General features: G+C 41.3%; 1 protein-coding gene and 2 long non-coding RNA genes across 8 annotated transcripts in view; 2 read left to right on the top strand and 1 right to left on the bottom strand.

The window, feature by feature from the left end:
• The first annotated feature begins 18185 nt into the window (after positions 1–18185).
• LOC129826242 (multivesicular body subunit 12B-like) lies at positions 18186–56480 on the top strand. Of its 3 annotated transcripts, none has more exons than XM_055886747.1 (11): positions 18186–18478; positions 20287–20406; positions 22441–22562; positions 29245–29340; positions 32948–33044; positions 33946–34075; positions 34544–34636; positions 40500–40588; positions 51655–51710; positions 52152–52211; positions 55530–56480. In XM_055886747.1, the coding sequence occupies exons 3-11, from the start codon at positions 22449–22451 to the stop codon at positions 55602–55604; spliced, it is 810 nt and encodes a 269-aa protein (XP_055742722.1). In that variant the 5' UTR covers positions 18186–18478; positions 20287–20406; positions 22441–22448; the 3' UTR covers positions 55605–56480. The 3 variants fall into 3 exon arrangements, with proteins under 3 accessions (XP_055742722.1, XP_055742721.1, XP_055742720.1); XM_055886746.1 differs by having other exon boundaries at positions 18187–18478; positions 20287–20346; XM_055886745.1 differs by lacking the exon at positions 20287–20406 and having other exon boundaries at positions 18187–18478.
• Positions 56481–69075: 12595 nt separating this feature from the next.
• LOC129826241 (uncharacterized) lies at positions 69076–71329 on the top strand. 2 transcript variants are annotated; one of them, XR_008755009.1, is made up of 3 exons: positions 69076–69121; positions 69717–69853; positions 70763–71329. It is a non-coding gene; the product is annotated as an uncharacterized LOC129826241 (long non-coding RNA). The 2 variants fall into 2 exon arrangements; XR_008755008.1 differs by having other exon boundaries at positions 69095–69500.
• A 153-nt stretch (positions 71330–71482) lies between these two features.
• LOC129826240 (uncharacterized) overlaps positions 71483–72089 on the bottom strand; it is a 1990-nt gene continuing 1383 nt past the window's right edge. For 2 of the 3 annotated variants that reach the window (XR_008755005.1, XR_008755006.1), the window contains exons 2-3: positions 71841–72089; positions 71483–71636 (exon numbers count right to left, since the gene is read on the bottom strand). The exon at positions 71841–72089 is cut by the window's right edge. This is a non-coding gene — a long non-coding RNA (uncharacterized LOC129826240). The remainder of the gene's footprint in view (positions 71637–71840) is intronic. The other variant, XR_008755007.1, reaches the window with a different exon arrangement.

Here is a 72089-nt window from a genome sequence, read left to right as displayed (position 1 = left end):
GGACAGAATATCTCTGTGGGTCAAATGTCTGTTTTATTCTTTATTAATCACAGAACGGGGCGTTATAACTTAACATAGCATTGCTATGTATGAATGAACTGTTGTGTGTATGTACCTACCTTTTCATGTTGGCTGCATGATCATATTTCATAAACAGTACATTTGTATTTGTACGTACAGAGTCTGCAATATTCATGATAACTTGAATATGTAAATATGTAACCTTTATTTATGAGCCCTGTACCAGGCTCTTACATTTAAGTATTAGTTTGGATGATAAGATGGATAGATACAAATGCTTTTTAGGAGGCCATTTGTGTGGGCTCTACATGATTGATAATTAACATCTTAATCTATGCGCTGCTGAGGTAATAACTCTATGTCCTGCAGGTTTTTATTTACACTGACAGAAATGTAGAAATTCTGTTTTCCAATCTGGCTGAAACCATACAGTATCTCAATATGTTTCGTATACTGAACATTGCAAATCCCCCAAAATGTACACTCAGCCACTGCAGTCAAATGCGTGGTGCAAAAGGGAAATGACATGTACAGTAGGCTTTATACAGATAGGATCTTAATTTGAGTCAGTTTGCTACAGCAGGAGAATAACCCTGTAGCAACAGGAAATTATTATGTGGATTAAAATTAGTGAAAAAAGAGAAGAAAAAAATGGACATTTTTGTAGGGAAAAGTGGACATTGCAATCCTCAGAAGCCTTTTTAAACCTCAAAATGTAGTGTATATGAGGTTTAAAAAGGCTCCTGAAGATTGTAATGTCCACTTTTCCGTAAGGAAAGTTCTCCTACAATAGGGTGATCAAATTAAAATCTGACATCTGTACTGCTCCCGGCAAGTCTCGGATATGCTACTACTGTATAAGGCTATGGAAATCCGGACATGTACTCTAATGATTCAGTGGGGAAGGGGCCCAGAAGTAGTTAAGTCTGGATCTTTTAGTCACACATTTAATCCTAATGCTATATTCCGTTACATTCATTACATTTCTACCGCATAAGTGCAGATGAATGTCCAGTCTCATCCTGAAGCAGTCCCTTTTTTCTTATTGTTTAGAGAGTGATTAGCATGCCGGGGATGGTCCAAATACAATTTTACATCCACTTATGGAAATCCATTGTTCCTTGAACATTTCGCCCATACAAACCAATATATGCTTTTGTAAAAGGTCTAAGACCTCAATTACATCAAAGGCAGTTTGTCCCAGCGCTCGGCTACAACCTAAAGGCCTTGAACAACTGTGTCAATGCTACCCCCTTGTGACCAGACAGCAGCAGAAACAGCTTGCGCTGCAACACAGAAGACAAGGGGATGGAAATAGAAGTACAGGGAGAATATAAGAATGACAAGCAGTCTTTGTCACTGTACAGGGGAATGGGAGAACCACTTGCTATTGGCAATGTGAATATTACAGTACAGTAGGTCTGTTTAGCATTATTTTACAATCCATACTATTAAATAATGTGTAGCTCTGTGTGAGCATGCCAGTAATCACTGTAAAAAATAATAAATCATCCAACAACATATTTCAACATGGCGAACATGAATTTCCAGACATTGATTCACGGTCACTAGTCTTACTATCCTACGTTTACAATTCACTAAGGACATGCCATATTTCTATGAAAACAGAATTGCTAATATGGTTGTACTGTATCTTGTAATGTTCTCAAAGAAAATGACTAGAAATGCTCAAATGTGGCATACAGTTGAGTAGTAGAGATAAAAAAGATTAAAGGAAAGAGAAAGAAAGAGACTTCATTTGCACTGTGCTATTGAAATACAACATCTCTTTCATTAAATCGTAGGATGTCTAGAAAGTTGCTATGTTGACGTGCAGACAGATGTGCGTAAAATTTGGAGGGCACTTCTCCTTCCGTCCTTGCAAGTGGAAGGCATGCAGTATTGTATTGTCAGGATTTGAAAGTAAATAATTAGACACACAGATATAATTCTGTGCAGCAGGATAGCACGATTGTCAGAGTGAAAAGCTGCAGAACTCTCTGAAGTACAGTATGCCCAAGGCTGCTGCTTTTACTTCCCAGGTTTTGTCTACCTTCAAAGCACCAGTGAGGGATTGAAAAGTTGCAGCACCTGGGTTCATTCTATTGTTACTGCAGTACATTGTACGGGTTGGGTTTGCTAGATATAGAATCAATTGAAAATTAAATACAATTAGACTGTTGAGCTACAAAAGAAATCTGAGGTTCATGTTTCCACACCAATGGAGAAGGAGATATATAAAGCAAGCCACAGTGTGAAGCTGGTCAGCAGAGCTATGTCCTTAACTCACACTGGCCCTGTATGGTGACGTCGCTGAAGGCCATACTAGGGGGCTGCACTATGTTGACACCCTAGAAAGCCTCTCAGGTTAAGACGTGTCAATCAAAAAGCATACAGTATGATTGCAGGAGCCCCCCGTCCGCCTTCTCATTGACACCTCCCATTGACTTTCCTTCAAGCGCATCAGTGGGCCTAAACCATTTCATTAAGAGGGTGACCTGCACAGCCCCCCGCAATGGACAGGTTGATTTGTGTCTCGTTGGCAGGCTTCAATACATCCATGACTTTTATCCACTTCAGTATGCATATTTTACGTGCCTGTCCAGTTTCATCTCTCATTGATAGGCTGTACCTCGATCACTCTGGAAGGTATGACTCCTTTCTACTATATTCTTCACACTCCACCCCAAATGGGAAGAAGTAGTGTGACTTTTCGCCATGGAAATATATGTAAACACGTGACCTAATGTCCTGCTACTGCACTTTTATTTATGTCCTATAATCATTCCAACCCCCTCTGGATGCAGCCTGCATACAAAAATGACCAAAATACATATTTAGATGTATCTGTCTGCAACTGTCCAATAAAACAAATCCTTTGCATCTCCATCTCTGGGCCTCAGTCCCAGAGGGAGCAGGTGGCTGAAAAATGGTGTGCTTTCAAGCTTTAGGGAACAGAGATGTGAACAATGCTCAGTGTTGAAAAAAAGAGTGGTATATGCTGCCTAAGAGGAGAAGTGAGTTTTCATATTCCAAAAGCCTCCAAGGGTTTTATCTCTAGTGCTACATATACTGTACGGTGCGAACATCACTGTACACTTACTCGGTAGAGAATAGGACTCTCACTCACTCTCTCTTTGTCTCACTCGTTTGTATTTTCGTTTCCCACAAACTTTTTGGGGTTTCACTAGCTTTTTATTGCTCTCTTTTCATCAGTGTCCCGCTTTTACTGTGACAAAAACGAAATACACTTTTGACATTTGGGTTGAGTGCACGTGTTTAATAATAAAAAATAAACGTTTGAATGCCAAAATAGATCTGGTTTTATCATTCCAATAAAAGGTTTAAAGTACAACTTCCTAATGAAACAAGTTCATGATAAGTGTGATTTCATAACTTTTATGATGTGCTTATGAAGAAAATAGAGCCAGAATGAATGAGAGCTGAGACCTTCCATGATAATAAAACACAGCTTATTGTGGAATGTATCCTCATAACGAGTATGCAGGTTTTAGGGTGTTAGTGGCTAGAGTGGCATCTCCTATGTGACCAAACTCATAAATGAATTACTACAAAGAGGGTTACTCAAGGGCTGGATGGCTTTTACGTTATTGTGTGGTGAAAGTCTCAATGACTTGTTGGCAGGGCTGAAGTAGTGAAACTAGACGAGGAGTAAGAGCAAGTGCTGGAAAAAGTAATGCCCACCACAAGCTTCCTTTGTAAATTCCCAATGGTGACAGACAACGAGATAAAAAGACAATACAACCATGTCAACTGTTCCTCACCAATAGCAATGAAACTGAAATTCCATAAGAAGTCAAACAATTACAAAGTCCTGCTAGTGTTTCAACTCCTGCAGTTGTTGTTGTGAAGCATGTTCCTAAAGTCCAATTGAAGGCAGTCAATTCAGGAAGTTATTATTTTTTTTAACAAAAAAACAACAACGTTTTAAATAAATAGCTTCAACTCCTCAGTTTATTTAGAAGTCACTGAAAATAGAATGTTTTTTGACATTTCGAAATGTTATTTAAGTTGACTTCCTGAGTTGACTGCATTTAATCCAAATGTTCTAAAATCAACAATGGCCGTAAAAATAAGGAAAGGATCATTGAAACAACCAGACCTTGAATTAAAATGATTAACATGTAGTGTCTTCAAATGAGCATGCTCAACATAGACAGTGAATTCACTTTGACAGAAACTCAAAACCTCCCCATAGAGAGACAAGCAGAACCTGTTTTAAAATGGAGCAGGAGAAGTGGTGTTCATACAAAAACACAAGTCAGGTTGACAAGACACTGTCACAATCTCACAACAACTCTAAGAAACATCATGCTTTTTCACTTTCTATTTCAAGTTGTTGAATTTTATGTCACTTTACAAACCATCTTATTTCCTTAGTAGACTATCCTACCTCACCATCATCTCAATTGGCTTCTTCCTACCATCAGTGTAGTGCCAGGATATTGGTTTCTCCCACTATGCGTAATTAGCAATGATCAAGAAGGATTATAAGCAGTGGGTAACGACAGTGGACTCCTCAATGACCCTGATAGATGGTCAATTATAATGATCAGGTCGTGGCGTTTATGGGATTTAAAGCAGCAGTGATGGGCCCTTTTGGCCTAGCCCTGGTAATTATCACGTTCATGCATGATTTAAGGCGACAGTGTGCAACGGGAAAGCCTTTAATTTAATAATTTTGTTATCTATGTATTTATGCAAGAGTTAACAATGGATGTCCAGAGTGTAATAAAGAAATGAGACTAGGATTAGTGTGACAAACATGTGTAAAATGATAACAGGCGCTATGCCAAGCATGTCATATCCAACACAGGATATGACTGAATCTGTGGCAGCACTGTTCCCATCACAATGTACAGGATTAGGTCAAATCAGCCCACAACCATAATAGAAGTAAGTAGGATTGATGCATGCTGGGAGGAAAAACTGAAAGAGAAATATTATTGTTGCTGCAGCATGCACAATAATGAAATACAATATGTAGTGTTTGCTATATCTATTTCTGTTTGCATGGGAACCACGCCAATAGAGAGTTGATCTGTTGATCAATACATTGTCAATACATTCATAACTTTCTCCCCTTCATCCATGATTCTGCTTCTACACTGTACTGGAGACGTTTCCTCTTAGCTAGCCTATCTCCCAGGCCCTCACAGTTGATTTCCACAATGCAGACACCTGAATGTGATCAATTCAAAGGCTGCTCAGCTCCTCTGGTGACAGAGAGAATACATCAGTGCTGTGTTTGTTTACTTTTTCTGCATGCCAGAAAAGGTCAGAGTGGGAAGATTATGCTGCACGTCCCCAGTAGAACCCAATAAAACCCAACAATGACCACAATATCATCCATATTTTAAACAGCTGCTGCCTAACAGAGGGAGCCTTACACTGGGGTGCCAATTATTCAACTTCTCAGGGCTTCGGAGCAAACCGAACCACAGCACAGCAGCTCAGGTATTGTTCTTTTAAATAAGGCTCTTTTTCCATTGCTATTGCAGCAGATGACACCTGAAAAGAGTGATGACAAATGACCGCGATCAAGAACATTTAGAATAGTACTTATTTTTTACCATACTCTGTCAATTAATAGCTTGTTCTTTCTATGAAGAAAAACACAGAAACAGCTCTGGGTTGGGTCCCACAGAGCCCACGTGCCCCCCCCTAGCACTGCGGGGGCTGTGGGGGTGTGTGCTATGCCAGTGCTAAGTGCATGTTCCTGGTCTGGTGTTGTTTTCCCTCCATGGGCTTATTAAAGTCGGAACTGCACAGTCTGTGCTCTATAATCCTGTTGTATTATTAATCATGTCTTCCTGTGCTCCTCGGCACAACTCCTAAAAACTTCCCTCTTGATTTTTAACCAGAAAATACAGTAAATTTGAAGGAACCAAGTCCAGTGGGACAGCACTCTTTCTTTACTTTTTTTCTATAATTATAAGAAAGCAAATCCAAAAGCAAAATACTGTGTAAAATGGGTTTATAACAGAACACAATGTCTAAAGGTGTTTGGACTAACTTCCAATAGTCATGTTTATACAAGTCAAATGGCTCTACAAGCCAGCAGTTGAAAGGGCCTCACAATTAGTAAAATGCTGGCATGACATGACTGGCATAATGTCTCAAATGTGATTTTGACAGTGATAAGTAGATTTAATCCAGAAATGGATTTCTCCACAACCTATTATTTTGAGTGACATTGATTTTGTTGAGAGAAGAAAATACATTTAATTTACAGGATACCTACAAAAACAATGCTTGGTTGTCATACCCTGAGCTCTGACAAACTCTTTATCTTTTCACAACCCCATACCCATTCCTTGTCTATCCCGTAAAGTGGTCAAAAGATGTGGACTGTCTAGCATGTTACTTGTATTTCATGTTATAGAATAATGCTTTTTGGAGGATTTTAAACATCATTCAAATTCACATAGGCTTAATAATACTTTGTAATATTGTAGAAATATAAGATGCAGCTGTGATTCAAATTGTATAGCCTACATCATCAATAGTCCCACCAACATGTGTGTCTCTATACCATCACCACATTATAACAGGTGTTCATGGCATTTTTTCCTCTCTTTGCCTCGGTTGGGTAAAATGATAATCCAGGCCTAGCCCACTGACAGACTGCAACATGATTCACTTGGACAGTGACTGACTGCATATCCAATTTGTATCAACTCCGGAGCAGCGGCTTATTATCTGAAATGCATGAGATGTCTGTGCGTGAGAGGCGTGATCAGCTGACGCATGCGCCAGGTCTGCTGTGAAAGTAATCAATAAGGGATTGTCTCTTGCAGTTTAGGCCGACACATTATGACAGAGTCGAAAATTAAAAAGGCAGATATTAATAATAATGGGAATGAGAGACTCAGGGGTGAGATTGGGTGGGGGCAATGCTCAAAATGTGTGTGTGTGTGTGTGTGTGTGTGTGTGTGTGTGTGTGTGTGTGTGTGTGTGTGTGTGTGTGTGTGTGTGTGTGTGTGTGTGTGTGTGTGTGTGTGTGTGTGTGTGTGTGTGTGTGTGTGTGTGTGTGTGTGTGTGTTTGCGTGTAAAGATAATATTTTGACACAATGCAAGTAGACATATAACACCTCTTATATTCCAACATCCCACTGTTATCAATGATGACTACCAGATAAACAAAAGCAATGGTTTAATTTAAGTGCATCAATGCTAATTTACAACACAAAGTGCAACATTAAAATCATTTCAGCTGAATTCCTGCTGATTTACAGTCTTCTTTTGACCAAAAACTGAAAAATCCATCACGGGTTTTGGCTCGTGGCCAACCTGTTGCCAACCCCTGTTTAGATCTTGTTTTTGACAATATACCTGAGTTGAGACTTGTTCCCACTTGCCAAACCTCTTGCTTGATAGAACAGTGCTGATGTGGGCAAGTCACATGTCTCAAAGTCAAAAGATTACATAAATTACACTCAATCAGAAAATAATGCAAATTATAATCCAATATACCTGAATGTAAAATAGCTGACATTGTCAAAATTTGAAGAGCAGGAAAGGCAATAACAGAAATGAAAGGCAAAGTGAAAGATATCCCTCCTTTCAGTCACTACTGAATATCTCTTTCTATTGTTTGTACTGCGAACAACATACCATTCTGGTGGGAGCTTAAACAAACAGCATTACAGGCCAATTACAGATGCAGTGTCATTGATTATTTATACCCTTATAAAACAGTGGGCACCCCAGTGGAGTTTGCTTGCCTGAGCTCTGATAAAAGGTTCATGCTAAATCACCCGACCAGGGCCAACAGCACATGCAAATACATGAGAGAGTTGAGTGACAAAGTCCTGGGTGTGTTTCATAGCTATGTATATCAGTGAATCAAAACATGACAGGGGAGGCAACTCTGGCTTTGTGATACTATTGTTGTTTCTTATTAAACTAATAACTCTTTATATTCACCCTTTACTCTTTGTTTCTGTTCCTATGAGTGATTATGATAATTCACTATTCCAATTCCACAGAGAAAGCTGTGAATGGGCTGGATGGATGATCAGAGAGTTCAGAGAGAGGGAGGGGAGCCATGTGATTTCTAAGATTTTCAAGCTGTTAAAGGTAGACTCAGCAAAATTACATTGCCATGAGCACCCCCGCCGATATTGAGATGAGCGAGATGCAAGATGTCGCTCTCACACACAGTATCTGAACACGTGCACGAGTTCGCTTCACACTGTTACAGCGTGGTAGCCACGGGACCAAAACAGTGGAGAAGTTGAGCCTCGCGCTTTTAACGCTCTTAGTTGTCAGTGATGTAAGGTACTTAAGTAAAAATACTAGTACTACTTAAGTAGTTTTTTGAGGTATCAGTACTTTACTATTCATATTTTGGACAACTTTTACTTCACTACATTCCTAAAGCAAATAATGTACTTTTTACTCCATACATTTTCCATGACACCCAAAAGTACCCGTCACATTTAGAAAGCTTAGCAGGACAGGAAAATGGTCCAATTCACGCACTTATCAAGAGAACATCATTGGTCATCCCTACTGCCTCTGATCTGGCGGACTCACTAAACACAAATGCGAGTCTACCTTTAAAGTTATAGCTATTACAAGCTACAGCTAACAGCCAATGCAAAAGCTATTATAAGTTACAATTGTAAGGCAGATATCTTAAGTGAGTATCCATCAAGCTGTAGGCAGTACAACTACTAATAAATCCTCTTTGATGTAAATTCCCTTGTTTTGGGGACCTGCATGGTTCTGGTACTGGTTCTGACCGACACTTTCGCTTATAAATTGATATGTGGACACCATAGATTGAAATGGCTTGCATTGAACTGAACCCCTGATTCTCACTGAGACAGGAGTTTGTCTTTTCTGCCTGTGTGAAGAAGGATGTGAAATCTGACCACTTAAAGCTGGGATACCCCAACCTGGCCAACAGCTTCACACCCCCCGTAGCTACTTGCCTGAGCCTCCCCAGCTTCTCCTTCACCCAAATCCAGATAGCAGATGTTCTGAAAGAGCAGCAAAAACCTGGACCCGTACAAATCAGCTGGGCTAGACAATCTGGACCCTCTCTTTCTAAAATTATCCGCCGCCATTGTTGCAACCCCTATTACCAGTCTTTTCAACCTCTCTTTCGTATCGTCCGAGATCCCTAAAGATTGGGGGTGATACTCTAGACCCAAATTGTTATAGACCTATATCCATCCTGCCCTGTCTTTCTAAAGTCTTCGAAAGCCAAGTTAATAAACAGATCACTGACCATTTTGAATCCCACCATACCTTCTCCGCTGTGCAATCCGGTTTCCGAGCTGGTCATGGGTGCACCTCAGCCACGCTCAAGGAACTAAACGATATCATAATCGCCATCAAAAAAGACAGTACTGTGCAGCCGTCTTCATCGACCTGGCCAAGGCTTTCGACTCTGTCAATCACAATATTCTTATTGGCAGACTCAACAGCCTTGGTTTCTCAAATGAGTGCCTCGCCTGGTTCACCAACTACTTTGCAGACAGAGTTCAGTGTGTCAAATCGGAGGGCCTGCTGTCCAGACCTCTGGCAGTCTCTCTGGGGGTACCACAGGGTTCAATTCTTGGGCCGACTCTTTTCTCTGTATACATCAATGATGTCGCTCTTGCTGCTGGTGATTCTCTGATCCACCTCTACGCTGACAGCACCATTCTGTATACATCTGGCCCTTCTTTGGACACTGTGTTAACGAACCTCCAAACGAGCTTCAATGCCATACAACACTCCTTCTGTAGCCTCCAACTGCTCTTAAACGCTAGTAAAACCAAATGCATGCTTTTTAACCGTTCGACAACTACAAATACCTAGGTGTCTGGCTGGACTGTAAACTCTCCTTCCAGACTCATATCAAACATCTCCAATCCAAAATCAAATCTAGAATCGGCTTTCTATTTCGTAACAAAGCCTCCTTCACTCACGCCGCCAAACATACCCTTGTAAAACTGACTTTCCTACCGATCCTCGACTTCGGCGATGTCATCTACAAAATAGCTTCCAATAGTCTACCAAGCAAACTGGATGCAGTCTATCACAGTGCCATCCGTTTTGTTACCAAAGCCCCCTATACTACCCACCACTGTGACCTGAATGCTCTCATCGGCTGGCCCTCGCTACATATTCGTCGCCAGACCCACTGGCTCCAGGTCATCTATAAGTCTATGCTAGGTAAAGCTCTGCCTTATCTCAGCTCACTGGTCACGATAACAACACCCACCCCACACGCGCTCCAGCAGGTATATCTCACTGGTCATCCCCAAAGCCAACACCTACCATGGCCGCCTTTCCTTCCAGTTCTCTGCTGCCAGTGACTGGAACGAACTCCAAAAATCGCCAAAGCTGGAGACTTACATTTTCCTCACTAACTTTAAACATCAGCTATCTGAGTAGCTAACCGATCGCTGCAGCTGTACATAGTCCATCTGTAAATAGCCCACCCAATCTACCTACCCTCATCCCCATATTATTTTTATTTACTTTTCTGCATCTGCTCATCTATAACTCCAGTGTTAATCTGCTAAATTGTAATTACTTCACTACTATGGCCTATTTATTGCCTTACCTCCTCACGCCATTTGCACACACTGTATATAGACTTTCTTTTTTTCTATTGTGTTATTGACTGTACGCTTGTTTATTCCATGTGTAACTCTGTGTTGTTGTTTGTGTCGCATTGCTTTGCTTTATCTTGGCCAGGTCGCAGTTGTAAATGAGAACTTGTTCTCAACTAGCCTACCTGGTTAAATAAAGGTGAAATAAAAAGAAAAAAATGTCCCTCCTACCATTTCATTCACTCTTCCAACTGTCCATCAACTCCTGGCTGAACCCTATGTCATAGCCACTAAGAACGCATATGCCTGGAATTGTTACAACGTAATGCAGCAGGACAGAGTGGTTGCTGTAGCACATTCAGATATCGATTTATATGAGATGAAAGGAGAGTTTCTAACGAGTTCAGGAAGCCAAGCCAGAGCTCTGTGAGACATTCACAGCGATGGGGGCAGATGTTTTGATCAAAAGAGACCTTTTGAAAATATGCACATTTTCTCTAACACTAAATATACAAATATGTATTTTACAGTTATAAGGAAGGTGAAATCTTATAGTTAGTCATTTTATAATTTGATTATACAATATTTAGAAAGCACATAAGTCATTTCAAGCCTTATTCATACTGTTCTGTTGAATAGGAAATACATCATATCAAATATTTCATATGTTTATATTTGTATTATATTCATACTGTGTACATGTGTCCCAAAAAATGACTACACCTCAGCAATTTGTAACTATTCTTACCAGAAAGGTGAGATTTGAACCTTTCTTGGAGTATGCAGCATTACTAGTTATTGTTTATGGCCCTCTCATGATAAATAATAACTTTGGGGGATTATGTAGATTACATTTTTGATTATATTTAGTTACATTTAAGAGTTAACATTAGTCAGATGCCGTTGTCCACTGACGTGTGCTGTGTGCTTTCTTCACTGTGATTTAAAAAATACTAAATATGCTTCACACACATAGACTAAAGTAGAGAGAGAGCAGATGGTTGGGTCCATCCAGGTTTATGAGTAAGTCAGCTCTTTTTTGAACTTTGTGCTCATAGGTGTCGATGCTACACTGCGGAGCGGGACCTTTTCCTACGAGTCACCTCACCATGGGAATATAACCACTGAGATATTAATGGCTGCCCTTGTGGAGCAGGCCACCTCAGCAGAATGCCCACCAGGCATCGCAAATGCCACACCCTTCAAAGTCTCACTCCTTAATGGCCACCTACAGTAGGCAACATTGTAGCTTCATAGACACAACCTCCAGCGGCACTGCCTTCTAACATATTCATGTGTGAGTTTAAAAACAGCTTCAGATGTTATGGCTTCAGTGAATATGAAACTGGGAAGTTCTATTCACATTTAAAAAGTCACTGCAAGTTGCCTTCTCCTAACAAGACAAACTCAAGGGATGTGTCAGCTATAGACACACGATTCGGCATTTCCATTAATATCCTACAGGGTTGGGGCAATTACATTTCAACGAGACAGTCAATTCAGAAAGTAAACCAAATTTCAATTCCAGATTTTCCTAATTGAAAAGCATTGAAGAAACTCGTAATTGTAATTACAGTGTACTTCCTGAATTAACTGGAATTAAAATGGTATTGACCCCAACCTAGCCCAAAGGCTGGCAGATGGCGATATTGAGTTGTTTTATCTTACCGTCCAAAGGGAGTCCATGCAGTCCATGCTATACACTCGTATCTCCCAGTGGACCGGTTCGTACATAAAACATTCTCCACTCAGGCTGCCAAGACATCAATTTCCTCCTTAACTCGATTTAATAGTGAGAAGGCACAAAAAAACGGGGAAAATATTAATAATTTTTTTATGAAACACCATTTTCCACCACCATTCTAGTGGCTACATTCTAGTCCATGATGTTTTTGCATATCACATTCAGCCAATCAGGATGCAGCAGTCGGTTGTTTACCCTCTGTCTGAATGCTGTACGCAATGCCCAGAAGTAGCATTAGCCACCGTTTCATAAAGAAAGTACACATACAGTATTTTCCCTGTTTTTTTCCACCTTCTCGCCATTAAATCAAGTTAAGGAAGAAATCAACACCTTCGCAGCCTGAATGGAGAATGTACAAACCGGTCCACGGGGAGACAAGTCTATAGCCGGCTGCATGGATTCCCTTTGGACGGTATAATGAAACGACTCAATATCGCCATCTGCCAGCCTTTGGGCTAACCCCAACCCTGATATCCTAGTATTGACAAGTCACAAATATATCGTATTTGGTTGCATAGGCCACCAAGTGAACATCTTACACTGAAGAGTAGAAGTAAAAATATATATATATAAAAACTGACTGAAGTGCGAACATTGTTACGAAACACATACTAGAGAATAGAAAATAGAAAAAATAGAAAATAGAGAATAGTAAAACAATTCCCTATTCGGACACACTCACAGATCAGAGAGAGTGTGAAAGACAAGACAACATCTTGTGTCATCGATCTTCCTTAAATACGGAAACTGCGACAAAGTGGATGGAGAAATTATGATAAATGATAAGATATTTACCTGTAATTATCTTTTTTCAGCTCACTCTGTTTGATTCTCACAAGGGTTGGCTTAAATAGAAACAAATGAAATGACACGTTTTCATTGAAACAAAGTTCATTGAAGGCCATGTTATGATAAAACGATAATGGACATCTGATAGGTCAATATCAATAACTCTATCAAGGAGACAAATCACCAAAAGGGTCTTTTTTGCAAATGTTGTATCTCATTTACATGTTTAAGAAACCCCATCTAGAAATCACAGTCTGCTCTAGTGCCTGTTTATAAACACTGGGGCATCATTTATTTTACTGCCTCATTTGAATATGATGAATGCCGCAGCCGTTTAGGTTTTCAAAACAACCAAATAATTGCGGCTCTGAAGACTTGGATACAATGAATGACTCTATTCATTGTCTCAGTTTTAGTTTTCAGTAAAGGTTTTGTAGTTTTAAGTTGTAAATTATGACATTTAGGTAACTGGGGATTTACATACATGATTGTTTTCTTCATTGATCCCATCCACAAAGTCAAATGGAACTATATGCAATAATATAGTTTGAATCGGTGAGCGACTATTGGAATTTGGGGACTCAAACTATGTAGTTCATTTATGGTCTAACACAAAAGGAATGTCACTGTCATTGTGTGGTCATTTGGAGATATAGATCCGCTCTGGGGTGACAATGGACTTTGTGAGATGTGCTTCGCTATGAGCTGTCCCCAGGACAGGGGAGATGGCTGGAAGACGAGTGAGAGGTGCTATCTGACACAACCTACGTTCCCTTCAATGCAACCAGAGACATGATAGCATTAGCTAATAATGTGCACAGCCCATTCAATTTCAACACAGACAGACACCCACATAAACAGGCAGGCCAGCCTCACACACTAACTAGATAATAATAAACACAATCATTTATAACCATGCATTTCCAGAGCAAACGATTCAAGAATGAAGCCTATAAACCATGGATCAAAATCCAATTCCATACAGTGAGTTATGTTTGACACTAACGCAGAGTGGAGCGAGGGATAAAAGGGCTTTGAAAGGGACTGTGAGACCAAACGTGTGCGTCACCGACTTTGGGCACTGTGCTATTCAATACTGAAGAGAACTACTGCAGCAACAGGTACGGCAGTGTGAATGGACACTAAACACTTCTTGGGTTTTATCACACGGAGGCAGGCTCGCCAACACCCCATGACTAAATAGAGATGAGCAGAGCAAAGGGTAAAAAGATGACACTGTCCAAAAAACATTTGCAGAGACGATATTGAACACTGTTGTCGAGGTTACAATTTATCTCATGCCAGCCAAGTTGGCACGCACATCTGGTGCCGGGTACTTAGTGCAATTATTTATGATTTCCTCCAAGATTTAAAAGCTCTTCGCCCGGCCTTGTAATGCAGTAACTGATTGCGCTGCTAATGTAATTAAGGAGAGATTATGATGTCCACGTGGCACACCAGATGGTGGCATTCACAGCGATGGGGGAAGGCACAACTGGCACACCACTGCACGAGGGCAGTGAGGCGCAGTCAGTCGGAGCAGGCCAGACTCCCCACCAGACGGGAGTAAGAGTCTGTGTGTGTGTGTGTGTGTGTGTGTGTGTGTGTGTGTGTGTGTGTGTGTGTGTGTGTGTGTGTGTGTGTGTGTGTGTGTGTGTGTGTGTGTGTGTGTGTGTGTGTGTGTGTGTGTGTGTGTGTGTGTGTGTGTGTGCGTGCGTGCGTGCGTGCGTGCGTGCGTGCGTGCGTGCGTGCGTGTGTGTGTGTGTGTGTGCATGTTTTGTGTGTGTATGGTGTAGGGTGATGAAGTATAAGGTGACAGTGAATCATAAGTGAGGCACCCAGTATGTCCCCTAAGGGTTTTGTTGAGTTTGTCAACTCTGCAATGGGATGAGAACACAGCCAGTGGGGATTGAGATGGTCAAGAGATGTCATGACAATGAGATTAGAGTTGATCTAATCCCCAATGGAAAAATCATCTGAAAAAATGTACTCACAGTGAAAGTCTTCTGTCAGACCTTTAACCAAACAAAATACTACTCGGCCTTCAAAACATGTAATTGGTGGATTTCATTCATCTTCTATTGTACCTATGAATAGCTACTGTGATTCAACCACATTACTGGTGAGACATGTTAGTGTACTGGTAAGAGGTATACTTTCAATTTATGCATTTTAGTGCCAAGAAAACAGATGGCGCCAAAAGAGATTTAAGCGCATTTGGCAAAGGCAATGGAGGAGAGTGAAAACATGGGAGATTTGTTATTCAGGGCAACACAGGGATAGCCCACACAAACCTTTACACTATCAGAAAAGCAAGGATATTATACAGTACAGCAAACAGTTAAGTGCAATTCCGGATCCTTTGGGGGCACTAAGTGTGGGCTTCTTTAAACATATTATTATAAGCTATTCAAGAGACATGGGGGTTCTTTATGGGCAGACTGAAGATGGGGAAATGTAATTATATTTGATATGAGACCTGCAGATTTCAACACATCAGTCAGGAATGGGTTCAAACGGGTGATGGGGGCATTGGGGCACTGTAGATTTCCCAGGTCAAAATAGGGATATTATTACCCTCCGTGGTAACAAAGGAATCTCCATCTTTAAATTCCCCAGACTAGTGCCACCAAATTAGAAAACACAGTAGATGACCTTTACACACAAGGAGGAAAGCAGTGAAACTATGAGGGCGGTTTAACGAAGCATATACTTTTGGCTTTGCCATTTTATTCACTGACCAATTACAGTTCACAGAGTAGTACTTCATAACCATTTTGCGATTTAGCTGATTTAGAGAGATGGCTACCAATAGTGGTGATATATTAATGTGAAGGCATTGTTGATCACTCAATCCCAGCTACTGCAAAAATGGGGACCAAAATGACAGTTTGATTTGGCAATGAAATGATATTTAGCATGGACCAGAGGAATAATAGTGCTTTAAATAAAGAACATGAACAAAGGGGCCTGGGTTTAACCCCTGCCTCATGCCATCTGTAAGGCTCTGCATACTTTCTATTTGTGCACTGCTCCCCCACAGAATCAGCCATAGCCATCATTCATCTTACCCCACAATCCTCAGTGTGTGACGTGGCACACATCAAAAACACAGTAACAGCTGATGGCTTTCACAGTTAGCATGTGTTGCTGATATCTTGAGACTTTCGCACTGAGCATTTCATCACCTTTTCCATAACTAGACCATTACTTTAACAGGTGCACCTCTCTTCCTCAGACTGCAAATGCTTTTTTCTCTTATACCTGAGATTTTATTTGAGCAAATTAGCCTTGCTGCAAAATCTAGCTGAAGTGAGAATGCCTGTTTCTTGGGGGTTGTCGAAACTTCCTGGTGTGAGATTGGTTGGGAAAAGCTGGCAGAACAACGCTGGCATACAGCTGTACATAACGTATAAGGACAGGGATGTGTGTGTGATCATTGGTGTGATCTAGCTAGCACAATCATTTGGATTTCTCTGTCAGCGTGCCTCCCGTATTTGGGACATAGAGAGAGTAGGACAAAAGGGTTTAGTTGTATGGGAGCTCAACCGGTGTATGTTGTCTGACATGTGTATCTTGGGGCTTTTTAGTGCTGGTGTTCTGCCAACCTGACACAGTCATGCTCAGTCTCAACGACGACTGCCATTACTCTCTCAGTGACGCACTCTGCTCCTATGAGCTATTGGCATTGACTCATTGTCAGTTTGTCATGAATAATGATGAGCATAAGAGGTCTCATTACCTTATTATGTTCATTAAATCTTGTTTAGTTCCTGTGTGTTTGATCTCATTGTGCGTTATTAACTCAAATAGGATGTTCGGTCTGTAACAGATGCTTTTACCGTATTTCTTGCTCACAACCACATTGCTCTCTGTACAGTTCTTAACTTGTTCCTAGAAATGACAGGCCTGAATCAATCAGTGTTATGGCCCTGTGTGCACGCCATTACAATATGCTGATTGATGTGTTCTTATACCACTCAATTGGCTGCAACACAATTTGTTCCATCTCACTGTGTTCCAGTATGGCTGTTTCAACTTCTATCGTTAAGGTTTCATCGTAGAAAGTGCTTGGGTGGGATTACAGACTGTTTATTTCTATGCTTGACTTGGCTGAATGGTTTTCATCATATGAATGGTGAAAAGGGATCAATGTGGCCATAAGAATAAATTAAAACCTGTTAACTCTGCCCAAAGCACAAATACAGTACATGACAGGAAGACACTAGAGACCACTGGAGAAGCAGGAAATCATTAGGCCTAAACCTTGACAAGAAAATATTAACATAGAGCACACCCCCAATTATGTGCAGGCCCTATTTGATGTAATTATTATCCACAACACGATGACAAAGGGGAACAGAATTTCAGAATTTTGGTAGGCCTACAACAATTCTAGGACTCTTACCTGCTTACATGCTGTTTTGACAAGCTTTTCTACTTAGATAGTTAAAAATTCTTGAAAACGTTATTCCATCATCATCAGATCATCATCATCATCATCATCAGCCTGAAATGGGTATTCCCAAGGTCCTTCCAAAAGCATGGGACAAGATTATGTGTGATAAGGTTAGATAGACCTATAGAGACAGGCCGAGCCTATAACCTACACCAGGGAGTGGCAACTTTGATGGGGGTGGGGCCACAAAAAAACCTGAACTCATCATGAGGGGTTGCAATTGCTTGCGGGTCTGCGTACCCACATGTGCATTTTTACGTTATAGAGTTCATTTCGTTCAATTCTACACAATTTTCCATGGGGCGTATAGAAAATGTGGCAGTTTTAAAGCAAGTTTGCTTCAATTCTACACATTTTGCCATGATTACTAAATTTAGATAGCTGGTCGCTAGACTAACCAATCCCAAAAAATGATAGCTGACATGGGCTAATTGAGTGACTATCAGTGACTGACGTATAAAGAAAAAACCTGCTGATACACAACCAGGCTGCCAGTTGCCCATGCCTGACCTGCACTGACTGAACTGATTGCAAATTACTATTGCAGGTGGGATTGTGAAACCAAACCATACTGTCAACTCACAAAACAAGTCAAATTCTAACATGTCAATGAGACTAGACTAGACTAGTGAATGGCTTTTCAAGATGCTTGCATACAATATCAATGGAAAATTGGCACACAAATTTGAGTTATGTAGTGAGGAAATTTGAGTTATGTAGTGAGGAAATTTGAGTTATGTAGTGAGGAAAAAAAGTTGAACCGTCTCTGGTTGTAGTTAATTATTTCTGAGCCATGATAAGAACATTGACACTGGCTCTGTAGTAAAAGACACAAGCAGCACCCTCAAAGGATCCACAGCAGGACGACATTTAAAACAATTGACCAAGGTAAGAATTACAGGCCTACCTGTCTAGCACCATGCGTCCCTCTCTGTCCTATTCCATATGGCAGGTACACTTGACATTTTTTCCAGGCGGTCTCATTCTGTGGTAAGAATCCCAGTTGCTGGCTGGTCCATTCTTAAAAGTTGACACACGCTTAAAAAAACTGTAAATCGCCATCCATCTGGGTAATCATGCTCTGCAAATGGAAATGAGTACGTTTGAAGGGAATATTACTCACCGATAATAGGCTACATAGAATACATAGATAATGAATCCTTTAGTTGATCTATCAAATGTGTCTTACTTTTTAAAAACTCTGCATTGTTGGTTTAGGGCTCGTAAGGAAGCATTTCACGGTAAGGTCAACACCTGTTGTATTCGGCCCTGTGAAAAATATAATATGATTTGATTTGATGAATGTAATGTTGCTCTCATAAAATGTCTTTAAGCACGCCGGAGACGTTGGCAACATTTTTTGTGTCTACACATGTGAAACAGCGCATTTCTATGATCTGTGATTAAAAAGGTAAAAAAGGTTTAAAAAATGCTTCTCTGTGACAACACAGGGTAGAATTTAAAGTGAATAAACAGTTATTTCCAAAACCTGTAATGAGTCTCTAGCCAGAGGGTGGAGGGGGGGGGGGGGGGGGTCTTTTCTAGCTCCCCACGCAACCGCGAATATCACAGTGTTTGAAAATCACTGTTTTTTTAAATGTTTTACATTTTGATGACATCATCAGGTTGAAATGTATAACTGTATCTTTCTTTCTACAAAATGTAGAAATGTCGGGACAAATTCAGCATTTTAGCTAAGCCTCTAAATTGAACGCACTTCACCTAACCTTTGTCGTTTTAGTTCCCCTAACCTTTCACATAAATTATCCTAACGTTTGTTGTTAGCTCACCTAACCACCAATGTAAATTCTCCCCATAATTCCCCTTTGTTGTTAGGATGCAACAAACGACCCGGTCTCTCAGAGGAAGACATATGGTACTATACGTCCTCCAAGACCTATGATGAGTTAAATCATCCAATTTGCATGCTATCGTACTATGTCCTCTAATTCATAAGATATTGAACGATTGGTAATCCATTCATAACATAACGTAACGTAACATATCACACCACACTGAAAAAATATATAAAAGCAACATGCAACAATTTCAAAGATTGTTCTGAGTTACAGTTCATGTAAGGAAATCAGTCAACTGAAATGAGTTCATTAGGCCCTAATCTATGGATTTCACATGACTAGGAATACAGATATGCATCTGTTGGTCACAGATACCTTAAAAAAGGTTGGGTGTGGATCAGAAAACCAGTCAGTTTTACCTCATGGAGCGTGACACATCTCCTTTGCAAAGAATTGATCAGGCAACTGTTGACAGTGGCCTGTGGAATGTTGTTCCATTACTCCGCAATGGCTGTGCGAAGTTGCTGGATATTGTCGGTAATTGGAACACGCTGTCTTACATGCTGATTCAGAGCATTCTAACATGCTCAATGGGTGACATGTCTGGTGAGTATGCAGGCCATGGAAAAAAATGTCAGCTTCCAGGAATTGTGTACAGATCCTTGCAACATGAGGGTGTGCATAATCATCCTAAAACTTGAGGTGATGGCGGTGGATGAATGGCACGACAATGGGCCTCAGGATCTCATCACGATATCTCTGTGCATTAGAATAAAATGCAATTGTGTTCGTTGTCTGTAGCTTATGCCTGCCCATACCATAACCCCACTACTACCAACTTGGGGCACTCTGTTCACAACATTGACATACACACTGTCTGCCATCTGCCCCGTACAGTTGAAACCAGGATTCATCCGCGAAGAGCATACTTCTCCAGCGTGCTAGTGGCCATCGAAGGTGAGCATTTGCCCACTGAAATCGGTTACGACGCCAAACTGCAGTCAGGTCAAGACCATGGTGAGGATGACGAGTAGGCAGATGAGCCGGTTTCTGACAGTTTGTGCAGAAATGATTAATTTGTGAAAACCCACAGTTTCATCAGCTGTCTGGGTGGCTGGTCTCAGACGATCCCGCAGGATGTGGATGTCCTGGGCTGGCGTGGTTACACGTAGTCTGTGGTTGTGAAGCCAGTTGAACGTACTGCCAAATTCTATAAAACGATGTTGGAGGTGGCTTACGGTAGAGAAATTCACATTAAATTCTCTGGCAACAGCGCTGTTCGACATTCCTGCAGTCGGCATGCCAATTGCACACTCCCTCAAAACTTGAGACATCTGTGGCCCTGTGCTGTGTGACAAAGCTGCACATTTTAGAGTGGCCTTTTATTGCCCCCAGCACAAGGTGCACCTGTGTAATGATCATGCTGTTTAATCAGCTTCTTGATATGCCACACCTGTCAGGTGGATGAATAATCTTGGCAATGGAGAAACATTTCTGGGATCTTCATTTCAGCTCATGAAACATGCGACCAACACTTTACATGTTGCATTTATATTTTTGCTCAGTAAAATGGAGTGTCACAGATTTACATACAGAATAATACAAATTGCCCTGAGACCACATTGGAAATCCATACTTTTTAATCCACTTTTGTCAAATTCAACCACAGACCATGTACTTGTTTCTGTTTCTCTAATATGGCAATTCAGAGGGAATACGCATGATTGAATCTCAGATTACATTATGTAATCTACGTTTTAGAGCCCTTTTAGAGTAACAGAAACGAGGAAACGTTCGGTGGTCGTATTTAACGATAGATTCATAAGAAAATATGGATTTCATCAAACAAAGACAAGCCTGACTTTACACGGGACAAAAATAGGTACATGGTAAGGGTTTAAGATTTTACAGCGACTCGATGTAGTCAGAGCTCCAGTCTGCCCACACTCATCGCTACTCAACTCCCTTGTACTTGTAAATGGAGAGTGTAGATTTCCTCAGCTAGCCCTAGTTCCAACCCAGACCGTCTACATCACACAAGTGCATTTGCATGTGACAATTTGATGGGATGCCGTATTGAATTTGCTCTATTGTTTACAGTTTTGTTGGTGGCCGACTCTTTGATATGTGCACATTTTACAGAGTGTGGCTTAATGGCAGTTTGCCTCCAACCACTACGCTGCAGTTAGGAAAAGCTAGATTGATTAGTCCACAAATTAACATTCTCCCTCCCTAAACTAATTTGCTATCCTGGATCTCTTTCATGAATAAGTCCATCCAACTAACATTTCTTAAATAAATAGCTATTCCTGTATTAAATCTACCAAATTCAATAGACTTAATTAAAATAAATTCAGTAAACATTTAGATGGAATGCAGTAACTGTGTCACTTACCCTACTAGGATGCTTTAAACATAATTTAATAAAATGGCAAAGGAACCTCTGCAAAGCCACTTAACCTTGTAAAAGCCTTGCATACACATTACGCTATAGCTTCTTTAGACAGGAATAGATAACAATTGATCTGGATTTTCTTGCAAATATGTGATCACTCCATCTAAGTTGTTATTGGGTGACTTCACTGGGTCACCATTAATTGCTTTTTGTCATGCTGGTCTCACTTGTCATTCGATGCAAAGCTCAGGGGCCACTTTTTCTTTTGGATCCCAAGAAGCTGACAGAAGTCAATATTGGGCGACAGTTATCATTCTGGCCAAGATAAACATCTTTATGGGTTTAGTCATGATGTAGTATGCTTTACTCCAAAATATATGAGCTGTGCTGTTGCTCAAAATCTTCTGTCCAGAAAGTACAGCATTAGACTACATGCAGCACTATGGGAAAGACCCATATAAGAGAGAGAAAAGTGTTTTTGAAATAGTTCAATACATGGAAATTAAGATTATTGACTCAGAAGCTAAGATTCTAATCCTCTTCCCCCAGATGTTCACATGTGTTGAAAAGGTATTTTGTGAGGGAGTGAAGGCACTACTACTTCTATTACTAGTATCCCAGTAAGGCCCTGAAGTAAACGTTGCTGTCTTTCCAAGGGTCCAGCATGATGCCTGAGGTACAGGAACAGTGTGAGGCTCTCCCAGAGCTGACCTCAGAGCCCATCACCGGAGTTGTCGTGGTGGCGTGCCGAAGCAAGGCACCTGCTGAATACTCTGTTGTGAGTAACTTCTCAGAGCTTTTTTCATCATTCACTCCTTTAGACTGAGGATACATTATTAAATAAAAGCATATAGCTTATCATGGAATGTAAATGGATTTTACCATACTTCGCTCAGCATTTTCCACTTACTTTGAATTCTACCTAATTTGTAGGCAAATCAATTGCATTATGCATATGTTGTGAGGTGGATGCAGTATGATTTATGCATGATAATTTATGTATAAATTCTATATTTTTTGTAATCAGTGATTAATCAAAACCATGCAGGTCTTTATTAATATTCAATTTTTGGGGAACTCAGTCAGGGTCTTACTGTTTTGAGTTAGAATAGTAGAATACACAAGGTGCAATTTTTTTATTTTGTTGTGCATCAGCAGTTTTTCTCTTGATATATCAGTCACTGACAGTCCCTCAATTAGCCTATGTAAGCTAAACATTTTTAGATTGGTAAATTAATCTAGCCAGCTATCTAAACTGGTTGTAATCATGGTGGAATTACCGACTGGGCATGCAGGGCACGTGCCCAGGGGCCCTGACCTCCAGGGGACCCCCACTGATTTTGTTGGTTAAAAATATATATATATTTCACCTTTATTTAACCAGGTAGGCCAGTTGAGAACAAGTTCTCATTTACAATTGCGACCTGGCCAAGATAAAGCAAAGCCGGAGTTGTCGTGTACCTCCCTTATCTTACCTAATTTGCACACACTGTATATAGACTTTTCTATTGTGTTATTGACTGTATGTTTGTTTATTCCATGTGTAACTCTGTGTTGTTGTTTGTGTCGTACTGCTTTGCTTTATCTTGGCCAGGTTGCAGTTGTAAATGAGAACTTGTAAGGCAATAAATAGGCCATAGTGGCAAAATAATTACAATTTAGCGATAGAGTGTGATAGATGTGTAGAAGATGAATGTGCAAGTAGAGATACTGGGGTGCAAAGGAGCAAAAAAATAAATAACAGTATGTGGATGAGGTGGTTGGATGGGCTATTTACAGATGGGCTATGTACAGGTGCAGTGATCTGTGAGCTGCTCTGACAGCTGGTACTTAAAGTTAGAGAGGGAGATATGAGTCTCCAGCTTCAGTGATTTTTGCAATTTGTTCCAGTCATTGGCAGCAGAGAACTGGAAGGAAAGGCGGCCAAAGGAGGAGTTGGCTTTGGGGGTGACCAGTGAAATATACCTGCTGGAGCGCATGCTACGGGTGGGTGCTGCTATAGTGACCAGTGAGCTGAGATAAGGTGGGGCTTTACCTAGCAAAGACTTATAGATGACCTGGAGCCAGTGGGTTTGGCGACGAGGATGAAGCGAGGACCAGCCAACGAGAGCATACATGTCGCGGTGTTGGGTAGTATATGGGGTTTTGGTGATAAAACGGATGGCACTGTGATAGACTGTATCCAATTTGCTGAGTAGAGTGTTGGAGGCTGTTTTGTAAATGACATCGCCGAAGTCGAGGATCGGTAGGATAGTCAGTTTTACAAGGGTATGTTTGGCAGCATGTGAAGGATGCTTTGTTGCAAAATTGGAAGCCCATTCTAGATTTAATTTTGAATTGGAGATGCTTAATGTGAGTCTGGAAGGAGAGTTTACAATCTAACCAGACACCTAGGTATTTGTAGCTGTCCACATATTCTAAGTCAGAACCGTCCAGAGTAGTGACGCTGGATGGGCTGGTGGGTGCGGGCAGCGATCGGTTGAAGAGCATGCATTTAGTTTTACTTGCATTTAAGAGCAGTTGGAGGCCACGGAAGGAGAGTTGTATGGCATTGAAGCCCGTCTGGAGGTTAGTTAACACAATGTCCAAAGAAGGGCCAGATGTATACAGAATGGTGTCGTCTGCGTAGAGGTGGATCAGAGAATCACCAGCAGCAAGAGCGACATCATTGATGTATACAGAGAAAAGAGTCGGCCCGAGAATTGAACCCTGTGGCACCCCCATAGAGACTGCCAGAGGTCTGGACAACAGGCCCGCCGATTTGACACACTGAACTCTGTCTGAGAAGTAGCTGGTGAACCAGGTGAGGCAGTCATTTGAGAAACCAACGCTGTTGAGTCTGCAGATAAGAATGTGGTGATTGACAGAGTCGAAAGCCTTGGCCAGGTCGATGAATACAGCTGCACAGTATTGTCTCTTATCGATGGCAGTTATGATATCGTTTAGGACCTTGAGCGTGGCTGAGGTGCACCTATGACCAGCTCGGAAACCAGATTGCATAGCGGAGAAGGTACGGTGGGATTTGAAATGGTCGGTGATCTGTTTGTTAACTTGGCTTTCGAAGACCTTAGAAAGGCAGGGTAGGATAGATATAGGTCTTTAACAGTTTGAGTCTAGAGTGTCTCCCTCTTTGAAGAGGGGGATGACCACGGCAGCTTTCCAATCTTTGTGGATCTCAGACGATACGAAAGAGAGGTTGAACAGGCTAGTAATAGGGGTTGCAACAATTGCGCCGGATAATTTTAGAAAGAGAGTGTCCAGATTGTCTAGCCCGGCTGATTGTATGGGTCCAGATTTTGCAGCTCTTTCAGAACAAATGGGGGAGGCTTGGGCAAGTTGCTGAGGGGGGTGCAGGGCTGTTGACCGGGGTAGGGGTAGACAGGTGGAAAGCATGGCCAGCCATAGAAAAATGCTTTTTGAAATTCTCAATTATCGTGGATTTATTGGTGGCGACAGTGTTTCCTAACCTCAGTGCAGTGGGCAGCTGGGAGGAGGTGATCTTATTCTCCATGGACTTTACAGTGTCCCAGAACTTTTGAGAGTTTGTGCTACAGGATGCACATTTCTGTTTGAAAAAGCTAGCCTTTGCTTTCCTAACTGCCTGTGTATATTGGTTCCTAACTTCCCTGAAAAGTTGCATATCGCGGGGGCTATTCGATGCTAATGCAGTACGCCTCAACATGTTTTTGTGCTGGTCAAGGGCAGTCAGGTCTGGAGTGAACCAGGTGCTGGTCAAGGGCTATGTCTGTTCCTGGTTCTACATTTTTTGAATGGGGCATGTTTATTTAAGATGGCGAGGAAAGCACTTTTAAAGAATAACCAGGCATCCTCTACTGACGGAATGAGGTCAATATCCTTCCAGGATACCCGGGCCAGGTTGATTAGAAAGTGTTTTAGGGAGCGTTTGACAGTGATGATTAGTCATTCTCACTCAGATATCATATTAACATGGCCTTCGGCATAGCAAAATGTGTAGAATTGTGTAGAATGGAAATTAGCTTAAAAACTGCTAAAACATGTCAATGTAAAAATTTTACTTTGAAACGGCAACACTTTCTCTACGTCCCATGGCAAAATGTATAGAATTGAACTCAAATGTTTTTCTCTCCACCGTCAAGAGGGCGGCCACTCTAATGTTTTGCCACCTCTTAGGGCCCCCAAAAGGCTAGGGACAGCCCTGAAACCATGTTCTTAATAACATTGTTGTATTGTTGTGGATTCTACAATATTGTCTTTGGAGGGTAGCCATGAAGCACTTGGGCATGTACTTGGCTAGCACTTGTGAGTAGTGTTAAGTTTTTTGTGAGCGGAATTGAATAACTAACTAATTCATGCAGTTTACTTTGATGATGGAGATGATTACTGCAGGCTTATTTGTTGCCATTAGTCCTTCAGCCGTACCAGAGGCTATGGTTTAACAACCCTTGGTGGATGCCCCCCACAGTTCTGGCACTGTGTCCCCATGTTTGTTGAACACTCTCACAGTAAAGAGGGGTTGCCGGCTGTTTGGCACCCCAGCGAGTTTGAACAATCTGGTTGTGAGAGAGAGGAAAGTGGGACAGCGATATCACTGGCCCGTGGGAGCCATGTTTGTATTTGTGAAAGATTGAGAAGTGAGAGAGCTAGAGAGAGAGAGAGAGAGATGGAGAGAGGAATGTGTTTTGTGAATTTAACAAAGCACAAAGCGAACACAGTGATATAGCCTGAAGTGGGCTCAAGGGCAGATCTCTGTTCCTTTTCTTTCTCTACCCTCTCTCTTTTCTTTTTCCTTCCTCTCATCCCCTTCTCTCTCTTCCTGCTCCACCCCACACAGCCCAACTGTTGTAATCTCTGGTGGGTGTTGGTGGGTTGGCATTGTGACGGTGCTTTGCATACTGGCATTGGGACTCCATGCATGCCACATGCCAGTGAATGAGAATGAGACTTCCTGCTTGGTTTCTTCAGTAGGATAGATCTCTATGTTGTTACAGAAGGGAGTGGAGGTGTTGCTTCCCTTTGGTCGTCTGCTTATGTCCATTTTTAGTCATGTTCTTTTACTGTTCATGTCAAATTCTAGGCCTACTTTTGTTGCTTCCTTTTTCTGAATTCATCTTCAACGATGACTGCTTTTAAGAAATACATTTTATGCCGTAGATCAATGAGCTGATTAACTCTTTTGCTCTCCACTACGGTGCACTCACATCTCTGAACTTGAACAGGTTGTTCCTACGCAAGAGAGCAGGCCCAGATCAAACACTGTTCCACAGGAATCAGGAGCATTGCTCAAGCTGTAGCAGCCACCCCACATCAAACAGCTTAAGCAGGCAGTGACACAGACACTTAGGGCCGCAAAGGGAAGCTGTGTGTAATTCAAATTTGCCTGAGCCTATAACATGCTACCCTCATGAACACATTAACATACGTTTATTTGAAGGAGTGTGGCGCTAGCCTGAGATCTGAGCCCACTGTAATTGGCTAGTGCCTCCGCTGAATCGGTTTACCAACCTCAGATGGGTACGGTTAATCGTTTAATCAAATATTCGAACGGACGTTAGTATTTGATAACTTCAGTGAGTTCGTTTTTTTTCTAAAAAATGTTTGGGTCTATATTAAGAATCAAAAAGCTTTGTCTAAATGTAATTTAAATGATCCTTGTGACATTGTGACCTACAAGGATATACCATGACATTTGATATTCTTAATTTAATAAAACAACAACTTTTGAATGTAGTTTTTGTAACACTTCATTGAGCAGTCTGTCCGCTGTTTATCTCTGCGATGTGCATTTACGTCATTTTGATTGGTCAAGAAAGTCAAGGGTGTTTTTTTAATGTATTTTGACTATCCGGATATCCTAAAATGTCACTATTTCAAATGTCCATCCCTAGTAGCAGTAGCCTTTCATCTGCTTCTTAGTGCTCTCTCTCATTATAACCTCAATGACATTCTCTGTCTTTTGAGATCTGTCATAGGAAATACCAGTACTCCCAATAGACTTACCTATTCCATGACAGATTTTATTCATTTTCATTTGTACAGATTTTGGGAATCGGCAGTTGGAAATATCAGTCAATCAGCCGACTTGATATGTGTACATGAACATCTAAATGACAAGATCAGATTTCAAAGATTGATTTAAAGTCAGATCCTGTGATTTCTCTGATCTTCAGACTTTTCGTGCAGCGGAAACACTTCCAGCAATGAGCTCTGTTGGAAGATGGGAGCCACATTACAGTAGATATTAAAAAGAAAATAGAGAGTAAGTCCACCAAAACTTTACCCCTTTACCTCTCCCTCTGCGGCTCTGCGGGTGGCAATTCACATTCTGGGCGCGTCGCCCCCTGCTGCCGGAGCTGTGGCAGGATGACGCCTGAGGTGCCTCCTAGGAGCGCTGTGCCCTCGTTACTCCCTTGCTTGACTTTGGGTTTCACACAGCCAGCCCTTTGTTTACGCTGACAGGATGCACTGGCTACTGACCTGGAAAAAGTGGCCAAGACGGGTTGTCTTGTAAGGAGGTGGGGGCTTCTGGTGATGTATGGGCTCCTCATGGGACTGAGCCCGCTTGAGATGCCTGCATCTCTCTCTTTTTCTCCCCCCCCCTCTCACTTTCTCTCTCTTTCAATTTTTTTCTCTCTCTCTCTTCCGCTCTCTCTCTCTCTCTCACACTCTCTCTCTCTCGCACTCTCTCTCGTTCACTCTCTCTCTCTCTCCTCCCTCTAGTCACTGGTGGTTTTGCATAAGTCTCTCCCTGCCATGTTTTCCACAGCCAATTGCTAGGGTCATTCATCATTATTGTCAGGATGGTAATTTGTGTGGGTGGGGGCAGAGATCCAGAACTTCTTTGTTTGAATGAACCTCATTAAATTGAATCGTCTTTGTAAAGGATCCTCTCTGAGAATAAGTCTGGCAGTCATTTTGGTGATTTACCGACGATGGTCAATGTAACATGACGTTTCAGCCAAGCTTGTTTGCTGGTAGCTATGGGGAAATGTCTGACTCACTCATGTGCGGGAAGTTTTGGCTTTATCATTGTTGAGTGCATGCACACTTATAGATATGCTGCCCACACTGTCCGTCATAGCCTTTTCTATGATGTGCCTGGGCTCTTGTGCATTATGTTGCCATATTCAGGCACTTATTTTATTTTTCCTCCAAATAATACCTCCCCATCCCCATCAGGATCTTTTAGGAGCACAGTGAACTTTGCTTTTCCTTATTAGAGCAGATCTTTGTCAGGTTTTATTTAATCAGCCCTATTCCAGGGGATGATATTTTCAGCCACCTATTTGGAGGCTAAGGCTCCATCTTTACCCACACAGGGCACTAATGAGATGGAGCGCTAGAGCAGGCGACCGTTAATTAAGGAAGGATGCAAGAGAAGAGGCAAAAAGCAACACGCTCACAGCGTACATACATTAACTTTATCCCACCTCATGCATGTTCTTTCTCCTTGTTGTTTTTCTATTCCTTTTTTCACGTAGGTTGCACAAACAACAGATGGTTCCGACGCCGACCTGTGGAAGGACGGCTTATTCAAATCCAAGGTCACCCGCTACCTCTGTTTCACCAGAGATAATGTAAGTGGAAATGTAAACTTCTCAATTTCCCCATGCATCATGCAATAACACCTCATCCCTAACACCTTTTTTGGCACTGGTTTGCTTGGTTTGCCCTCTCTAGCGTTCTCCTGTGCAGCACTTTGATAATTGAAAGTGCCATAATGTTCAATGAATTTTAAAAGTCTGTTTTTTAAAATTAATGTAAATACCAATATGAACCTTTGATTATATGATTGCATTTATATTATTGATGTGTGATATCTTGGTGGGCTCCCAGGATTATATCGTTGATGTTCTTGTGTCCTCCAGAGAGGGAGATTTATGATTATTCATAGTATTACAATGAGCTTTTATTTAAACTATTTCACTTTTTCCAATTAACCTTGTCCCTGTAGAGAATCTGGATACCTCCCGGTGATTCTTCAAAGATGACGCACACATCAAAAATGTTGTTCCCTTTATAAGAAATTACACTTCAAAAGGCCAGTTCAATATGGTTGGAAATGGGGCACCTATTTAAAATAACAGTAATAACTTCTCTGTTAATTGAGCTCTCCTTGAGCGTTCTCTATATATCAACTGGTAGGCAAATTTTCATGGTCTTTTTTTACACTTAAAATTTGAGAATAGAGAACACCAATTATCCTGCTATAAAGCCTACAGTAGATTTTATAAATGACCATGAAATAGAAAACACTGGGTATCATCAGTATTCACCCCCCCTTGGATTTTTCTTCACCTTTCTTGCGTTACAAAGTGGGATTGACATTTATTTAAAAAAAAAAAAAATCCATCATTGATCTACACAAAATATTCCATAACGTCAAAGCTAAAAATATTATTCTGCAAATATTTACAAATTAATACAAATTAAATAACTAAAACATAGTTGTTGCATAAGTATTCACTGCCTTTGTTCAGGCATGCCTAAATTAGTTCAGGAGTAAAATGTTGCTTAACAAATCACGTAATTAGTTACATGGACTCACTCTGTGTGAAATAATAGGGGTTGACATGATAGTCAAGTATTGAATTTCAGGCACAGATTAAACTACAAAGACCGGGGAGCTTTCCGAAAGCCTCCCAAAGAAGGGCAGTGATTGCTAGATAGGTAACAAATCAGACATTTCATAACACTTTAAGCATGGTCAAGTTAATAACTATGCTGTGGATGATGTATAAACCTCCCAGACACATCAAAGATACAGTCATCCTTCTGAATTGAGCTGCAGGACAGGAAGGAAACTCCTCAGGGATGTCACCGTGAGGCCAATGGTGATTTTAAAACAGCTACAGTGTTCAATGGCTGTGATGGGAGAAAACTGAGGATGAATCAACAACATTGTAGTTACTCCACAATTGTGACCTAAATGACAAATTGAAAAGAACAATATAATATACAGAACAAAAGGCACTGAAGTTATACTGCAAGAAAACATGGCAAAGGAATGAACTTGTTGGCCTAAACGCGAAGCTTTGTTTGGGGCAAATCCAACGCAACACGTCACTGAGTAGAACTCTCCATATTTTCAAGCATGATGTTGGCTGAATCATGTTATGGGTATGCTTGACATTGGCAAAGACTGGGAAGTTTTTCAGGATAAAAATAAACGGGATGGATCTAAACACAGGCAACATACTAGAGGAAAACCTTCTTCAGTCTGCTTTACAACAGACACTGGGAGAGGAATTAACACTCCAGCAGGACAATAACCTAAAACACAAGGCCAAATCTACACTGGAGTTGCTTACCAAGAAGACAATGTTCCTGAGCTTTGATTTAAATCTGCTTGAAACTCTATGGCAAGACTTGAAAATGGCTGTCTAGCCCATGATCCCCAACACCTTGACAAAGTGTTAAGAATTTGAAAAGTAAAATGGGCAAATATTGCGCAATACAGGTGCAAATCTCTTAGAGAGAGAAGACTCAACACCCTAATTGCTGCCAAAGGTGTTTCCAACATTAACTCAGGAGGGTGAATGCTTATCTAATCAAGGCATATTAGTTACATAAAATGTAACAGTGTTTAACTATGCTTACTATGTTATCATTTTGAAACTTAAACGTAAAGAATTTGAACAAATTCAGATAAATATATGACATGGGTTTACTCCATTCATCTGACTGATCAAGTTAATGGTCCTACATTAACCAAGCAATGATTTGGGACCTATACAGTACATGTACATACTTCAGCCCAAAAGACTGATAATATGTCAACAGGATTGTAATGATTAGACAGACATTTCAACCTTTGTTCCTCCCACAGTTTCTGTCAGTGTCTCAGTTTACAGCCTTGCGGTTGGAGTTAGAGGAGGTCACTTTATCAGTTGAATGAATGCCCCATTGAACAGTACTCGACTCCACCCTTAGAACATTTTATACTGTCAAACTCACACTTTTCTTTTATAAAACTATGATTTTACCTCATGCCCACATTTGTCGACATAATAGCATTTTTGCAAGCAATGAATTATTTCTCTGTGTTCACTCTGACATATCCTCGTGACAAATCAATCATTTGTGGTTGGATACTACTACTAATTCTGAAAATAGTTCCATTAGAATCCTTGTGAGAGTGGTTGAAGCCAGCCCTTGTAAATGCACCTCTCAACGCCTGCCTGCCTGCCTGCCTGCCTGCCTGCCTGCCTGCCTGCCTGCCTGCCTGCCTGCCTGCCTGCCTGCCTGCAACGGATCTCAGTCTGGTCCACAGTTTAGTATGTGTCACACAAATAGCCTTGCCCATGTTCCTGTGTATTATCTTAAAATGTGTGTCCACTCTGTTTTAAAGACTTTGGCACAAATAAAACATGACAGAGCCATCAACAAAGGCTATTTTGTCTGCCAGTCAATGTAGCCCCCTCTGTAACTGTCGGTGACAAAAACAGATTCTGCAAAATTAGCCACTGAATTACGTTGAAGGAAGTAAATACTTTGTGATTTATACTCTAGGTTGGAGGTAGATGGCCCTTTTGTCAGGTCCTGATGGGAAAAAAACATCTGAAGAAAGGGTTTCATGCATAGTAATAACATTCATCTATATTCCACCCTAAGTCAGAATAAAAACAATCAATACAACATTTCTCTAACGGTGATGACTGCTGGGCAACAGTAGTAGTGGAATCCAGATTTTCGGACGCGCCAAGTAACGACTCGGTCACCCCACTCTCCATTGCCGCTGTGTATTATTGCAATTTACTACGGTGAAAAATGGAAATATAATGACTGGAGGCTGGGAGGCTGAGAAGAGTCATGCTTGAAAATGTCAACTAAACAGTCCCTGATTGTTTTTAACCAAATTTTGATGAACAGGCAATCCGGCCTGCCTCACATACAACCCCGCTGTTTCCCTCCAAGGCTTGAGAATGATTGCAAGTTCACAGATGCATTCTCATTTTTAAAAGAAGCTATTATGGAGTAATTACTTTCACCAACGTGTCAACTCCTCTCTTTAGAGACTTCCCAAGCTTTTAGGAAATCATTGATTCAGTTGTCTTTGTAATTTCTTTTCAGACCACTACAAAAACGGAATAACCCTTACACTTTTGTAATAAGAAGTGGTTCTTACAATCTATTACATCTGAAACGTGCATATGTCATTTTGAATGTTTTCCTGTACATTAGAGCCAGTCGTCAGATGTGCTCCTTGACATGAGGTTGATTGATTTAAAGGACACTCTACCAGAGGGCTTCATACCCATCCAAGAAACAATAGACACCAGTAAGTAAGCATTTCCCCCTAAACCACAACCGTACCTCTGAAGGTTTTTCGGGCCCCTCACTAGCTTTGACTTTGCTTTAATCAGCCTCTGTGGAAGTCCTCTGGGGCAGCTTAGCTTGAGATAGTGAATGTTTTATGGGTGCAGGTTAGCTTAATTTATGATAGTCTGTGGGAATAAAAGAAACATTTTGCCCTCGAGGTACACGGGAAGAGAATCATGAGTCATTGTTTATCTCAGCTGGAGCTGTGCTTTTCTTTATGAGGGGCTTATTTATTTATGTATTTATTTGGGGAGAGGACGAGTGGATGGGGGTTATCTAATATTAATGAAATGCATTCCCCAATGCTTTAGTGCTCTTTGAGTGCTATGTATTCCCCCTCACTATCCAGGCCTTGAAAATGTAATAATATTGTGGTGTGGTGAGTGAGTGAGGACAGATGTTTATTATTTTTATTATCATCACATTTACTCTACACGTTCTATCAGTGGTTGGAAATAAATGGGGGAGGCACAGAAGTAATATGGGCAAGTATGGTTATGTTTCTAGATGGAATGAAGAACAGAAAGATGATGTGTTGTTGGGTTATGGTTTAATGTAATGTTTTATTACTTTATGTGAATCCATGTTTAGTGTATACATCTAACGTGATGTATGAAATGTTACCCTGCACATCCAGTAAAAAAATACATTCATATTTGGCAGCATATATTGTGGCTACTGTACGGGTTAGCATTTGTCTTTCGTTTTCTAGTTATCATTATTGGATTTTGTCGGTGCTTAGCAGTATTCTGTGTGTTTATAGTTCATATCATTATTTTATGCATAGCCGTGACCAAGAGATGAATTTGGCCTCTTGTTCATGATCCCTAATATGGTCTGTCTCTCTCCTTGTCCGTCAGAGGAGCCTGCCTTGAGGAAGAAGAGGCTGTGTATTAGGCTCGGCCTACGCCTAGCCACAGAGACTGCTGTGTGTGACATCCAGATCCAGGGGAAGTCCAAGCACACCCGTCCACACTACACGTGTATTGGGTGAGTGGACGGACCTGTAAAAGCAGAAGGAATATTGTATTTAATACCTGACACTCGTAGCATTGTTTTTTGACATGCAGTTCTGTGGCAACGTGCGCAGTAGGTTTTCATTGATTTTGCATAGTCTCCAATGAGCAGGATCCCTATTTCCCTTCTCAAAACATACTTTGCCTGCAGCCTGCTAGAGGCACCTGCCTGGACATAAACAGTGCACAGTCTGTCAGTAGTACCTCATTTCACCACAGGTATGCAAGAGAAACAAAGTGCTCACTCAGTCTTCTGCTCCGATCATCCACATGTCTGCTGTTTATCAATCATATTTGAGCTGTACTCTCATCAATTATGTCATTGAATTAGAATAATGGATTTGGTCTTGGAATCTTTTTGGAATGTCCTTGAGACAGTGTTGCTCATGAATTTAGGAGTTTAATTTCCCATTTGACTGGTGTGTGACTCTTGTTTCTACAGAGAGCTAAACAATATGGACATTTTGTATCGAACGGGAAATGTGCATCCATCCACCGAAACCGCTATCTACGACTCAATGCCCAACACCACAAGGTACATACCAAGTTCCTAATGAGACTTTTATAACCAAGCATCAACACCCTCTCTCTCAACTTTTAGTTCTTAAGGACCATGCCATTGTTTTGTGTTTACAGTATTTGGAAACATGAGTCCCAAGTTCAGATTTGTCCGTTTTGTGTTCCGTTAGGTATGTTTGTGATCTAATAGTCAGTCAATACCTCTTGAGTGATGTAGTTTATTACACACAAGTGTACTCATACAGTACATGTTCTGATAGCTGTGCCTGGTCAGAGAAAGCAGTGAAGGAGTACTGGAGAGAAAGGGAAACTAGACAGGATCCCCTGAATGGGAACATAAGTTCAACGAGGGCTGAACTCCTGCTATTTGGTCTCTGTCTCAAGTTGGAGAGCCTGTTCGCTCTCTGACTGTGGTGACATTAGTGCTGTTGTACTGTGCAGACAAAGGGGAAGAAACGTAGCCTGGAGAGAGAAAGAGAGAAACAGCTGCAGAGGAAGGGAGGGGAAGACAGAGGCAGGTAGTGCAGAGAGCTCCACCATGCCATACTGTTGCTGTACCGTACCCCCATCCTCAGCTGCTCTGTCTGCCCTGCCTGGGGCCCACAGAGAAGGAGCAGGCCTTTGTACTGGGGCCAGATCCAACAGCCTAATTATTTATTGCAATGAAGTACTGGGGATTTCCAGAGCAAATTGTATGTAAACAATCAAGATTCCTTTTGAATGGCGGTGGAGAGGGGGGCATGGCAGGGGTATCGATGGGCTTGCCGGCTTGGAGTGCCGCTCCTGGAATGTTCGAGGCTCAATGTGGAGAGCAGTATGAAGACTACTCCACTCCACAGCAGAGGTCAGAGTGAAGGTGGCCAGACTGATGGAGTGCTATTCAAAGGTGAGACTGTTCATATGGCTACTGGTGATGAGAGAAAGCTGTTTGATTTAAAGGCAAGGTATGAAGTGCGCAAACTATGATTTGAGAGGAGAGACGTACAAATCAGAGTTGTGTGAATCGCGAATATTTGGGGAGCAGATAGTTAATAATGTTTGATGTCTCGAAACGATGGAGAAAGCCTAGGCCGTGTACCCTCTCAACTGTTACCAGTAATCCTTAGCTCTTTTGAAGCCCACTTTCAAGTCACTGAGGCGTTGGGGGTAAGAATAAATTGCACCTCGAAGCAACAAACCCCCTTCTGATGCCTGCTGAGATCACAGGCTCATGTTTTTGTATTAACATTAACAAATTCATGTCACAGCTTGAGAGCCTTCCCTTTAGTTCCTTTCCATCCACAATGCACAGACACATAGGAGCAAGATGATATACTGAATAAGAAACTATCGCCAGCCAAGGTAGACAATGCCATTTTATGAAGTGAATATTGCTGGCATGTTCTTTGTTGGCTGCTCCAGACTCCTCGTTATAGACAGATAAACAACCAACACATGGAATGGCCACACTTTCATTACACTGAGTACCTTGTGCTACCATACATTGCAATATTTCTGGAGTGTTTATGAGGCATCCCACTGGGCACAGATGTCAATTCAACGTCTATTCCATGTTAGTTCAAAGCAACGTCATTGAAATGACGTGTTAACAACTTTGATTTCACTTTAAGGTCTACACCTGTTGTATTCGGCGCGTGTGACTAATAACATTTGATTTGATTCAACCAGTGTGTGCTCAGTGTCATATGAGCGATGTTTGATTCAATCAGCCAAAATAAGTATGTCCATGTTTTTGAACTACACCGGCAGTTAGTATCTGGTAACTGTCATTCTGAAAACTTGTTTGCATCACTTGAACTCTTTCCTCATCCATGTTCAGCGTCTGAGAATTCCCTCCTGTACACTGTGCTGTCTTGGGGCTATCTATAACAACTTTATGGCCGTTTGAGAACGGCACCCCTTAAATGTAAGTGCCTTTCACAGTCAGTGGAAAATATGTTTTAAACGCAGTCAATTTTGTGTACATTTTTTATGACCCTTGTAATTTTGAATGCTGGTGATCCCTTACAAATGTTAGGTTGCCCCAGGCAATGTGAGCTTATTAGAGTTGTGCTCTGACTTAAACCACTAAGCCACTTAAACTTTTGTCAGCATTTAAAGCTGTCAGCATCTAGGTCAAAGTTAGTGTACTTTGGTACTGAATTCTGAGTGGTTTTCCTCCATTTTCATTTGATTTGTACAACCAATTAATTTGTTTAGAAGAATAATATCGTATGACCATCCCCTGCACGTGCTTGGCCTCCACTTCAGTGAGTGCCATAATAGCATCCAAGAACAAGCAGACAGGCCTTGTTTTGAATAACCTGAGCCTTTAGCTAAACTGAAGAGAGCTGTTATGTACTTTTTCTGATCAGTTTCGTCTGGAACATCCTTACTTGCTGCCATGTCCCGTTTTAAATTATTGCTTTGGCCTGGTGTCAACCACTTCAGCTCTCTTTCCATCTTGAGAGAAGCCAGTCAGCCACTTCCTGACTCCCTTATGTGGAAAAGCTGTGCTGTCCTGTCAGACTTTTAATGCATCCACTACAGCAGCCCCCTCTCCTTTCATCTACGCTCCTCCTTTCCAACGCTGCTATTTGTTCTCCTGATAAAACTGTCATTGCTAAGGCTGATATCTGACCTCTAGATGGACTGGTGGCATAAATTAGCCTTGTGCTAATATTGCAATGTCTTTTTTCTCCTGCATAATCAAGTTTTTTTTTACATTTCTCTTGGAATAATAGCCTGATGTACTGTATACCTGGACACTTTTTAAATCAAATGGCCTAACGATAAAAATGTTAAGGCCAATCATCTTTTCCACACCGTAACATGACCATATTTGTATGATTTGCGGTTTAAAACATTATTCATAAAGTAACTGTCTGATGGGGGTCAGGAAATATAATTGATTGCCACGATTGACATGCATGCAGTCTCCTCTAGCTTTTATATTGTCCTTTCCTCTGCTTTTGACACTTTCCACAGTGTCCCAGCTGCTATGCGGTGGCATTGTACCTGTCCCCATTCCTCGCTGCCTAACCAGCACTGTACCATATTCTTGAGGGAGGCCATCATTGTCTGTGAGTGTGCTGTTTTGACAGAGCCCCCAGCCATAATGACATCGTCAAACTTACTGAAAGCACTATTTTTCTTTACTTTGTGGAATCCTAAAAAAGTTGGCAAATGTATATCTCAAATCAAGCAAATGGATGCAGAACGGTGCCACAAACGAGAGAATCATCAAGTGAAACCTGATGCGCTCCGTGTGCTCAGAGATTTTCCTGTGAATTCATGCAGCTATTCTTTTCAGCACCTGACACAAACCTTAAAGGAAGATAATGATGGGTGAGAAAGCAGCCCCTGCAAAGCAGGACTGTCTGCATATTGAGGAAGGTGTGGAGATGTTGTCATGGAAGAGGCTGGATGAGTGTCAAAACAAGCGCTCCCAACTCCCTCTATGGCAGCTCAGGCTCTTCCCTGATATCATTTTTTTATCCTTGTCTTGCCTCTCTGCAGACTACTACTTGTCTGTCCACTGTCTAACAGATGTTCTCCTCTTCTTTTCAGATTGACAGCTTCATTTTCTTTTACCTCAATTCTATCTCCGACCACACTGAACAAATATATAAAACCATAAATTGATATTAGGATTTAGACAGCTAATTGATCTTATCAAGCAATCAGCAGTACTCTAGTTTTACTTAGAACATTTTGACTTGAAGATGTGAGCCAGCTCAAAGTGGATCAGGTTGTTATTTATGCATATGGCTTTTATGCATATGTGTTTGTGATTACATTCCGCATCGATTTTATTGGGCCAATGGGCTCCTGAGTGAAGTTGTAATTGTTTAAATCTTTCAGGCTATGTTCCCAGTTTTACAGTAATTTAATGAGGAACTACATTGTAATTAAATATTCAAATTAGGAACAAGTGTCAATATGCCTCTCGTTGCCGAGAATGATGATTCATTGTAGTCAAAACTCCAGTGGCCAACATAATCTGAGCCCAACTGCTACCGTTGATTACATAGCAATACACTTGCCATGTTTTTATTTTAAGAATTAGACTTGATTTGCCACATGGTACCCTATATCCAGTATACAAATCATGTCTAGAAATCCCAGAATTTGGAATAAGACAGTTCTTTGGGGTTTAAGTTTAATATGAAAATGGAAACTCTTAGACCCCTTACTTTATACTATAACAAGAAGATGCACTTTATGTGAGCAAATTGCTGATTTCATTCAATACAGTTCTTTGGTAGATTTTATGTTTGCTGATCATTTCATTGGTCCATGAAGGTTTGTTGGTGTGGGAGGTTCAACCATGCTCTATTCTATGGCAATGTTTGATCTTCCCTTGATTTCATTTAGCGGCAACCCATCATTTCATTATAAAGTGCTTTGTTTTTGTACCAGGAAAGATGCAATATTGAGTACAATAGTTTTCAAAGGCCACCTAAACATATCTCCATTTTGACCTTATCAAATTGATGATATTTGAGCAAATGGATGTTTCAAAGTAGGTTTTCTCTGAATGCTTCATTTACATTTGTGTATCTCAATGGATCGGTTCATTGTTCTATGCTATATCATGAACCAAACCGCTCAAGCGCATTTCTTCAAAAGAGCATCTAAACAATCTCCCTTCAGTTTATCAGTGTTTGTGAAATGTCTCACTGCTTGGAGAGGCATGTCCCTTCCCTTTTCAGCATTGGAGTCAACCTTTGCAAGGTAAGGGAAGTCTTCATTAAATGTGGCAATCGGTTCCACAAGATTGATGCCAACCTTTTAAAAATTCACCATTGGCCTGGATTTAAGATGGCCAAATGCTGATGTAAATGAACAGGGGAAAAGTCGACCCTATCATGGCAAATAAATCTGAGTTGCAAGCCTTAGCTCATAAATACCACAACCTGTCAGGGAGTTTGTTTTATTGTTTTTGATAGAAATGATAGCATTTATTTATCTAATCAAAAGAGATAGAAATGTAGAATGGCCACAACTCATGCAGTGTTGCCATCAGAATATGCGGATGTGCAGATATGTCGCTAGTCTTTTGGAAATGAATTTTTTAGCCCCCTGAAGATGATTTGTCCTAACTGCAAATGGGCAAATATACGTAAACATACAGACAATACACAACTACAGTATTTGAGTTATTTGTTTGAATCCTTGTGACCCTAGCTAAGGGTATTTAAAGTTCCCATATTACATGAACACCTTGCTCAGCATTACCCTACATTTGGACACACTGTAGCCTATCGCTATATCAGAGTTCTGGACAAACTCATTTTAACTTCAATGCATGTTCAAAGTCACATTATGCAGCTCTCTTGAAGCTGAGAAATAATTTGCGCTTGCTGTGGATTTATCGATCAGTAGGGCTTAGTCACAGGGTGTAATTCATGATAGCTTGATTGATGAGGATTGCAATCTTATACGGTTTGTTAGCTCCAACTGCCCATGAAGTGCATTGCATGCTGTTTTTTTGTAATGCAAGCCTGTAGTATGGTAAAACAGACTTCCCTTGAGTAATATCATTTATATTCCTTTAGCACTAACCAGGCCCTAATCCCAGACCCAAACCATTAAAGACCTACTAAACCCCCTGGGCAGCTCACGTACAGGTTAGCTTTTATTTAATGTCTCCATATCCAGCCCCTTTTCTGTCAGGTGTGTCTTGTCCTGATCAACGCGCTGTCTGACTTGAAGACGGTGGGGGTGTCGTCATGGGGATGATGGGGTTGGAATCGTAAGATCCTGCCCCAGTGAACCCCTTTTCCTCCTGACACTGAATCCACGCCTTGGCGTTCTTCTCCAGATCTCAGAGAACATGTCACCTTCAATGTTGTGGTCCACTTGTCTGACGTGACATGGTGCTTTATCTCCTCCAGGCAAATACCTGCAGCGCTCCCCACCAGCACCTACAGGAGGAGCACAAGCAGGCCTGACACAGAGAGCTCCGGTCTCTATACCATATCAGGTAAACTGTATCTTTACTGCACCAAACTCAACTACACTTAGGGAGTCTCACTGTGTATGATATGGATTGTGCAAATTATACAGTATGGTAAGGCGTCTTGCAAAGGCTCTGAACTAAATCAGTTTATCTCTCTCACTGTGCTCCAATCTGACCCCCAGTGAGCTGACTTAAATTCCTATCACTTCTATTCATTGCAGAATCAAGGTGTTTTAATATTTCTAGCCATATGTTGTTATAAAAGTATTTAATCTCCACCAACGTGTAGATTGCTCCTTTGGTAATTGATCTATGCACACATTCCATGTCTTTTATCACAGACGTGTAAAGAGCTGTGCTTATCTGAAAGAATGAACAGTGCTTCCCAGAGGAGCTCAGCATTACACTCAAGAGAACGTTTAACAGCTGTCAAATATGATTCATCACATGCCACGCTCACATTTACCTGCAGTTTTCTGCTGTAGGAGAAATGCAAACTGAATGCTCTTTTAGTAATAATAGAGTGGAAAGTGGAATGAAATTGATCTGGACTGGAACTTAGTTTAAACTTGGCTTAGTCTATGGAGTCAGAACTTGCTGAAACACCGTAGTGTGGGGTGGTGCTTCTCCAGACGAGGAGTGTGGAGAGTAGAGCAGGCAGGTTTTATCCAGCTGGAGAGAGACACCATGTGGTGAGGATTCCTCTTGTTCCACAGTGGCGAGATAGCGGGGCTGTGGCATGCACTTATCATCCCAGTTATCCCTGTCACACACTGACCGTGTCCTTACAAGCTTTTAACGATAGTCAAGTCTACCAGTCCACTATTATATGATCTCACACAAAGTTCATAACATATAATTACTGATTTAGGGATAATTTTTGTTCTATGTTATTTAGAATGATAATGTTACTATTTGTAATAACTATCTACAGTACCTGCTAACCTACATTGGTCTGGTCTGTGGCCTTCCATGTGTTATACCTCTGTTAGGACAGTGTTTGAGTGACAATAAGAACCATAGAGATTCAGTACACTGCCAGCAATCATCATTTATCAATAGAGGCTGTGCTCTATAATCATACGAATGTCGTTGGTGTCTGCTCTTTTATCACCATGTCACAAAATCTCCAGCCCTGCTCTCTTTTTGAATCACTTTGTGGGGTTTGAAGAGAGGGGTTCATCTTCCCAGTCATACTGTACAAAGACTTTCTCTTTCAGCTTCATTTGTCTTGAAAAGAGAGCCTTCCAGCCACACATTTAGATTGTGAGAGGCAGTATCTTTCCTCCTTCGTTAACAGTGTGACGACCTGCAGACCAAGTGTGGGGTCGGAGCAGACGACAGGTTTGTGTTAATTGTGAGCTGCGCGGTGTGTGTGGTGTGTTGACAGCTGGCCAGGTTCACGTTGGTCTAAAACCATGTGCGCTCTGTCAGGGTTGTACAGGAGCCTTCTTTAGGATTGATGAATTGCCTGCTTTCTTGATTAAACCCTCCGTCACTTCCCAACAAAACAAAAACCCAACACAAAAAAAAAGAACGAGAGGGGAGGAGAGGCAACATGTCTGGGAAATCTGTCATCTTCAGTCACTTTATGTGGAGATGTGATGTGCGGGCGCTTTGACATTTATAACCAGAATATTAAAACTAATTCATATAGATTTTTCAAGCTTCTCTCACTTGACAGTTCAAGCTCATTTTGACAGAGATGAAGTTTTCACAACAGCCCCAACCTTTTGTTTATTTCACCTGTATCTCTTTGATCCAAGGCAAGTTTCTTTGCCAATTATTTCCTATACTATTGACAGGGGAGCAAGTTATTCCTGGTGCATGTAATTATAATGAAATGTGCATTTAGGAAATGTGTTAGGAAATGTATTGTATTGTAACAAAATGCATCTTCAAAGGTATTTAGCCTTCAAACTCAACTCTGGACCTCGAAGCCAGTTCCACTGCATCTTGTTTCATTGTTTCCTTCTAATCAGGGACTGATTTAGACCTGGGACACCCGTTGTGTGCAATTAATTATCAGGTAGAACAGAAAACCAGCAGGCCCCGGACCTTGTAGTGTAAGAGTTGAATACCCCTGGTATATAGTATTCTATTAATTTACATAATTAGAAGTACTGTTTTATTTCCCTTTACTTCACTATATAGCATAAAAAGATGGTGTTTTGAATGGAGTTCATATACTATTTGCTTTATTGTGTATCCATTGAACAGCATGTCATATTTAGCAGACATCCTAGTGATAAAAAGTAATACATTAACATATCTATTACATTAATCATAAAATCCTGACATTGGCCCAGATATAACGTAATATGGAGTGCAATTATTTCCCAATCCATTAAAAGAAGTTTAATTAACTGACGGGAGACAGTTCATCCATTGGAGGAGAAAGAAAAAAGGAAGATTCAAAATTAACTTGGGTTTGCAAAATATAATGGCAGAAGGATGACAATGATTTTTGATTTTCCGGAACGATATTAGAATCCTTATTAAACTTTGTGCATCTGGAAAATGCAATGGGGCTTTCCAATTAAAGCGCCACTTTACGCTGTTTAATAATACCCTCATAATATTATATCTTATGAAATGACAGGTGAGTTGGTGTATGAATAAAACATAAAGCCCCGTAATAAGAGACAGTTGTTGGGGGGCTTTTAAATGCTCGACATAATTTGCATATATTAATCTCCTCTTTTCAGCCTTATCAAGCATTCCACTGTATTTGAAGTTAAAATAGTCGTGACAGGCAGGGGTCTACGCTTCGTTTTTCCAAGGATTTATTACTTGTATAATTCCGGATCTTTAATAAGCCAATATGACTGATCCTATGGGTTTTGTGGAATTCAGTTAATTGTTCCAGATGGTGCTCACTGATTATACAAAATTACTTTCTTTCTCCTCTTTTTCTCCAACTACAGCATTTTTTGATTGACTAACATTGAGAAAAAAGATTATTTTTGGCCCAGCACTTTCATTAAGAGGCTTCTCATCAGGTCTCAAACAAAAGTTCCATCTTATCTCCCTCTGTGGTGCTGGGCTTGCAGGCTAGCCTCTGCAGAGGGAGGAGTTCAGCCCCGCTAATCTCCAACTGTAATCTCAACCCGCTATGATGTATCTCCACAGCCTCTGCACCAGTGTGGTTATATTTTATAATAACAACATTCTTTAGGCTGAGGGATTAAAAAACAACCTCTGCCTAGTGACACAAAAGTCATTGGCAGGTTTTTATTATTCAATGGCCTTGTGGCACCTCTGGTGGGTCATTAAAACACTAATCAGAGTGGTGTTTTCCTCATGTAAGGCATCCATCCAAAGGATCCTGGATCAAGTAAATTGAGCCAAATTAATCTTGCGTGGATATTTAATGGGGGGAGGTATTGGGCAGATTTACTGCTGTGTTTTAATTTAGATGATACAAGATTTGAAGTATGCAATTCCTGTACGATAAAACTTTCTAAATGTCTGAAACAAAGCCAGAGGGTTCGGCTTGCATCAAGGCATGAAAAACTGTGACGTGTCTTCTCTAAAACCCATTAATGATTTATTCTTATGGTCAGTGTGGAGAGAGAAGCAAGAGAGTGCTTAAGCATGGTTACGCACACAGTGAACATCCCCAAAAGATGGTGATAATTTTACCATTTTGGTTATCAGTATCTTGAATATTACAACTATTTTCTTTTGTCAACACATTTTACCTAGATAGCTAATACAAATTGTTTCTGTTTAATTAATCTGCTAATTTCAAAAGGCCATACATTTAAGCATATTCATATATTTACCAACAAACTATATGAATACAATCTTTCAGAACCCCATTAGACTCAAATAAGTGACTTTGAATAGCTTTGCATTAGCAGACCAGACTGGACTCACATCCCTCATTGCTGTCTATTCTTCCCTGGAATAAAAGCAGTGCTCCATTATTCTCAGTGGCCAGACATGGAGACCATCAATGGATGGCCTGTCACAGCTCCCTCATTCCCTCCATGTACAGCAGGGTTTGTTATCACACATCTAATTAGAACTTGATAAAAAATATTTCCCCAAAATCCAGTCATTAAATATAGTTTAAGGAGATTTATGGACAAATATGCCTTAAAGATCTTTTAATGGCTCTGCTGACTTGTTAAGTTTGTAATTAATGATCTCATAATACATACTGTAGTGTGATGTAAAAAGCACATTGAGATTCTGGAAATGAAGTAGTTTTGGAAAAGGGCATCTGGGGCTCCCAGAAGCTATATTAAATAGTTCTGCTCAGACTGGTTCTCTAAGAGGACCTATGAAGTATGCTTTAGAAATGTTAAAACAATCGCCCTTTTTACAAAGATGGAGTCATTATGTTTGTGAGCATAGCAAAGAGCCTGTTTAAGAATTTTTTTCCTTATGATTTAATGAAAATCAGTAAGTCTCTTTTTAGGTGAACCATGCACTCACTTATTGTAACATTTCAACTGAATCAATTGTTTTGTCTCTCCAACTTGAAACACTATAGGCCTACTCACCCACATACAGTATACTGACCTAAAGTATTAGAAAAAAAGGGTTCTAAAAGGGATCTTCAGCTGTCCCCATAATATAACCATTTTTGGTTCCAGGTAGAACCCTTTTTGGTTCCGGGTAGAACCCTTTTTGGTTCCGGGTAGAACCCTTTTTGGTCCGGGTAGAACCCTTTTTGGTCTGGGTAGAACCCTTTTTGGTCCGGGTAGACCCCTTTTTGGTTCTAGGTAGAACTCTTTTTGGTTCCGGGTATAATCATTTTGAGTTCCATGTAGATCCCTCTGTGGAAAAGGATTCTACATGGAACCAAAAAGGGTTCTCCTATGGGGACAGCCGTAGAACGCTTTTAGGTTCTAGACAGCACCTTTTTTTCTAAGGGTGTACACGTTGATGTGTACAAACATGCCTCAATGTGTCAACCTATCCGAAAGGCCTTAACTAATAACCGTTGCCTGTTTCACCAGGAGAGTAATGGTGTGTTTATTAGCATAATTAATGACAAATGGCGTCGCGGCATTGGTGGATTGGTTTAGGCGGATGATGAATTGGTTGAGGCCCAGCTTAGTGGCTGCCAAGGAAGCCTCTCTGGCTGTCATCCCTCCTGCTTCCGCCCTGGCACAGCTCATTACTCACCATGTGAGGTGCCACTTTACATTGCCTGGTACTGTGAGCATCGAAAACTTAATAACGCCACCCACAACCTCGCAGGACTTGCTGCTCTGCCCTCAGTCCAGAGGGCAAGGAGCTCAGAGAGTGCTAGGAGCTGGGGGGGGGAGCAGGGCAGCATGGGGACCATCCCTTACCATAGTGTACAGCTGCTTTGATCACAACGGATCACACGTCACTCTCTGATCCTCTTCAGAAGGCACATGGCCATGTGACCCTCTCACCAGTATTCTGGAGTTTTCCTAGTTAGTTTTTTTGGGGCTCACCACATCCCTTGCATCATTACAGGTTAGTTTGCCCACAGAACCGCTAATTAAGAGGGGATTTGTGTAATTGTGCCTTCTGCTGTGTCCCATCCGGCGCAAGCAATTTACTGTCAGCCCTCTGCCAGCTTTAACACTTGTCCAGAGAGGCGTACCCCATTCATACACAGATTCTGCTGCACATTTACCAGTAACCACAGCTGGGGCTCAATGCTGGTGCCACTGTTAAGTCTTTAAAGACAATGTACTGCTTATCAAGTTCGGATGTTTATTCAATTCCCAGACTTGTGCTAAGTGATCATCGTGGTTAGCCTACATTGGAGTTTTGAAACTTTGAAAGGGATGTTTGACTTTGTTGACTTTGCAATTACAGAGCACAATAGCATCATTTTTACATTTTATTTAACTAGGCAAGTCAGTTTAGAACAAATTCTTATTTACAATGACGGCCTACCCCGGCCAAACCCTAACCTGGACGACGCTGGGCCAATTGTGCACCGCCCTATGGGACTCCCAATCATTTCCGGTTGTGATACAGCCTGGAATCGAACCAGTGTCTGTAGTGATGCTTCTAGCATTGAGATGCAGTGTCTTAGACCACTGTGCCCCTCGGGAGCCCCCAAAATACAATACAAATAGCATGTAGCACAATGCAAATAGCACGTAGCACAATGCAAATAGCACGTAGCACAATGCAAATAGCACGTAGCACAATGCAAATAGCACGTAGCACAATGCAAATAGCACGTAGCACAATGCAAATAGCACGTAGCACAATGCAAATAGCACGTAGCACAATACAAATAGCACGTAGCACAATACAAATAGCACGTAGCACAATACAAATAGCACGTAGCACAATACAAATAGCACGTAGCACAATACAAATAGCACGTAGCACAATACAAATAGCACGTAGCACAATACAAATAGCACGTAGCACAATACAAATAGCATGTAGCACAATACAAATAGCATGTAGCACAATACAAATAGCATGTAGCACAATACAAATAACATGTAGCACAATACAAATAGCATGTAGCACAATACAAATAGCATGTAGCACAATACAAATAGCATGTAGCACAATACAAATAGCATGTAGCACAATACAAATAGCATGTAGCACAATACAAATAGCATGTAGCACAATACAAATAGCATGTAGCACAATACAAATAACATTTTACAAATAGAATGTGCGACCAGATAAGTTCTCTATGCATGATTGATCATTATGCTATAGCCGCCCTTTTATAGAATTGTAGGTGTCTGTTGTATCATCATATGCATTTAATGTTCATAACAGACAGAGAAAAATATGGGCCCTCAAATAGAAGAAATTATGTGAAATTAGACTGTGGAGCTCCAAATATCCACTGTTGTGCCGTAGTGTTTATGGCCAACTCACTGTAGGTGTGCCCACTTTCTGGAAGACTGATGGACCAGCGCCCGACTGGGACTGCCTCCTGGCTCCCAACCCAGAACTAGATTTCAAGGGCTGCTTGTCACACAGATGGAAAAATAACTCTACTCCCTCCTTGCTAAATACTCCTCCGCTTTCCCTCCTCTCTTTCTCTGTGTAAACCTGGGTGTTTAGCAGCCCCACTGCTGCCCCTGAGGAGTCTACAGAGACACCCATATAATCCACCGGTACAAATGATTAGCTGCACTGAGAATCATGCCCTCCAAGCTATCTGGGACTAGCAGTGTGTCTTAAAACCATTTAAATCACTCTTTTCAGTATTGGTGTTGGCATTTTACAATTGCCTCCATTTCATAAATATTGTTTTGGTATCTATTTTTGGTGACTGCATCAATCTAACTAGGGTTACTGTGCTACATTAGTAAAAGTATAGAGTCCAATGTCCAAAATGAACCTGTTGTAAAATATATCCTGAATATCATTTGAATAACGTCTCAATTGTAACGCTTGTGAAAAAGGATATGAATAAAGTTAATATATTCAGTTGTCATCCCCAGCAACCCTTTTTTCATTTGCTGTAATCATTAAAAGTAACACTTTTTTGCTTTTCAATGGGACATTTTCAGAATCTTCATAGGATTTTCCCCCCCAAACTCCCATTCTGTCTGCTGGAATTTAAAAAAAGATAGGGGGAAAAGAATGGAAATCATAGAGCCACAGTCATTAAAATCATCTGAAAATAGCAACGCGCGATCATCTGTTCTCATAGCACGGGTCAGGAGCTCTGACACCTCCTGTCAGGGTAGGGGGCAATTTGTATTCTCTCTCATTAGGCAATTTGACTAATGACCTGCCGCGGCTGCAGAGCTACTGAGGGACCCTGCGCCTCGTGCCCTCTCTCCTACAGCAGCCTGAGAAAACAGCCTCTATTGGAATGGCACAGATGGTATGCCCGGGCGACAAAATAAACTACAATCTGTCTCAGAGATGCTGTCAGGACTGGCCACTATTTCTCATGTCAGTGTCTAGTCGGGGTGAGGGCTGTGAGTGGGCAGAAGAGGTCCTCCTCCTCTTGATCTATGTGGATCCAAACTCCGTTTACCTTAAATGAGGCAGAGACACTGGCAAGGAACCTAGATTAAAGTATTTGGAGTTGGACACTGGTGTGGTTGTGCACAAAGTTTCTATTGTAAAAAATATATATATAGTAGATGCATCAATCCTCAAGGCGCAATAAACAGTTAATATCATGTCTTTACAGGGAAGTGCTTAGATGGAAACTGGAAACTCCCGTAATAACTTCAAAACTGAGTCTGTGATAGATTTTGGCCAACGGGAACGGTTCAGTCTGGTTCTTTTTTTACGTCAAATTTCTCATACTCGGCTTCTGCTTTCCCCTCACTGGATCTCAGCAGAAGTACCACAGTCTTAGTCACAGTAACCCAAACATTACTGATTCATATGGCCACTTTAAAAATACATATGCATGTAAGACTGTATTAGAGTAAATATTCAGTACTTTTCCAGCTGATCCTGGAGTCAGTTTGATTCACCTGAGTAATTATAGTGGACACAGATCAGTGCAGGTACGTTGAATTAGTGAAGCATGAAAGAAAAGTTATTTAACATTCTTCCATTGTTAATTAAGAGTTGTGGTTCAGGTAATGTGAGGTATGCTCGATCACCCACACAGTCCTCAATCAGTCAATGTCTGAGCATTACCCTGTATAAATGTGTGTGTGTGTGTGCATGCGTGAGTGCATGTGTGTGTGTACATGTGTCTGTGTGCGTTATAGTCCTGTGTACCGGTCATAGCGGGACTGAAGCTGTAGTCCACAGTGACAGCGCGTCCAACTACAAAACTGTGAGGGATTGGTGCTCTGCGCAGCAGACGAGGGAGCCCATCCCGTCCTGAAACAGCCATTCGTCTGCGCCCAGGGGCTGGAGATGACAATGCAGCCATTCCTCATCTCACCTGATAGAGCCATTAATAAGCCAGTGATCCACTCTGGGCCCGTGCTGACTCCGTTCTTTACACTACCATCAGTCAGGCCACAGGGCCCTTACTCGCTAACACCACCATCATCATCATTGTTGTTATCGTCATGATCACTATCATAACCATCATCATATTCATTAGGGAGTCATAATTAGAGCACATGTATGGACTCTGATTTGATAGAAAATGTCATACCAAATACACAATCACTCTACAACGCGCACATTTTTACTACACCATTTACACAAATAGAGATTGGACCACATGACCAATGGTCAAATATTTGTTTTTCTCACACAAATTGCTGGAACTTGATTCATTGCTCTGACAGACTCTAGCCCTGGCCATTTGAGTAGGTAATGAATGCTTTAGACTGGGAGTGTTTCAACCAGGAGATTGGACTAACATTACTTCAGGACTTTCCACTACTGTATGTACGTGTGCCTGGTAAATTATCAATTTCTCGCCCAGTAAAATCGTCTCCAAGTTCCTCCGTTGGTCTGGGTGTGAGATGGACCCTCCAGTTCCTCATGGTGGGGAGATACTAAGTGAGATCTGATTTAAAATGTAATCCTTGAACAACAAAGAAGCACCCCAGCCTTCAGCTCTAGATTAATCTGTCTGTTACACACAGATCCATCAACAGGGTGCAATCTGCACTTCCCATTGCTGGGTATTGATTCTAATATATTCCCCCGCCCGCCTACCTCTTTGCTCCCAGTGACACAGTAGCACATGTTTATTCACTTGTTTTTATGGGCTTAAACAAGCCATCATATCCACCCAATCACCCAGCCCTGCTGCTGCAGATAGCCCTTCAGCTAGCACTGCTGCTAAATAGTCCTCCTCTGAGCGGGTTGAAGCACACATGCCAGGGCTGGCTTTCTGAATGGCTTTAGGGTGATGGTAAATGGTGGCCAAAGGCTATTCTCTCATCTGTCCTAACTCATAGTGTAGATTACCAGTAGTGGTTTGTAATGGTGATGGTGGGTTTTAGGTAGGGCTGATATTCAATGTATTTTCCTCAGAGCTCTGTAGCCATTACATTATGTGAGGTCACGGGTAGATTACAAAGACCTCATTGTAGCAGTAAAAATCACATTTATGGGTGGAAAGTACGGTATAATGGATCCCTACTGTTGAGGTACACAAAAAGGCAGTCATAAGTGTCAGAATGAAGGAACATTCAAATGACATTGTTTGAAATACTGTTATTAAGTTGTATTCTCCAGACTAATATCAGATCCAAAACAGTGACTCATGAGAAGCATTTGGTTACATTTATTTCTGAGTTCCTTTTCCTGTGCCAGCAGGCTGATGGACTATGGGTAAAATAACACCAGTTGGAAGGTTGGCCAATTGATATTTGTGGCCCCTCAGAGAGAAAGAGAGAGGGGAGCTAGAAGTTGTGTGCTTCGTGATTTGGTGTAGCCGAGCAGCGGCAGTTAGTCACCACCTCTCGTCTGGAAAGGAACGAGAGCCTTTGTGTCCCCTGTCACCCTGCGTTAATTTGGGCCCTAATGTATTTTATAAACAAAGGGCTGCTCTCTAGCCTGACAGTAGTGACACTCTGATTCCTTTGCAGGCTGCGTACAGTATGGGGTTGCACCATTAATAATCAACTGGCAGCCATCACACCATTTTAACCATGATCATTATGATAAAGGGCATACACTTAATTACAGGCCTGCTTAATTATAGCTCTGTTGAAGCTCGTTTGTTTGGTCAAATGCTAATTACACTACCACGCTCTTGGCAAGTCCTCATTTCAATCCACTTTTTGCCTGCCAAACACTGTGGCTTATTTTCATGCAAATCAGTATCCGGTGAATGTTTTGTCTCACTTCTTTCCCCTTTTTCTGCGCGAGTGTCTTTGTTTTGGAGTGGAACATCTCTCTGACAAGACAGAATCAGGAATAATCAAGAGTAATTAAAGAGGAGACGGGCTGGCGATGGTTTTGGGGGAAGGAGGGAAGGGGGTGGGTGGAGGTACTCAAGTACAGTGGAGAATAAAAAACCTTTCATCTTCAAGCTATTGAGGAAGGGTTGGGTGGGAGGGGGATTGAGGGGAGCTGGTCTTCAATTATTTTATTTACACTTAGCCAGGATGAGATACTCAGTATGAAGGTTTTGGAATGATTGGTTTTGTATGAAATGTATGAAACATGTTGTCATGTTTTTATTCTCTTATGTTTCCACTCAACATTTTATTTTCTCTTTTCAGCAATGGATGATGTGCCCTTCACAATCTCTGAGAAATTTGCAAGAACCCCTGAAGAAGTGAGTGTTTACACAAAGCTTTTGAATTGTGCTAACTAAAAAGCCTTTTTCTTTTCATCGCCTCTAGTTCGTTAAATTGTGAGGTACAAAGTGCTCTCTACACGTAGCTTTTATCCATCCACTTTTCAATTGAGGACATACCTCAATTGTATTGTAGCCTGTATTCTTCCTTCTCCAGGATCTGATCCCCAGTCAGTTCTACACAGCTTCCTGCACTCTCCTCTCCTCTCTTCTCTTCCAGTGTAGACTGAGTGATGAATGCATGCAGCCAGGCAGAGCTGGCTCAATGCAGTCCATTTGGCTGGCTGGCGGCGGCTGTCACTATATCACCTTTTGTATTGAAACAGAGAGGGAGAGGATTAAAGATTTTAAGCATGCTTACTTAGCCATGTGCCTAACGCCGTGTTTCTTGTTTTTTTCTCTCTCTGCTTTTGATTTCAGATGCAGCGAGTCAATTTAATGGGCATTACGATCAAATCCTTGGCAGAGATCGAGGAGGAAGTGAGTAGGGGCTGCAACGCTCGGCTGCCACTGACACCGTTGGCCCAGAATGCAAAGCAAACATTCTTGGGGGTTGTAATTAAGTGTCTGAGACGGGCAAGGCCCTTTTGGCTCCACTAAACCCAGATTGAATTAAAGCCCGCCCAGACTGGGCCTGGTCAGCCACTCTCTCTGAGAACTGACTAGTCTCACTGTGTCCTGCACAAAAACACTCTGGATTCCATTTGGTGTTCTTTTCTTTTTTTGGTGGTCTTCTCACTATTGAAACTGATTGCCAGTATGATGCACATACTGCATGTGTTTGGTTTCAATTAGCCTTACTTGATCTTTCTTACCCAATGAGACAGCCAGCATAGAGACAGTAGAGATACAAATTCATGCAGAGTAAATGAAAAGAATACAGACAGTGTATTATTACAGAGCAACTAGCTACCCTACAGGCATTCCTAGTAAGAAAAAAATGAGAAGAGTGTGTGTGTGTGTGTGTGTGTGCGTGCGTGCGTGCGTGTGTTCTTGTGCTTGTGTGTGTGTGCATGTGTGTGTTCTCACACAGTTATTGTGTGTGCATGAAGGAGAGTGAACCCCTCCCCCTCTCTCTCATTAGCACGATATCTGGGTATCAGAACTGCCAGGAAGTGACAGACCACTGTAAAAGAACAGGTGCTGTTGGGTTTGAGATGTGTTACAGAGCAAACACTCCCTCATCAAACTGGGTGTCTGTTCTGCTCCCTGGCTCTGTATACTGTCACATAGTATAGAAATCACACAGTCGCCATCTTGTCATCTGGTCTCTGAGAATGGAGCTCATTGTCATTGTCAGCTCAGGTACTAATATTATGTGTGTGTGTGTGTGTGTCTGTGTGTGTGTGTGTGGCCACTGCGGTCTGCTGATGGAGACAGCCTGGCAGCTCGTCCCGTAGGCTAGCTCTCCTCTCCTCTCAGTTAGTGTGATTAGCAGCAGGACACATGGCGAGCTGAGCCGTGGAGGGGAAGGGAAGAGCGCTAGGAATCATTAATTACCGCAGCGGTAGCTGGAACTGATGAAGTAAATGTGAGATAGTGTAACACGCAGGATTTAGTGAAGTGGACGACAGCACAAGATTAATGGTGGGGCCAGGCTGATGGGGATGAAGTCACAGCTTAGCTTGATAATTAGTTTCCAAGAGGAAACATCCCTCACCATTGTGTTATTTTTACTTCTCTCCTCTCGCATTATTATGCCAGTACAATATCTCTAGAGATGGGAAATTAATATCGTATTTCAGTTTGATATTACACATGCCAAATAGATATTCAGGGATTTTGGAGTGCTTATTTTTTTGTAAAAAATAAAAAATAATTTAATTTTAGGTTATAAAATGTAGATACTGGTTTTCTGTTCTAGGTTGAAGGTTGAAGCCAAAATATATAGTCACTGAGCACCCCCTAGTTACTACATAGTAACACCTGCTCATATATGTACAGATATTTACAGTTATCAAAAGCTAAGTAGTATTTGTAATATGTACTAGATCTTTTTGTTTTCAGTGTATCAAATCCAATACCACTATGAATAAATAGTGCAGTATTTAGTGCAGCCTTTATAATATGGAGTCACACAAACAGGCCGTTCTTGTTCATGGTGAGTGGTGTTCAGTTGTCCAGCAGAGGTCCCTGTCAGTGTACACTGGAGGAGTTCATTTTCTCTCTTCAGGGCGAAGAAACATTATTATGGTAAAGGACATTCTAACTGACTGATGTCCAATACATTTCTTTAAAGACATACATAAAAGAGAGGTGGTATTTGACATTTGCACGTGTCATTGAGGAAAACTGTTGTAATCATATACAGTGCTACAGATAAGAACGTTTCCTAACAGGCATCACTTAAGCCATACTTCTCAGATGATGTTGGTTCCAGCAATTAGGCATTCTTTTCATTTCCCAAATGATTCGCAAAACTTGTGGAAATTATAATTGCTTTTATCCACGCATATCTAATTTGTGTCTTTTTAAGTGTTAATTAGTAAGCGATTTGAGCTGACGTCTTTATGTACTTTGCACTGCTAAAAATGTTTGTTTTTGGCGGCTGGCTAATGATTTTCAGAGTTAGCGTGTGAGAGTGTGTCTGTTAGTGTGGATGTCTTTTCATATGTGTGTATGAATCTGACAGACATTTTCATTTGCACCTATGGACGTGTGTGTGTTTCAGCAGTAAACTGTGTGTGTGACTGGGTGCATGTAGTGTGTAAGAGACAGACAGAGAGAGATAGAGAGAGAAGGAGAGAAGAGAGAGGAGAGAAAAGAGAGAGAGCTCCAAATAGAGGTGGAATTAATGAAGACAACATGTCACATATTTTTAGCAGTGGAGCAGGGACAGGAAATGAAGCTCTGTTCATCTGGGTGATTGCCGCCCATGTTCTTGTGTGTCACTGTCCTGTCAGCCCGCGTGTAAAAGTGGCAGACAGTGATACATGCTCTCCCTGATAACACCCCATTCCCCCATCCATCATCCACACACACACGCTCACACTTACATCTATTTGTTTATTTATTTTGCCAGGTGTCGTGGCTGAATTTTATTATAACTAACCGTCTTGTGGCATGTGACTCGTAACTTATAGTTTCCTGAAAGACAGAGGGGTGTTGGTTGGAGATCCCCAATAAATCCATTGTGCTTAGTTGGGATCTTTGAATATAGATATTAAAAGGCATTTGATGATCTTGCAGCATCACCTAGTGGAGTGATTCAGTATTGCAGATCAGAGTGTATTGAAGTGATGAGTTGGTATGTGCTTGCTTGTTTTAGTAAAATAGCAATGGTATAAGTTGGTATGTGGTACTACTCTTTCAACAATGACTTGAAATATATTTTGACCACAACATCACAATTGATTACTGGAGTTTTTTTTTTCTCCAAATATATTCTAAACTGATTTGAATTATTCTCCTTCATTGCTATGGTTATTTATATATTTTGGTGACCAAAGGATATATTATTTTATCCATTGAGAAAGCCAAAAATAACTGTGCATTAGGTGCATGTATCTGGGAGATGGATGGTGTGAAGAAAATGCATAAGTACTGTGGTTTTATAAACGTGTTATACATTCTCATCTTATTCCACAAGGGGACAGTATTTGCACACATTTCTCCTTTCAGCTTTCTTCATACCCAAACCCATACCCAGTTTGTAATCTTAAAGGTATAATGATCTGCTACAGAAAGAGCTACTTATACAAACCTCAATGCTGTTGGTGAAGAAGTGTTTTCATATATAAACAGTTTGTACTGGATATACTGTATTTTAAATCCCTTTATACTTCTATCCTGTGGCAGTATGAGTACAACTTCAGCACGGAGCACAGCATCTGCACTTCCCTGCCTCCCAGGCCCACCCAGAGCCAGTACTGAGAGAGCCTTTGAGTGAGGAACGCTCTAGAGGAATAGGAAAAGAGTAAAAAACTACAGCACCTTCACAAATGGTCTCTCATTCCACAACAACAAAGCACTTTCTGGAATGATGTCTCTGATGTTCAGTTTAGAGTCCACATTCACAGTAGTCCCTCAGATTAGAATCCTGTTGACTTCTGATATATCTCAAATTAACGGCTAACAGAAATCTCACAAACAGGATGTGAAGTTAGTAACATTAAATTACAAGTATCATAATATTGGAGGTAACTATTCTAAATGTTGTTAAATGTGCATTTTAATCTCTCCATAGCTCTGTATGTTTCAGAGTTATGGTCAAATGTTTGTATTTGTGATCATAATAATACTGTGCAAACTCCGCTTAACGCTCATTTAATTGTTGGGCTCACTTATTGATTGTGTGATAAGAGCCATAGTAACCAAATTACCTCATATGTTGTAAAGCTATCAGAAAATGTATTTTTAATCCTGTAGCACATCTCCAAATACGTTGATACCTTTTCTAGTTTTTATTTAGGAAAATATTTCGTAATGAGTTAGTACAGGGTTTCTCTGTCCTCGGGACCCCAAGGGGGGCATGTTTTGGTTTTTGCCGTAGGACTACACAGCTGATTCAAATAATCAACTAATCATCAAGCTTTGATCATTTGAATTAGTTGTGTAGTGTTAGGGTAAAAACCAAAACGTGCACCTCTTGGGGTCCTGGGAAATGCTAAGTTAGTACAATCAAATAGGCTATACACATGTTAAATTGATATGATTGTTGAATTGTTTAAAATCAATTGTTATTCAGTATATTATTATATTATTCAGTTATGTAATGTATAAGAATGAATAAACACCTTATAAATCTCATGACTACCACTGAATCTCATGTCTCCCTTTTGGTTGTCAGAGTAACATGTTGGATTGAGGCTGTGTAGCAGTGACTGAGACTTCAGAGAATAAATGGGAGGCTGCCTCACTGCTCTGCTCCCACTGACAGACAGACAGATCCAGTCAAGTAGTCAGTTCTCTTTGAAGGTGTATGAAAAACACTTGTTTCAGCAAGCACACACATCCATCACAGAGTCAGTCCTTCATGAGCACTTTGCAGTAAGAATGAGCAAAGCTTCATGACATCAGAGCCACCACTTCAGAGCCCCCCCCACCCACATTCCAGACCCTATTATAATATGTTATCAAAAATACGCCCCCCCCCCCTCCATAACATGTTCTGTCTCTTTACATCAATGTAATTTAACAACTACTGAAATGTATCATTCTGAAGAAATTGAGATATCAGAATCTATTTGCTCATCTCTGCAGATTTAATTAGTTTCTGAAATTACAGGAATCCAATGACTTGCTTCTTTAATTAGACTTGCTTGTTACCTTTATGAATGTATGATTTCTGTGTTAATATAATTTCTACCTAAACTCCTAATGGATTTTAGTATTCCCAGGTGTTTAGCGGTGTGCAACAGATGACAATCCTCTGTGTTGTGGCTGTCTGTCTCCTGTTCGGCGGTTTGAACCTGACCAATAGAGGTGACTCAGGAACACTCTGCTGAGAACCGTTGTTACATCTTTTGGTTGTTGTTGTTCATGAAGGTGACACCCATCACCCCACATCAGTGAAGCCCTAAAGTACACTGACAGCCCGAGACAGAACCGTCACGCACCTCCCCAATGAACTACACACAACTACACTTCACGCACACTCATATGTTTTACTCTAGAAGTAAGCAGGGGGTAGGTCTTAATGCCACCACATTGCTCTCTTCACAGTTTGAGAAGCTCTCTATATAGTTTGGGAGAAGGCAGGGTGAGCACTGTGATGTGACAATGGAGCAGCGGTAATGACAAGGGTATGTGCTCCCTTTAATAAAGGTTTGCTATCAGCCTGCGACGGTATCTGTTGTATCATACCCTGGTCAGCATTAAACCCATTTTAACCTGATCCATCAGGTTAAAACCCATAGTTTGGCAAACATGAGTGTGACTATGGACTTCTTTCTTGACACCTTTAAAAAAAGCCTATTGTTCTCTAATTGTTCATGGATTGAAAGGTAATAATTGTAACATAGCTCCAAGCAGACCAGAATAGAAACACAGCAGGTCATATGTGATATTTCCTGCTGAATTTGTACCCTTAGACTGTGGTTGCCCATGTCACTTGGGCAATTTTGTGGGGGCGTATTGCTGGTGAGCTTGGGAGTGTGGCCAGCCTAGCCCAGCAGATTGGCTCAGAATGGGCCCTCCGTCAGAACCACAGCTCCTTCTAAAGCCATGCCCAGCGCCCTTTCAAAAAGCTGCCTCATATGGTTTCACTTTTCGCTCGGCTCCACTTTATGATATTGAAAAATAATAATGATATGCAGAAACCACACTGTAAAATCAAAAAGGAATAGGCCTTCATTTTGTCCCTGTTTTGTGTAAACTCATGCTGTAATTAAAAGGGTAGAGGCTTGCACATGTGTCTTTAGCGGAGAGGTTTTGAGTTGTTGTGTATTTAAGCACATTTAAGCATATATTGTGGAACTATTTAAAGGCATCTCTTTGTAACTTCTCTGCTATGCTTGTCGCTGCTATATACGACAGTTGTCATGGTGATATCTTCTTTTCAGCTACAATACATGTTAGATTTGACTGATTAAACTAAACTCTGGATCAGCACTTCAAAGCTCCGCCCTCTGAGAGTCAGGCCAGATGCACCATAGTCATTTTTAACCTCACACCCAAGACTTTGGAACGGAACAGTGTGCAAGCTAGTAGACAGAGGTGGATCTGCCAGTTGAAAATTGGAAAAGGAAGTCTGTATTTATGAGGTGGTTTGAGGGGCTGTGTTAAGACTGGCTTAGCCTCACGCTCTCCCTCTGACAAGCCTGCTTCCCCTGTGCTGCGGTGACCAGGGAGAGGGAAGTCAAGAGAGTGACGGTGTGAGGCTTGTCAGGGGCGGCCAGCCCTATAGGCCCAGTGCAGGCAGGCAGGTGGCTAGGCATTCAGGTCTCCTGTGATACAGCAGCCCATTGATAAACTCTGCCTCCAATGTGAACAGAAGCATAGGGAGCCATTAATCCCAGAGCATGTGGGGCTGTTTTTATATTTGATGTGCTGCAGAGAACATGTCCGTCCCACTGGAGGGACATGTAGCAACGGCATACACACAACTTCCACCGAAACACCACAAATCTGGTTATAGCAACGGCACACAAACACCCAACACACCCATCCTACACTCTCAGACAAAAGAGTACAGTTAGGGTACAGTATTTTTCCCAGGTGTACAAAAATATCAAAATACACATAATGTACTTTCAGGGGTATACATAAAATCTCACATGGTACTGTTCGGTACCTTTTAGAGTATATGTGCGAATAATATAGAACAATGGTATATTTCTGCACCCGATATTTTGAATATAAAAGGTGCAATCATCACACGCGCTCAAAAACCACACCCATTATTACAGTGGGGTGCGAAAGTATTCACCCCCTTGGCATTTTTCCTATTTTGTGTCCTTACAACCTGGAATGAACATTTATTTTTTGGGGGGGTTTTATCATTTGATTTACACAACATGCCTACCATATTGAAGATGCAAAATATAAAAAGCAAAATTTTTGTCTCATCTGACCAGAGTACCTTCTTCCATATGTTTGGGGAGTCTCCCCCACGCCCTTTGGTGAACACCAAACGTGTTTGCTTATTTTTTTCTTTAATTAAGCAATGGCTTTTTTTCTGTCCACTCTTCTGTAAAGCCCAGCTCTGTGGAGTGTACGGCTTAAAGTGGTCCTATGGACAGATACTCCAATCTCCGCTGTGGAGCTTTGCAGCTACTTCAGGGTTATCTTTGGTCTCTTTGTTGCCTCTCTGATTAATGCCTTCCTTGACTGTTCCACGAGTTTTGGTGGGCGGCCTTCTCTTGGCAGATTTGTTGTGGTGCTATATTCTTTCCATTTTATATTAAATTAAATAATGAATTTAATGGAGCGCCGTGGGATGTTCAAAGTTTTTATTTTATTTTTATACCCCTACCTTGATCTGTACTTCTCCACTACTTTGTCACTGACCTGTTTGGAGAGCTCCTTGGTCTTCATGATTCCGCTTGCTTGGTAGTGCACCTTGCTTAGTTATGTTACAGACTCTGGGTCTTTCAGAACAGGTGTATATATACTGAGATCATGTGACACTTAGATTGCACACAGGTGGACTTTATTTAACTAATTATGTGACTTCTGAAGGTAATTGGTTGCACCAGATCTTATTTAGGGGCTTCATAGCAAAGGGGGTGAATACATATGCACGTACCTCTTTTCGTTTTTTTTTTTTTCATTTCACTTCTCCAATTTTAACTAATTTATGTATGTCCATTACATGAAATCCAAATAAAAATCAATTTTTTCCGGTCACAACTTGCAGACTTGTTTACGTGTTGCTGTGCGATTTGTTGCCAACCTTACTTTGCTACCTGACAACTTTACGGTTTTTACTTTTTAATTACCATTTATATTTTTTGTTTTTCCCTCACAACTTTTTTTTTCATTCAACTTTTTCACTCCGGACGCTTTCTCTGGACATGGTTCGTCAGGACCTCCACCATCCGAAGCTAAGTAGTAACATTAACATGATGCCTTCTAATTGCAGTCGCTGTACTCATAATATACAGGAGAACGATCGCCTTCCGGCGAGGATAGCTTCAGACGCAATCGTTAGGCAAGGGTAATTTCAGTGTAGGAATGGATGAAACAGCGTCTGTGCCACCAGTAACTACAGATAGTAGTATAAATCCCCTCGCACAGTCCCCGCAGCCGGACAACTTTCTCATGGCTTCTGGAGGGCAATGCTGTAGGACTGCTCAACCGGTGTCGCTCATTCAGTCGACAGAAACTTTCAACCGGTTTTCCCCATTAAGCAGCGAGTCGGAGTCTGAGGCCGAGTCTTCTCTTGTCTCTACTCCTCCCGTTACGGGGTCTGAGACGCCAAAGCTTCCCACCATTAGCTCTGACAAATTGAAAACCCTAGTCATTGGCGACTCCATTACCCGCAGTATTAAACTTCAAACGAATCATCCAGCGATCATACACTGTTTACCAGGGGGCAGGGCTACCGACGTTAAGGCTAATCTGAAGATGGTGCTGGCTAAAGCTAAAACTGGCGAGTGTAGAGAGTATAGAGATATTGTTATCCACGTCGGCACCAACGATGTTAGGATGAAACAGTCAGAGGTCACCAAGCGCAACATAGCTTCAGCGTGTAAATCAGCTAGAAAGATGTGTCGGCATCAAGTAATTGTCTCTGGCGCCCTCCCAGTTAGGGGGAGCTCTACAACAGAGTCTCACAACTCAATCGCTGGTTGAAAACTGTTTTCTGCCCCTCCCAAAAGATAGAATTTGTAAATAATTGGCCCTCTTTCTGGGACTCACCCACAAACAGGACTAAGCCTGGCCTGCTGAGGAGTGACGGACTCCATCCTAGCTGGAGGGGTGCTCTCATCTTATCTACCAACATAGACAGGGCTCTAACTCCTCTAGCTCCACAATGAAATAGGGTGCAGGCCAGGCAGCAGGCTGGTAGCCAGCCTGCCAGCTTAGTGGAGTCTGCCACTAGCACAGTCAGTGTAGTCAGCTCAGCTATCCCCATTGAGACCGTGTCTGTGCCTCGAACTAGGTTGGGCAAAACTAAACATGGCGGTGTTCGCCTTAGCAATCTCACTAGGATAAAGACCTCCTCCATTCCTGCCATTATTGAAAGAGATCGTGATACCTTACATCTCAAAATAGGGCTACTTAATGTTAGATCCCTCACTTCAAAGGCAGGTATAGTCAATGAACTAATCACTGATCATAATCTTGATGTGATTGGCCTGACTGAAAAGTGGCCTGATTAATTTACTGTGTTAAATGAGGCCTCACCTCCTGGTTACACTAGTGACCATATCCCCCGTGCATCCCGCAAAGGCGGAGGTGTTGCTAACATTTACGATAGCAAATTTCAATTTACAAAAAAAAATAAGTTTTCGTCTTTTGAGCTTCTAGTCATGAAATCTATGCAGCCTACTCAATCACTTTTTATAGCTACTGTTCACAGGCCTCCTGAGCCATATACAGTGTTCCTCACTGAGTTCCCTGAATTCCTATCGGACCTTGTAGTCATAGCAGATAATATTCAAATTTTTGGTGATTTTAATATTCACATGGAAAAGTCCACAGACCCACTCCAAAAGGCTTTCGGAGCCATCATCGACTCAGTGGGTTTTGTCCAACATGTCTCTGGACCTAGTTTTGTCCCATGGAATAAATGTTGTAGATCTTAATGTTTTTCCTCATAATCCTGGACTATCGGACCACCATTTTATTACGTTTGCAATCGCAACAAATAATCTACTCAGACCCCAACCAAGGAGCATTAAAAGTTGTGCAATAAATTCTCAGACAACACAAAGATTCCTTGATGCCCTTCCAGACTCCCTCTGCCTACCCAAGGACGTCAGAGGACAAAAATCAGTTAACCACCTAACTGAGGAACTCAATTTAACCTTGCGCAATACCCTAGATGCAGTCGCACCCCTAAAAACTAAAAACATTTGTCATAAGAAACTAGCTCCCTGGTATACAGAAAATACCCGAGCTCTGAAGCAAGCTTCCAGAAAATTGAAACGGAAATGGCGCCACACCAAACTGGAAGTCTTCCGACTAGCTTGGAAAGACAGTACCATGCAGTATCGAAGAGCCCTCACTGCTGCTCGATCATCCTATTTTTCCAACTTAATTGAGGAAAATAAGAACAATCCAAAATGTATTTATGATACTGTCGCAAAGCTAACTAAAAAGCAGCATTCCCCAAGTGAGGATGGCTTTCACTTTAGCAGTAATAAATTCATGAACTTCTTTGAGGAAAAGATCATGATCATTAGAAAGCAAATTACGGACTCCTCTTTAAATCTGCGTATTCCTCCAAAGCTCAGCTGTCCTGAGTCTGCACAACTCTGCCAGGACCTAGGATCAAGAGAGACACTTAAGTGTTTTAGTACTATATCTCTTGACACAATGATGAAAATAATCATGGCCTCTAAACCTTCAAGCTGCATACTGGACCCTATTCCAACTAAACTACTGAAAGAGCTGCTTCCTGTGCTCGGACCTCCTATGTTGAACATAATAAACGGCTCTCTATCCACCGGATGTGTACCAAACTCACTAAAAGTGGCAGTAATAAAGCCTCTCTTGAAAAAGCCAAACCTTGACCCAGAAAATATAAAAAACTATCGGCCTATATAGAATCTTCCATTCCTCTCAAAATTTTTAGAGAAAGCTGTTGCGCAGCAACTCACTGCCTTCCTGAAGACAAACAATGTATACGAAATGCTTCAGTCTGGTTTTAGACCCCATCATAGCACTGAGACTGCACTTGTGAAGGTGGTAAATTACCTTTTAATGGTGTCAGACCGAGGCTCTGCATCTGTCCTCGTGCTCCTAGACCTTAGTGCTGCCTTTGATACCATTGATCACCACATTCTTTTGGAGAGATTGGAAACCCAAATTGGTCTACATGGACAAGTTCTGGCCTGGTTTAGATCTTATCTGTCGGAAAGATATCAGTTTGTCTCTGTGAATGGTTTGTCCTCTGACAAATCAACTGTACATTTCGGTGTTCCTCAAGGTTCCGTTTTGGGACCACTATTGTTTTCACTATATATTTTACCTCTTGAGGATGTCATTCAAAAACATGTTAACTTTCACTGCTATGCGGATGACACACAGCTGTACATTTCAATGAAACATGGTGAAGCCCCAAAATTGCCCTCGCTAGAAGCCTGTGTTTCAGACATAAGGAAGTGGATGGCTGCAAACTTTCTACTTTTAAACTCGGACAAAACAGAGATGCTTGTTCTAGGTCCCAAGAAACAAAGATATCTTCTGTTGAATCTGACAATTAATCTTGATGGTTGTAAAGTCATCTCAAATAAAACTGTGAAGGACCTCGGAGTTACTCTGGACCCTGATCTCTCTTTTGACGAACATATCAAGACTTTTTCAAGGTCAGCTTTCTTCCATCTACGTAACATTGCAAAAATCAGAAACTTTCTGTCCAAAAATGATGCAGAAAAATGTATCCATGCTTTTGTTACTTCTAGGTTAGACTACTGCAATGCTCTACTTCAGTTAGTGCTAAATACGGCTGCTAGAATCCTGACTAGAATCCAAAAATTTGATCATATTACTCCAGTGCTAGCCTCCCTACACTGGCTTCCTGTTAAGGCAAGGGCTGATTTCAAGGTTTTACTGCTAACCTACAAAGTATTACATGGGCTTGCTCCTACCCATCTTTCCGATTTGGTCCTGCCATACATACCTACACGTACGCTACGGTCACAAGACGCAGGCCTCCTAATTGTCCCTAGAATTTCTAAGCAAACAGCTGGAGGCAGGGCCTTCTCCTATAGAACTCTATTTTTATGGAATGGTCTGCCTACCCATGTGAGAGACGCAGACTCGGTCTCAACCTTTAAGTCTTTACTGAAGACTCATCTCTTCAGTGGGTCATACGATTGAGTGTAGTCTGGCCCAGGAGTGTGAAGGTGAATGGAAAGGCTCTGGAGCAACGAATCGCCCTTGCTGTCTCTGCCTGGCCGGTTCCCCTCTCTCCACTGGGATTCTCTACCTCTAACCCTATTACAGGGGCTGAGTCACTGGCTTACTAGTGCTCTTTCATGCCGTCCCTAGGAGGGGTGCGTCACTTGAGTGGGTTGAGTCACTGACGTGATCTTCCTGTCTGGGTTGGCGCCCCCCCTTGGGTTGTGCCGTGGCAGAGATCTTTGTGGGCTATACTCGGCCTTGTCTCAGGATGGTAAGTTGGTGGTTGAAGATATACCTCTAGTGGTGTGGGGGCTGTGCTTTGGCAAAGTGGGTGGGGTTTTATCCTTCCTGTTTGGCCCTGTCCGGGGGTATCATCGGATGGGGCCACAGTGTCTCCTGACCCCTCCTGTCTCAGCCTCCAGCATTTATGCTGCAGTAGTTTATATGTCGGGGGGCTAGGGTCAGTTTTTTATATCTGGAGTACTTCTCCTGTCTTATCCGGTGTCCTGTGTGAATTTAAGTATGCTCTCTCTAATTCTCTCTTTCCCTCTTTCTTTCTCTTTCTCGAAAGCCTTGAGCCCTAGGACCATGCCTCAGGACTACCTGGCATGATGACTCCTTGCTGTCCCCAGTCCACCTGGCTGTGCTGCTGCTCCAGTTTCAACTGTTCTGCCTGCGGCTATGGAACCCTGACCTGTTCACCGGACGTGCTACCTGTCCCAGACCTGCTGTTTTCAACTCTCTAGAGACTGCAGAAGCGGTAGAGATAATCTTAATGATCGGCTATGAAAAGCCGACTGACATTTACTCCAGAGGTGCTGACTTGCTGCACCCTCAACAACTACTGTGATTATTAGTATTTGACCATGTTGGTCATTTATGAACATTTGAACATCTTGGCCATGTTCTGTTATAATCTCCACCCGGCACAGCCAGAAGAGGACTGGCCACCCCTCATAGCCTGGTTCCTCTCTAGGTTTCTTCCTAGGTTTTGGCCTTTCTAGGGAGTTTTTCCTAGCCACCTTGCTTCTACACCCGCATTGCTTGCTGTTTGGGGTTTTAGGCTGGGTTGCTGTACATCACTTTGAGATATCAGCTGATGTAAGAAGGGCTATATAAATACATTTGATTTGATTTAAATTACAGGTTGTACTGCAACAAAATAGGAAAAACGCCAAGGGGGATGAATACTTTTGCAAGGCACTGTATATTTCCCATCATGCTCTATTGCAGGTTGATTTTTAGAATTGTTTGTTTCAATATGTGTGTTTTTGCGTGCACATTGATTGGTTGATTGATTGTATGCTACACAAAGATAACTAACTTACATCTTTCTAAACTAATCCAAACTGTTAGTAGTTGGACTTATTGCACCCTTTCCTGAGGTGGTTGTTCCCGTTTAGATGGATTATACATTTTCCCTACATTGGCAATCATTCTAAATGCAGGTTGTTTGCACTGGTGTAGAGCACTTAATTAAAAATACTTGAAAGTACTACTTAAGTAGTGTTTTGGTGTATCTTTACTTTACTATTTATATTTTTGAAAACTTTTACTTTCCTACAGAAAAGTATGTACTTTTTACATTACATTTTGAATCCTTAGCACGTCAGGAAAATGGTCTAATTCACACACTTATCAAGTTAACATCCCTGGTCATCCCAAACTGCCTCTGATCTGGCGGACTCACTAAATACATGCTTCATTTGTAAATTATGTCTGAATGTTGGAGCGTACCTCTGGCTATCCAGAAATAAAAATAAAATGGTTTTCGTGATATATGGAATTTGAAAGTATTTATACTTTAATTTTGATACTGAACTATATTTAAAACCAAATACTTTTAGGCTTTTACTCAAGTAGTATTTTACTTAGTGACTTTCACTTTTACTTGAGTCATTTTCTATTAACGTATCTTTACTTTCAAGTATGACAATTAGTAACTTTTTCCACCACTGGTTGATTGTGATTAAAAGTTTACATTTTTGGATATCCTAACTCCGGCTGGATTCCAACAGGAATTACATATCACTTTGCAAGCCAGCATAATGTGACCTGCAAGCCAGACGTTTCAGGCCATTGTGTTGGAGTAAAACTAAGCTGTCAAAATATAGCCTTATGATATACAGTATGTAATGAATTGTGATAAAGCATTTCATTTAAATTATCAAATATTCACTTAGACACTCACTTGGTGAAGGATACAGGACTGAAAGCCATTGAATTCAACAACTCTGTCACTAGCAAACAAAGTCATGGGTGGTACTGGTAACTCTAAAATTCACCTGAAAGGCTCCCTGGGAAATATGCAAATAAGGCTTTATACCCAACAGTGTTAAAACAACACCCAAAAACTCTTTATAGGTACATTTTTGACACTTAAAAGGAACAAAGAGCATTGTCACTGTTGTGGTACCCTAAAAAAAAATATATATATATATTTTACAAAGGTACACTTTTGTACCTGTACTATCTTGTCCCCTAAGGCTAGATATGAATAAACAAGACGTTTAGCTTTGTTTTTATCATACTGTAGCTTTACACGTGTTCTATGAACTACTATGTTAGGTTAACAACACAGATATTATCTATAAATGTTTTCTGCTTCACCTGCAGCCACACTTGACACTGTAGTTTATTTTAATGGCCTTATAGCTGTGTATCTGAATAGGGCCATCCATGGTAGAGGGAGGTGGCATTGCACTAACTGGTACTTTAGGACTGGTTGAAGTCGACCTTGAGGCCTCTAGTCTCTTTGTTGTTTTGTGAGTGTCGTCAGGTAGTGGAATGTCCCACTGAGCCTTTTAGAGGGGAGCTTGAACGTGTGGTCCTCCCTGCACCTCTACCTACAAGCCCCAACAGGACTCAGGGGGAGAGGGATATCAAAACCATCTTGGCCAAGTGCAGTGAGTGCTGTGGTGCAATGAGTGATCTCACAGAGGAGAGCAGGGCCTATCCTCTCCCCCAACAGCTCTCCTCACTTCTCTGCCACGGCATCTGGGCCATGTGAGCCACATTATTGTAATTGAGCACGGATGGAGCCGGGTGTGATGTGATCTCTCTCTCTCTCATATTTCTCCATATGTGAGATGACCAGTCAGAGTCTTTTTTTCCTCCTGGGAGAGTAGGTCTACAACACAAAGTGCCTGTAACACAGAGATCAATTAACTCCTTTCAAGTGAGATCAAAGGGCCAATGGGCTGTGTCCAGACCTCAGCAGAACCTGCAGCCTCATTAAGTCCTTCTGATTGGACGCATGAAGGGAGTTTGCTGCCATGTGTCTCATATGTGTGAGTTAGTCATAAACAAGGGTGATGTGATTGCCTAGGACAGATGTTTGCAAACAAACCAACTTGGCAATGACATTTTTTATATTTCAGATTATTTAAATGTTTTGTCCAATTTATGCTTTGGCCACAAATACCAGTTTAGGAAAATTCAGCAACCTTAGTTGCTGAATTAACAGAATTAACAGAATATTAACTTTCAAAAGTTAGATTTTCACTGGACAGTTACTGTCGCTACTAGCCCTTTCCTGCAGTCAAATTACCAAAGTGCCCTCTGGTGGCCACATGGGTGGAATGTTATTCATATTTTTTTTATTTCATAATTAATAAACATGATAATTTTTTACGACAAAAAATCGGTGTTTCTATATCAAATGGTTTTGTTTTATTTTAGTCTCCTGTGATGTATTTAGTGTAATATTGGGATGCAAACTCAAAACGTAATACATTTCAACTCTATGTCATGGTACAGGTATTTTGTTTTTGTTAAGCCCATGTGTCTGATGTGTATACTTTTGTTTCAAAGTAGATTTGTTTAAGACTACCAAGAAACACTGTGTGATCCTGATTTAGCCCACTGCACTAATAATAATGCCACCACATTGTATAACAAACAGGAAGGGGATGGAGGGGTGGTAGAGCTGGAGCTGGTGTGGTACAACAAGCTGATCGTCCATGGGCAGGGCCGTGCACAGAATTAATATCTCGAAATTCACAAAATTCCAAATGCCTCCGTAGCGATAACCTTGTTGAGCATAGGTCTATTTATTGCTGCAACAACACACTCACTGATCATCTCAAAATAAAATCTAAAATTTCAATGTACAATTCCCTACTGAAGATGCAGCTACTCCTCTCTATGGGCCCGATTCCGACTTAGGAAATTATGCCATTCTTACTCACACCTTTTCTACGCACTTTTCAGTAGTATGGGATTATAACGTTGACAGACCTACTTGAGTTTGTATTTTGAATTTTGTGGTGGCAGATTGAGATCTGTGGTTGCAAGTACGACTCGTAGATGTGTAATTTTATTTTGCAAGCTTGTATCATGATGTATGAAAAATGTAACAATGGTTGCAAACTTGTTACTTGACATTTGAATTTATTTCAAGTTACAAGTTAAATTTATTTTCTGAATTATTACAAATCAATCAATCAATCAATCAATTTTATTTTATATAGCCCTTCGTACATCAGATAATATCTCGAAGTGCTGTACAGAAACCCAGCCTAAAACCCCAAACAGCTAGAATGCAGGTGTAGAAGCACGGTGGCTAGGAAAAACTCCCTAGAAAGGCCAAAACCTAGGAAGAAACCTAGAGAGGAACCAGGCTATGAGGGATCCATGTACAAGTATGAATGATTCTGCTGTGAATAAAAAATACACATGCAGTTTTTAAATCTGCGCACACTTGGAGTTCTGTCACTGCTGTCACCTTAAAAAGAGATTTGTAAGCTTGTACAACATTTTGTAAGTTTGTAGAGAGAGATTTGCAAGTAGAAATCTGATTTGTGCTCTGTGGGCAGGACATTTTACTCCTGACCAATCAGTTCCCCAAAACCACAACTGCCGAACCATTGGCTGGATTGTGCCATCAATCAAATCTCAGGAAGTAGCTCCCTACATGAGCAAGATAGGATGAGGTAAATGAAACGAAAACAATGTACTTGAAAGTAATTGTCTCTTATCTGTATTCATCGATTTTTTTTTTGTGAAAAGGCATGACAGTAGTTTGCTTATCATGTGAAACATAATGGTACATTTCAGACAAACTCCAGACCAGCCAGTGCATTGACAGCCGATATTGCGTTAGCTAACTGGCCTCTGACATTCATCCTAGCTTTACTATCAACTAGCTAGCTTTATCAGGCAGCTTTAGATGTGAGGGCAAAACAAATATATGTGACCCGATTCAGGAAACTGGGCGTATGTCGAAAGTCACAACTTCCCAGGAGAGCCGTTTGAACGTCTGCATTTAAAAAAAATCCAAATGTGTTTTGGCAGTAATGCCTTCTCGAACAGGTAAACTTTCATGTGCCTTAATAACAAACTTTTATGCCATCTGTCAATACGAATGAAGCTGTTCATTTACGAGCCTAGTTGGTTTAGCCAAAAAAAAGTCAGGAACCTAGCCATGATTGGCTGAGATAATGAGTGGGCTGAATATGCCAAGAGATGAGTTTCAGATTGGTCTGCGGTGTAGCATCTTGTGTCTCAACCTTCACTTCCTGATCACAGGCCACACCAAGTTTGCTCCCGACTGGTGCTTCAGCCTCATCAAGCAGCGCTTCAGAAAGACCAGAGTGAACACTTTGTGTTAGATTGCTGGTGTTGTGAAGGACAACACTGTGACAGGGGTTAACATCCCACAGCTGGTTAGTACTTTTCCACGTCTGGATGTGGCTGGGGGTTATAGCATTTCTTTCACATGACCCATCAATTTAGACAAATGTGTCTCGGTCAGCGTCATCTAATATTTATAAAATATTTTTATCTGGACACTTTCTGTTTACCTGGAATTGCTCCTTGTTGTAGGCTACTAACACTTTTAGTCTTAATCTTTACTACACTACTCACTGTTTAGCACATTATCTCACATCTGAATCCTTAAAGAGATGGGTGGGGCTGGCTTAAGAGGGTGTGAACAATGCTGAATGGGTGTAGACAAAGGAGAGCTCTCCAGTAGGTGCCAAAACATTCAAATGCCCTTTTCTCAAAAGTCAGTTTACAAGTTTATCAACTTTCAAAGCAGAATTACTTTCCCATTGTTCCTCAAAAATGCAGTGTATGATATACCATTTCGTAGCTCTGAGTCTCTACTTTATCCAATGTAAAAAAACAAAAAACATTTCAAACTTTGCTACATAACACCGATTTGAGCCGATCAGTCACGTATTTGCTAGTTAGTTAACCATCTGATTGATGAAGTTGGTTATAAATATAATGGGCTAGCTAGCAAACTCCCACCATCGTCACTGCTGTGTAGCTAATGTTAGCTAGGTTTCTAGAAAAAAATATAGACATATTTGAAGCTATATTTTAAAGACTTGTTACTGACTTTTGAACACTTGTCAAACTACTTCGTTCCACTGTTTATTGATTAATTGGTGACTGAAAAAGTTGTCAAGAAAAATGCCCCTCCAAATTTCACTGCAAATAGACTATTAGGCTGGTTGGGTATCATTTGGCTGATGTGCACATTTACATGAGTGCATAACTAGCCTTGTTAGCCAAGTTACTGACTGACTAGTATTATTGTTGTTCATGTTTTTGTTGCATTTCAGGTGGAGAGGGAGTAAGATTACTAGAAAGGAGCAAGCTGCCAGACCACCAAAGGACCCCAGTGGTATCACAGTCAATGTTTATGAACTGTATTTGAATTGCTCATTTATATCAATGACACTAACAAAATGGTTTGATCGTTCAGCAACGTGCAGTAAATGCTAACACGGCTTTGGTGGTGAAACGTACATAATGTATTCATTGTCATCTCCCTATCAGGCCACTGCATGCTGTAACACATCTGCTACAAGCTGCCTGCCTGAATACTGGGGCCTTCAGTGGTTCATTCCCTTTAATTACAGCAAGAGTCTTCTTATCTCTATCTCATAGCCATTTAACATGTACTGTATGTAACCACTCAAATTCATGGAAACTGCTGCGAATACAATGACTGACTTATATTCACTTGTCCCTGGCTGCGTTTAGACAGGCAGCCCAATTCTGACCTTCTTACTTTGGCTGCCTATCTAAACGCAGCCTATTTGTCCTATTCTTAAGTCTGGGATATATATTTCAGTTGGCACACCTGTGTGATGTCCTTTATACATAAAACATTTTTTCACCCTGGATATGAGACTTAAACCTTTTTGAATTATAAGCTCTAAGTGTTGCCTTGATGGATAAAGTCTGTATGTTGTCAGATGTTTACCATAGTAGTTAGTAAAAATGAGAACAGGCTAAGAAACAGTAATTGTTTTGTAACCTATAAAAAAATGAACGAGTAGTTTATACAACACTTTATTGCATTTGGTGGTCATCCCCCAAATGTGAAGCCTTGGTAGTTGCCTCCTTCCTCAGGGAACTGTTTATAGCTGACAACATGGTGGCAGGGTTCTTGATGTTCTGCTCTAGAGTTCCATGCCCCGGCAGACTCACCTGGGAACAGAGGGATGGACACGTTCGGTTTTATAAAAGTCTGGGAGACTTTTAGTGGGAGGAGAGTACATGTGTTTTGGAATGAGTACAGTAAATCCAACCAGTGGCCCTGGATAATATGATATGTGTCATCACACAGACAGACAACCATAGTGAAGAAGGTTTACATGGTGCATCAAGTATATTACCACCAGCGGAGCTTACTTCTCTGGAGAGATCACAGGTAGTTGATCTGAAGGCTCTGGAGGTCCTTGGAATATTCTGTCTCTAGCACCTGTAGAGAGATGGATAGAGGTACGGAATGCTCTTGCAAGAGAGTTAACATGTATATGTTGATTTTTGAGGACTATAAGGGTGCCTTCCAATCAGTCAAATGGATGAGTGAAAGGGGCGGGGGGTTTCAAGTTGTATCTTCATGTCTGTAACTTCACTCTCACTCCTAAGACCTCACCC

This window comes from Salvelinus fontinalis, chromosome 28 (genome assembly GCF_029448725.1).
Source record: "Salvelinus fontinalis isolate EN_2023a chromosome 28, ASM2944872v1, whole genome shotgun sequence".
In the NCBI taxonomy this organism is placed as follows: Eukaryota; Metazoa; Chordata; class Actinopteri; order Salmoniformes; family Salmonidae; genus Salvelinus; species Salvelinus fontinalis.
This window is presented reverse-complemented; position numbering and strand designations above follow the sequence as displayed.

Coding starts and splice junctions, on each gene's coding strand:
- LOC129826242 (XM_055886747.1), top strand. CDS start 22,449: ATGATGCCTGAGGTACAGGAACAGTGTGAGGCTCTCCCAGAGCTGACC. Junction 22,563..29,244: donor CACCTGCTGAATACTCTGTT/GTGAGTAACTTC, acceptor TTTTTCACGTAG/GTTGCACAAACAACAGATGG. Junction 52,212..55,529: donor TGGCAGAGATCGAGGAGGAA/GTGAGTAGGGGC, acceptor ATCCTGTGGCAG/TATGAGTACAACTTCAGCAC.